General features: G+C 35.0%; 8 protein-coding genes across 8 annotated transcripts; 5 read left to right on the forward strand and 3 right to left on the reverse strand.

Moving 5' to 3' along the window:
- Window positions 1–162: 162 nt before the first annotated feature.
- Window positions 163–1,592, reverse strand: LOC139883824 (farnesyl pyrophosphate synthase 2-like; the record flags this gene model as incomplete). Its single annotated transcript, XM_071867946.1, has 6 exons — window positions 1,464–1,592; window positions 993–1,017; window positions 748–863; window positions 562–648; window positions 334–450; window positions 163–251 (listed from the first exon to the last, which is right to left on the reverse strand). Coding segments are annotated over exons 1-6 (545 nt in total), but the record flags the coding sequence as incomplete, so codon positions are not given.
- Window positions 1,593–7,580: 5,988 nt separating this feature from the next.
- On the reverse strand, window positions 7,581–8,784 carry LOC139883817 (uncharacterized). Its single transcript, XM_071867938.1, has 3 exons — window positions 8,290–8,784; window positions 7,829–8,173; window positions 7,581–7,772 (listed from the first exon to the last, which is right to left on the reverse strand). Exons 1-3 carry the CDS (start codon window positions 8,782–8,784, stop codon window positions 7,581–7,583), a joined length of 1,032 nt encoding a protein of 343 aa, XP_071724039.1.
- Window positions 8,785–14,399: 5,615 nt separating this feature from the next.
- Window positions 14,400–36,106, forward strand: LOC139883818 (ABC transporter G family member 24-like). The gene is made up of 33 exons (XM_071867939.1): window positions 14,400–14,498; window positions 14,613–14,756; window positions 14,991–15,174; window positions 17,140–17,237; window positions 17,434–17,513; window positions 20,894–21,062; window positions 21,140–21,419; window positions 21,491–21,587; window positions 21,669–21,799; window positions 21,882–21,963; window positions 22,034–22,145; window positions 22,256–22,416; window positions 22,520–22,906; window positions 22,975–23,097; window positions 23,168–23,411; window positions 23,807–23,894; window positions 23,955–24,001; window positions 24,452–24,521; window positions 28,829–29,018; window positions 30,960–31,250; window positions 31,606–31,682; window positions 31,815–32,084; window positions 32,176–32,239; window positions 32,336–32,482; window positions 32,614–32,648; window positions 32,766–32,839; window positions 32,951–33,885; window positions 33,998–34,294; window positions 34,378–34,857; window positions 34,963–35,111; window positions 35,206–35,495; window positions 35,588–35,721; window positions 35,950–36,106. The coding sequence occupies exons 1-33, from the start codon at window positions 14,400–14,402 to the stop codon at window positions 36,104–36,106; spliced, it is 6,186 nt and encodes a 2,061-aa protein (XP_071724040.1).
- Window positions 36,107–36,662: 556 nt separating this feature from the next.
- LOC139883819 (probable pectinesterase 56) lies at window positions 36,663–38,863 on the forward strand. The gene is made up of 3 exons (XM_071867940.1): window positions 36,663–36,841; window positions 37,802–38,088; window positions 38,454–38,863. The coding sequence occupies exons 1-3, from the start codon at window positions 36,663–36,665 to the stop codon at window positions 38,861–38,863; spliced, it is 876 nt and encodes a 291-aa protein (XP_071724041.1).
- Window positions 38,864–38,892: 29 nt separating this feature from the next.
- Window positions 38,893–40,071, forward strand: LOC139883820 (pectinesterase/pectinesterase inhibitor PPE8B-like). The gene is made up of 2 exons (XM_071867941.1): window positions 38,893–39,109; window positions 39,542–40,071. Exons 1-2 carry the CDS (start codon window positions 38,893–38,895, stop codon window positions 40,069–40,071), a joined length of 747 nt encoding a protein of 248 aa, XP_071724042.1.
- Window positions 40,072–42,138: 2,067 nt separating this feature from the next.
- On the forward strand, window positions 42,139–43,459 carry LOC139883821 (probable pectinesterase/pectinesterase inhibitor 32). The gene is made up of 2 exons (XM_071867943.1): window positions 42,139–42,592; window positions 42,768–43,459. The coding sequence occupies exons 1-2, from the start codon at window positions 42,139–42,141 to the stop codon at window positions 43,457–43,459; spliced, it is 1,146 nt and encodes a 381-aa protein (XP_071724044.1).
- An 8,696-nt stretch (window positions 43,460–52,155) lies between these two features.
- LOC139883822 (pectinesterase-like) lies at window positions 52,156–53,746 on the forward strand. Its single transcript, XM_071867944.1, has 2 exons — window positions 52,156–52,594; window positions 53,058–53,746. Exons 1-2 carry the CDS (start codon window positions 52,156–52,158, stop codon window positions 53,744–53,746), a joined length of 1,128 nt encoding a protein of 375 aa, XP_071724045.1.
- Window positions 53,747–54,474: 728 nt separating this feature from the next.
- Window positions 54,475–57,197, reverse strand: LOC139883823 (ATPase GET3B-like). The gene is made up of 11 exons (XM_071867945.1): window positions 57,089–57,197; window positions 56,412–56,623; window positions 56,260–56,322; window positions 56,019–56,129; window positions 55,826–55,900; window positions 55,680–55,748; window positions 55,539–55,604; window positions 55,279–55,353; window positions 55,095–55,193; window positions 54,701–54,835; window positions 54,475–54,612 (listed from the first exon to the last, which is right to left on the reverse strand). Exons 1-11 carry the CDS (start codon window positions 57,195–57,197, stop codon window positions 54,475–54,477), a joined length of 1,152 nt encoding a protein of 383 aa, XP_071724046.1.
- Window positions 57,198–67,153: the final 9,956 nt, after the last annotated feature.

The raw sequence follows: 67,153 nt of genomic DNA on the forward strand, positions 1-67,153 counted from the left end.
CGGCGATGACTGCATAAATTCAGTGAAGTTTTGTGATAAAGTAGAAACACATAATCCCATGCAGAGAAGAAGAGTAAAGAAACATATTGCATATACGAGATAGTTGGAAATCTCAAATACATATCAAGAGTGAAAATATAATAGTGGAGAGATCTAACTCACAGCGACAAGGAGTACTTGGCTAAATCCTTTTCTCCCTCAATTGTCGTAATTAGATCTATCATCTGTCCACAAGCTGTTTGGAACTCCACCTGAAAAAAGAAGATATTAGGAACCAAGGACATTGCATGCTTTCGCATTGAAAAGAAATATTAATCAGCCCCAGTCAGTTACCTCATTGAACAAATCCAGCAAATCTACATAGTAAGATTTTTCCCGGAAGTGTTTCTTGAGAATCCTTGGAATGTGGTTGCGAAGCAAGACCCCATCATTGGCTGCAATCATACCAACCTATAAAATTTTGCAAATTTTCAATGTTAAATTATTAGTCCATCAACACAAACAACCATAAGCGAAAATGAATACACTGATTCGAAATCTTAATTGTTCGTTAGGACACACCTTGGGCAATCTAAACCAACAAGGTTGACCACGTCGAGTATGAGAGTTATCCATGATGTCATCCAGTACGAGGAAGTAGGCTTGGAGCTGAATATTATGAAATCGTAGAAGATAGTAAAATTGCATGTATATAAGAAGCAAAATGTTGATCTGCGCAGAAAAAAAGAAAAGGAGAGAATAATTTACCCATTCAATACACCAACCAAGAGAGCTCGTCAGAAAAGTCTCTTCTTCAGATAGTTCTTGTCCTTCTTTCAACAACTTGTAGCTGTCAATCACAGAAAGCCCTCTGTTCAGCTTCCCTGAAAAGAAAGATAAGAGCTTGTTCATGAAAGTATTCGACATCCCACTCTTCGATTCAATCTTCAACAAAATAAGGTCATAACAATTCCGTATTGGATTTCAAATATTAAGAACGAAAAATATCATACCTCCAGGAACATTGTAGTCGAGCATCTGCATGACATAAAAAGCAAACAATGCAAAGTCAAAACAAAAACCGAAATCATGCAAAGACGAAACGAAACTCCATTACAAAATGACAAAAAGAATCTAGACCCTTTTCGATTTCGAGATTCAAGTGTAGCCATTTGTAATGAAGACTATGCATTGACTAAATCCCGGCCACCAATTGCACAAAAACTACTCTCCAATCCTATAAGAACAAACAGATCCACCCTATATACCAACTCAAACCAATCTAAACTTCACATTACAGCATTTACAAGTCCCAAAATTTATCAAAACAAAACTTCTCTATCTACTATTTCCAATAATGAAATCGAAAACCCAAAAAACAAACATACCCAGTTACGAATTAAGCTTAAAAAAGGTGTTTTGATTCAACAACAATGTCAAATTAAGATTCAAAAAAAGGGAAGTACAAAAATTTGGGAAGGTACCCTTTCGACCCATTGACGAGAAACGGAATTGTGTTCGAAAGCAGGATCTTCAAGCAGTTCAGATTTAAGGGTATCGTAAACCTTCAAAAATTCTGACCTTCGATCCGCCATTAGCAAGGAATAAGTAGAAGAAATGCTGGAGATGTGTAGTTGTGAAATTTGGGCAAATGACGGATAAGGAAAATATGAAAAAAGTTTCGTCTTTTTATAGAACAAAAACAGAGGAAAAAAATCGAATAGGAATATAGGACGTATCTTAATTTGATTTTCCATATAAGACCCTGTTTCTTAGAAAATTTTACTACTAAATTTTAATTTTTTATCGGAGATTTTATTTTCGAATTTATTCATCATTTTCCTGATGCATGACAACAGTTCGGTTTGAAATTGGAATAGAAATTGGGTGAGAATCGAATTGGAACGATTAAAACGGTTTTGGAATAGAAATTATTACAATTCGAATTCGATTTTAATAGTTTTATAAAAATATATGGACTCGAATTAAAACTGCATAAAATCAAATTGAAACTATCTATTTCAAAAGGATTTATAATTACGATTTAATTTCATAAATTTAAGAATCGTAACTAGACAGCTTTTAATCAAACGGGATCCAACCGAATCGGAGCGTCAATCCATGCATTTTCTATTGGGAAAAGGTTATTCATGTAGATTTAAAATAGATCTAAGGGCAATTTTGAACCAAGTTTAAAATTAAGGGCCCACAAAAGACAGGATACACTTGGCAGGGTGTGGTTGAATCATGTGCAAAGATACCACAATCTGTTTTAGCCCAAATAATTATTTATTTATTGCATAAAAATATAATATAATAAATTAATAATGCATATATGCCAGTGTATGGCATCTTTTAGTAATAATTCTTAATTTTGGCCGAGTAGTGCGAGTTGGTAAAGAAAGTTAAAAAGCAAATCTTCAAAAATTATTATTTAATTAATATTAAAACATATACAATCCTAAAAAAGATAAAATAAAATAAAATATTATATTATTTGTGGAATCATTGCTGTATTCAGATGTGGATCATGTCCTAATCCTGAATGGGATGTGTCTAGCAATAGATAATTAATTTTTTATATATCAACCATGACAATTATAATCTTAATTTCTTCGAAATATAAAATCTACTATACGAATCCTTAAAATATACGGAATAATACTTAAATTTTAAGTATCGATGAAGTTTATTACTCAAAATTTTCAACAGTGTGGAGGAATAAACTAAAAGCCGCCAGAGTGGAAATGGAGTAACAGAAATTTATCACCTGAAGAACTGAATTGATTTGGTCATTTATGGATACCAATAGAAGACGTCAAGTTGACTACTCAGTCAACCATTCAATATTAGAACTTACTCAAAATACAGTTTAATTACTAATTAACCCATTACGACTCACGTTTATAAGTTGGGGACCACGGTCCCACCCAACTTTTTGAAAAAAATAATTTTTAAAAAGAATTTAAAAGAATAAATTGGTCTACTAGTAAGTTATATACAAAGCTCTCAGTGAGTTTCGAGTTTTATTCTCACCAGATATGTATTTTTCTCCTTTTTCTTTTGTTTTTAAATTTTATAAAATATGTATATATAATCCTTATAAATATGGCTATTAAAATTTGTAGTCCTCCAATATATATTTTTTCAAAAACATCTATCAAAATTTTTAGTCTTCAAATATTTTATTTTTTTTGAAAACCTCCTCTTAAAATATAAATTAGACTATATATATCCCTTTACAAGTATGATTACTAACGTTTAAATAAATTAGTTTTCGAATATAAATTGAACCAATATAAATAGTTTTTTTTTATCGGTATTTGATATGATTGTGTCGGTAAATTTTATAATTTTTTAATAATACATTTATTTGAATGAATTAAATTTCAGTTAATTAGTAAAATTAATTATTATTTGTGATTAATTTTTTATGAATCACGATTTAATTAATAAAAAAAATTCGCAGTTGAATTTTCCACAATCAATATCTTATTGTTTATGAAGAAAATATACCAATATTAATTGATATTAATTAATTTCGATACGAATAATAAACTATCATCGATCTATTCAAATTAAATCATGCATCACAAAAAATTTATGACTATTTTCGGTCCCACCCGACGTCCGATCCTGGATCCGCCCCTGCATCAAACTAATAACTTATTTTATTTTATTTTTGATAAATGACTAATGCGGTAATGCCAACATTCATTCAATTAAACGGTCCAAACGAATAAAACATCGACTACATCAATCGACAACTCACAAATCAAAAATGAGGAAATATTCGAGTAAAGTTTTGCTAACTTATGAGCTAGCTTATTTCCCTCGTTCTTTATAAATGAAAACAAACAAGTAAAAAATCCAAACTAAGCAGCTTATCAATCATCATCCTGGATTTGTACAGCTTCGATTTTTAGACAATAACTTAATTATATCTTTAGACATAGCAAAAAAATCTTTGGAACATTTACTGGAAAAGGTAGGTTGCGCATTTTAAACATCATAATAAGAAAATAAATATGCCAAAATATATAAAAATAGCAACAAAATTGCAATTAAATATAAAAAAGGAATGCGATTTAAGCACCTATCCAAGGTCGAGCCTATAGAAATCTCAATTAGGTTTCTTGAACAGGTAAGAGGTTACTCATTCTTCCAACAAACATTCTAGTTTTAATACATTCTGAGTTTTGATGGTAATATCATATCGAAATCCACTCCTACCTTTACATAAGCTTTCTTTAAGGATGAATTCCTCATTAACTAGACTAGACGAGACTTGTGAAAGAAGATACTCTAGCTGTCCTTCATCCAAAATTCGAAGGCGCGTCAGTTTCATTTGTGTAATTAGGTTTTCCATCTATTTACAAAGCGATGGTGCATTGTGAGATACCGCAAATTCGGACTAGGTTGAGCTTCGGGGCACAAAGGTCAATTTTCATGTTCTGACGCGTGTTCCGCACCTCAATGATTTCAAGATTCGGTGCTTCAATATCGATTCTTCTCAGGCCAGAAAACTAGGCACTTCAATCTTCTTTAGATGAGGAAAGTTATGAAGCTTTAAGTATCGCAAGCCGCGTCGGAAAGAATATTGAATGACCATATGTTTAATCGAAAGACCTCCAGATAACAAATTACCTAATGTTTTCTCATATAAACCACACAAAACAATCCTCCGTAAGATACACAGTTTTAAGTGATGTGCTTTTTGATGTCAGGTTCTCAAATTGTGAGACATCTATCAAAACTTCCTCGAAAAACAATTCTCGTAGATGAGGTAACTCTAAATCAACATGGATAGAGCTGGGGAATGCGCATCGTTGTAACTTCAATACTTGTAGAGTAGTTTTTGCAAGAAGAGAGTAGCTGGCAAACTACAAGCATCAGTAGCAAACTCAAAGCTATAGTTGTCGTCGTCAAGCCATTTGATATAGTACTCAAGCTCTAACTCCTTAACTTTCCCCATAGCTGCACTCTCAATCAACTCAACAACTTGACAGAAGTTATTCCTTCCCCTACCTTCCAACATTATGCTTATCCTGACTCTGTCTACATTTAGGTTTCGTTGGATACACTTTTCCAACCTCTTTCTCATCTAAATCATATTGTACCATCATATTCTTCAGCCATGTTTTTTCAGTGATTGTTTCCGAATATATCAAAGTAAAATAACTAAAATCGAAGTTAGGATAGGAAGACCATCAACTGTTCCATGCCTAGGACAAGACGCAAGTTCGAGCTGCTTCTCTCACGTCGAGACGACGCATTATCATTTCTTCAGGCAATCGTAAGATAAAATAATCATCGTTCATTTCTACGGCGTTGCAATTTAGGGTTTTCACGTGTGTAAAGGGGGAAGCAGAAAGATCTAATTTTCTTCGAAAGAGGACACTCAATGCTGTGAACCACCGGTACGGCAAGAGACGAAGACGCCGGGAAGACTCCATCTATCAACGGTGCGGTCAACCCAAAAAAACCGCCACAAACGGTGGAGTCAAATTTGCCCGGCGGAGGTATCTGAATCGATTCGGGGAAGATAGTGTGACTGTGTGAGTGTTAAAAACGGTGCGTTTGATCAAACATGACATGTCATTACAAAAATGAAACCTTTACTTTATTATTTCAAATATTATACAATTTAGTCCCTGTAGTATAGAAAAGTTCTACCCGAAGATTGGGTTGCAAGTAACGCAAGGACGGACTACCCAGTAAGAAGAACTCTCAGAATCAGAATTGAAAATTTGATCAATCATTCTCATTGTTCGTTTGACTAAACTGGATGATTCTTCTCTGGAATATATGTACAGAAAGTTCTACTCGGGAATATGTGTTCTGCTATGGAGTCCGATCGAGTATCCAATTGGGTGTCAAGTATTCAATTTCTCGTCATTTGTAGCTAGTTAGAATGAATAGATCCGAAAGATGATAGAGTTCTTGAAAGTGTTTGTATTATAGACAGTACTTACATAATGGCTTCCATGCATTTGTGCTTAAACCCTTTGATCTGATACTTACATTCTATAACCAAATTGGAATCTTGTAAAAAACCCCAATTAATTATCAAGAAAATTGAACATATATACCAGTGTTTAGAAAGGTGAGCATGAGATTCCAGTAGTCTTGTTTGGTTTGCTTGGTAAGCAGGAAAGTGATGTCCTCGGTGGTAGCTTTGCGATTGAAGAAGAAGATGGAACTGAAAGAAGTCGATTCTTATTGATGGACAGCAGTTTCTTCCGGAAAACAATTTATTATCAGAAACCAGATAATATGCAACCGCAAGGCAGAATGCAAATTCTTTGAATTTCAACATGCCTATTCTTGACCAAGAGAAAATTGCGCAATCACGTAATTTCAACGTCCCAGCTGCTGCGACATCAGAATTATTTCGGATGAGTTCTCCGCCTGCTCCATTAATTAATTAATCGGATCAAGTACTCATGGTGACCCTTTCGAGTACATGGCGCCGTGGAACCAATAATTGCACCGTACTAGCAGGGAAGTGCCGTCGCACAACAGTAGAACATGACTTTCACAGATGATAACAATATAATTAGGACTCTGAGATTTAGTATGTCTCCCAGGATGAAAAATTGCAATGGTACCGTTTGGATCCGAGAACCGCTGGCTCTATTTGTATGTTAGCAGAACAAATTTGAAGTAAATAGAACCTACTTCCTTACACTTTAATGTAAACTTACAATCAAATTATAATTAATTTCTCTCTTATAAGTGTGTAAATAGCAAATTCGATGCAGAATCTTATTGAAGCTAACATAGATGTCAAAATAGCAAATTGAATTCTACTCAGCTACGCACGTAGTGGCCAATGTTAAACAGATTAAATTGAAAGAGTAAATAAGTACTACCTCCCTCTCGAAGTACACATGAAACAATTCTCAAAACATCATGTATTTTGAAACGGAAGTAGTAATAGATTGTTACTTGGCAATTGGCATAGAATTAGACGATAGAGATACGGATTAATAACCCATAAATTAATAACCTATATCTTTAGAAGTGGTAGTAACACCGAAAATCTCGGGAGCATTAACATAGGTTGCATCTTTTAAATATTCATGTGCCTGTCGCCATCTTCAAAGTTCATATTATGATAAAATAAAATTGTCAAAATATATACATATATCAACAATTAAAACTAAATAGTAGTATGAGAAAAGGAATGTGATTAAGTACCTATATATCCATTGCGAAGAAAACTACGTCGAGCATATAGAATTAGGAACCTTCTGAAGTGGCTTGACCAGTACATACTTTTAGACGAGAATCTCCACATTGGAGTTTCGGTTTCTTGAAAAGATAAAAGGTATTTCGATTTTTTCCCAAACATTCTAGTTTTAGTATATTCTGAGTTTTGATGGTAATATCATCAATTAAATGCCAGGGGAACACTACTAAATCTTGAAGATAATTTGGACTACTTTCGATCCAACCTTGACATGTACTGTCTTTAAGAATGAATTCATCATCAAGTAGTGTTGGCGACACCAGCGAAAGACGATGCTTCAGTTTTCCTTCATCCATATTGCAAAGGCGCGTCAGTTTCATCTGTCTGATTACGTCTCCATCCATTTTTAAAGTGAGTACCGTGCATTGTGAAATTTGGCAAAATCGGACTCCGTCGAGAGCTTCGGGGCACAAAGATTAATCTTCAAGTCCCTGTTGCAAGTACTCGATACCTCAAAGTATTCGAGATGAGGTGCTTCAAGGTCAATGATACTCAGCCTACGACAACTATTCACCCAGATCTTCTTTAGTTGAGGAAACTTATGAAGCATTAAGTATTTCAAGTCATGGACACATTGAATAACCATAGTTTTACCAAAAGACTTGCAGATAACAAATTACCAAATGAATCCTCATCTACACCATAAATAACGATCCTTTCAAAACTCGGTGCTTCAACTTCCACATTACCTATGTAGCTATTTTCCACACGAAATTCTCCAAGACTTGATGCCTTAATTTTAACCTTCGAGCCGCTGTAAGTATGGCAACTCATAACTTCAACCTGTTGAAGATATGGTGATTCAATTTCAATCTGGTAAAAGTGACTCACTTTACCCTTGTAGAGCTGAGGGAATCTTATAAGCTTTATGCTACGCAAATCAGTGTCGAGAAGTCCCCCAGTTGTAAGCAATGTGCTTTTTGATGTCAGGTTCTCGAACTGTGTCTCATCTATTGAAACTTTATCCAAAACCAATTTTAGTAGATGAGGTAACTCTATACCAACTTCGATTGAAGGGAATGTGCATCCTTGTAACTTCAATACCTGTAATGTACTTTTTGCAGAGAAGAGAGAGTTGGTGGCAAGTTGTAATAATCAGGAATAACTCTTCTAAAGTGAAAGCAGTCGTACTCGAGCCCTTTGATACAATACTGAAGCTCTAACTCCTTAACTTTCCCTAGAACTGCACTCTCAATCAACTCACCAACTTGACTGAAATTATTCCTTTTTTTTTCACGGGAGACAATATTATGCTTTATCTTGAATTTGTCTATATTTAGGCTTCGTTGGATATACTTTTGCAGTCTCTTTTTCATCAAATTATATTGTGCTACCACATGCTTCAGCCATGTAATTATCTCATTGTATGTATTTAAACATGGCACAGGGAAACCAAAAAATTCGAAGTTAGGATATGAAGACCAGTAACGATTCCATACCTTTGACAAAACACAAGTTCGAGCTGATTCTCTCACGTCGAGACGATGCATTACTTGATGAATAACTTTTTCAGGCAATCGTGAGATATAATCCTTATCGTTCATATCCATGGCGTTGCGATTTAAGGTTTCAGGTGAGTAAAGGGGCAGGAAGCTGGAGCTAAGGTCTCCATCGTAGTTATATATTAACCCAAAAACGGCGAGCCAAAAACTGTTGGAGTAGATTGTCTCAGGAAAATTGATTTTGCAAACATGATTGACAATTCCAATAGCTTGCAAGAAAAGTCAACAAGAAAAGTTAAGATGAAAGAAAGCTTGAAGAAGAAGAAAAAGAAGATATCAATGGGTAAAGAGTCTCTTGCTGTGACAGTTCAGAATTGTATGAGTGTTGGTGAAGTGAGAAAGGCAAAAACAGACTGTGTTAACAGTGATTCTGCAGCAGAACAATTCTGGACAGACTGTGTCAGTAGTGTTAAAATGGGCCTGCAGCAGAATAGTTCTGATTTACTGGTTTGGATCAATCTGCAATTCTGGTATTCTGGTTTGGATCAATCTGCAATTCTGAGTTGGAAAGTCTTTTACTGCAGTTTTTTAACTAATTACCTTTTCATCTAGAAAGTAAAAAGGAATGAGTGATGAGCAAGAAAATCTGGGCAGCTGTCATTTTCTTTACTTTTTGTTATTCTGTTTTTAGGAAAAGCTAATTACCAGCTGTATTTTCCTTTTAATTCAGTAGGGCTTTATGGAGAGTACTATAAAAACTCTCCTTGTATGCAGAAACAAGTGAGCCGAAAATCATTATGAAAAATCACAAAAAGCTCCATTCTCTGTTTTATGCTTTTCTTTTATATCAGCAGCAAAGTTTCTGCAGAAATCAATTTGTTCATTTAAATCAATTTTTCAGTATTAAGCACAAAATCAGTTTGTTAGATTAGTTTACAGTATTTTGAATGAGAGCAAAATCATGAAAAGAGTGTAGTGATTATGTTTTAAGTTTTTCAAGTTCTGTTTTAGAAATTTCTGGAGCTGGGTTGTTTCATTTGATTCTGTAGTGGGTGTATTGCTGCTGTTTGCTGCATTTTTCATCTCTGGTTTTTGCTGTGTTTCGAGTTTCCTGTGCGCACAGCTTCTTTCTGTTTTTCGTTTGGTTGAGCTGTGATTTGCAGAGTGCTGTGTTCGCATCACCTGTGATCACGGTTCGAGAAATCCTACAAAAACCTAGGTTTTCCGAATTTAAAGACTCGAATTGGTGTACCAGAAAGTATGAGAACCAAACTGAAAATCAAAGGAAATATTGCAGCTGTAACATAATTAATCTGAAAAAAACATTTGAAAATCTATTAATTAAACACTAAAATAATTAACTAAAATCAATTTAAAAAGAAGGTAAATATGCCAATTTAATGGTCATTTAATTTACAATTCTTTGCATTGCCGATAAGGTGGGAGTGTAATACTGGACGACACTGTCTATGCCATTTTCCAAGAAAAAAGAACACCAAGTCCACAAGAACTCCATTGAACAAGACTCTTCCTCATGTCTTTCAAGTAGAAACCTTTCAGAAGGGCACAAATTCTGAATTTTCCATAGCATTCCTGTTCATATATAATATATACATGATCCAATTTATCATCATATGATTAAAATGTACATCTATAATTTTAATCAAGAGCAATATTAAACAATGGATCAAGCTATAATGGATCGAGCTATAAAGTCAATATCATATTAAATTCCTAAGCAATGTTTAAATTAAAAAATGAATAGGAAATCATACCTCTTTTTGATGATCACCAGCCACAGGTGAAGCACATTCAACAAATGTTGAATGTTCGATTCGCTCCCGTCGATGATCTGCATCCCAGGGCTATGTCCTTAACATTTTCAAAATAAAGTTTATTAGCAGAACAACTAATTAATTTGTGAAAACTAGCTGATAATTAATTACTAACATTTGAAGATTTATTATTGCATCCTTTCTGCTCATCTTTCACTCTGACCCTACAAGGATGCGGTACGGACGTAGGTTTTGTCCAGATGGTGGAAGAAACTCCACCGTGAAGTTGAGACTGTCGATTTCGACGAGAAATCCTACCATGATGACGTCAATGCTAATAAATATCATGAAAATTCTGAAGACGACATGAGGAGGCAGCTTCGGAAAGGCGACTTTCTAGCATTTGCAAACCAATCCTTGATGAATCGTCCGTACAACTTCCACAAATTTTCACTCAGCTTCGCCGACCCTGAAAAATTCCGTCCCCATATTAATAAGCTTCTACAAAATCATAGAAAACAAAACAAATCAAGGAAAAATGTGAAATTTGTCTTCTATGTAGGAAATAGGTAAAGGGGTTATTTATATATTTTATTGCATGCTATCTCTTTTCCTTTCACTATCTTATTGCATTGCAAGGTATAATTTCAATCTCCTAGTTTTTTGTGGAACTTGGTGCAATTTCGATTTTCGAGGAAGTTAATTAATAAGCGATCACGATCGAGATAGCTAAAGAGTTCTACTCGGGAAATATATATGTAGAACAGAAAAGTACTACCCGGGTTGAAAGATTGGGTCCTACTCGGCTACATGTACCGATGGCAGCTTCTACTCTAGCATGCATATGTAAAGAAAGTTCTACCCTGGTTCTACTCGGGAATATGGGTTCTACTATGGAGACTTAAGTATCGTTTGGGTGGCTCAAATACTCAATCTCTCAACATTCCTAGCTAGTTAGAACAAATAGGCCTGAGAGATGATAGAGTTCTCAATGGTCTTTGTATTTCTAGATCGAAATCTCACGGAAAAGTTTTTAAGATATTTACGAGCTAAAACATATCGTCGGGGGAAAATTTCCAAAACATATAATTCAAGAAAATTCGTAATCAAAATCTATAACTTTATAAATCAATCAAAACAAATACCTTTTTCTGGTAAAGCATTGATCCGATGAGATTTTTTATTGTTGAAGCACTTAATCGCTTGCCATTGAAATCGTCGCATCCGCCACTATTCATCAGACTCATCGCTTTCGCCGCCGCCCAAAACCCTAATTTCATAAGCATACTTTACAAATAAAATAAAAAATTATAAATGGGGAGCACCGTTCTTTATATATATAATATGAGGAGGGATCCTCTTACACCACGTATAAGTGTTTTGTACTTACACCCAATCTTCCACCATTGATTTAATACAAAATGGACGATTAAAATTATAAATGGGGAGCACCGTTCTTTTAATATATTATGTAAGAACATATATAATAACCCATTAAAGTTTTCACACGTGAACAGTGCCAAGTCACTGTTCATCTTCCCTCCCCTCAAATTAGACTCAGATCCCTGTAGAAACTACTGTTTTCTCTTTTGGGCTGTTAGATCTTCCACCTAATTTTGAATTGGTGGATTGTGGCCGCTCGATCCGCTATGTGTCTACTTCTCCCCCAATTCTGATTTTCCAACCCTAATTGTTCTTTGAATCAATTAGGGATTTATCATCTAAAAAGCTCTCATCTGCCGCACCTTGACCTCCAGCCGCAAATCGTCACCCACAGCCGTCGTCCGACCACCCCACGACCAGAGACCACCACCGTTGGAAAGGTAACATCCGTACGAACCCATAGACACCAGCCTCAGCCTTTGCCGTCGCTGGAGCAGACCAAACCGACCGGAAAACCAGTCGCGTGTGCTGAAGCGACGTTTCACCTTGAACCGTTGTGTTCCGTCCATTTCCTTCGACGGCAAAAAAACTAAGGAGAGTCCCGGTGCTCCATGCAATGCTATTTATTTGATCAATTGGTGTTTGATCAAGTCAATCGTCACTTGGACTTTAGAGGTCGTGGGAAAAAAAGAGCATTTTTGGGGTTTGAGTAGATTATAGATGCTTTAACTTTTAGTTAGCCAAAGAAATTTGTTTGGTTTTTCTGTTGTTTGTGGTCCTAAGTTGAACATTTCTTGATGATCAAGAGTTGGAACGACCAAAGCTAGGCCAATCAGATGAGAGAACAATTTATGAGGTAAGGAATTCTGTCTGAGGCTTCTTTATATATATTTTGAAATGCTTGAAAGGTCAACATAATTTGATATTTATCAAGGTGCAGCACCGACTAGAAGCAGCTGATGTGGACTTCTGCTCAATCACAATTGATGGGAGTTTAGATGACAGTATCTTACAGCAGCGGTTTCATATTGTTTCTAGAGAGAGGGAGGAGCTGCAGCAAATGGAGGTTGAGCTTAAAGCTCAATTAATTGCAAGAGCTGAGCTTATGGAAATGCAGAGTTCATTTAATGTGCAACTTAAAGATCATGCAAATGCTTCCGCTAAACTACAGGTATGGAGTTATGCTTAAGTTATACATGTGGTTGTTCTCTTATCAATTTTTCTCATTTTGGGATGAGCAACTATATGAAAGAGTCAAGGTCTTCTTATCTGTGATTAGAACATAGATCCGTTGATGCTGCATTTTTCCCTAGCGTTTGGTTTAGGGGATCAGTTTCCCTAAATAGACTCCATTCTGTTTTTCCTTTGGGTTTATTGATCGTATTACAAATTTGCATTGCATTCCTGTGAAACACGATGTTCTACTTTTGAACTAAATGTCCTGTGCTTGATTTTGCAGGAGAAACTTCAGGAAAGAGAGCAAACTGTGAATGAGTTGGAAAGGAAAATGGAAGAAAAGGATAGAGAGCTCCATGCAATCAAGTTGGCTAATGAAGCGGTATCCATTTCAATTGTATTTTATGGTTTTTGTTCTTGATGTGAACTCGCGAAACTGTGTCTTATTTTGTATTTACTTTTGTAGGCCTGGGCTAAGGAAGATCTTCTCAGGGAACAAGACAAGGAGTTGGCAACTTTTAGGTATCGTTTTTAAAATGCCCTACATTATTTATCTTCCTACACGAGTGGCATATTTTTTTCTCTGTCTTGGGGCAAATCCTTCATTATGTGTTTTGTTTGCGTGTTTGCAGGAGAGAACGCGATCATTCTGAAGTTGAAAGAGCCCAGAATATGAAACAAATTCAAGACCTTCAAGCACACATACAAGAAAAAGAGCAGCAGCTCATGGAGTTACAGGAACAGGTGTGCATTTCCTAATTTACTATCGAAATAACAGTTCTCTTGATTTAATTTGTAAAAGTTAATAGTAAAGCGTGTCAGTATGAAACTTAGGCTATACCATGATGGCGTGCTTCCTTCATTTTTCAATGTGCTCTATGTAGTTTCGAAGGTATAGAACTGACTTGGCTAAAAAAAGAACATTGATTTCAGCATAGGGTTGCTCATGAAACCATTCAATACAAGGATGAGCAGTTGAGGGAGGCCCAAGCTTGGATTTCTCGTGTTCAAGAGATGGATGCCTTGCAATCTACAACCAATCACACATTGGAAGCTGAACTAAGGGAATGCACAGAGCAGTACAATCAGCTCTGGCTGGGTTGCCAAAGACACATTGCAAGTCGAAGGAAATGGACGGAACACAATGGTTCATGGTGGTCTTATGGCCGGAGCAGACCAAACCGACCGGAAAACCAGCCTCAGCCTTTGTCGTCACCGGAGCAGACCAAACCGACCGCCAAGGCATGGAGCACTGGTAATTATTTTTTCTGTCGAAAATAAATTAAGTACTTTTGCTGTTCCAGAAGCTTTTCTAATTCATAAACATGTTTAGGTGATCAACTTGCCATTGAAAAGGAGACTGGCCGTTGACTTGGAATGAGAACAAACATGTATCCATCTGGTTCTTTACTTGGGACCCATAAAGACTCTAGCATCAAAGGCCTTCCGGTAGAGGAGTTGATTGAGAAGGCCGATAGGTTCGCCGGAGTTTTTCCAGGTGTGTAATATGGCTGGTGTGTAATAAAAATCAGATTTTGAAAAAATTTATTATTTGTTAGTTAATCAAAGTATTATTTTAATTAGTTGATTGATTAATGGCAGATTGAGAATGAATATGGGAACGTGGATTCCGCATATGGATCAGGTGCCAAAAGCTATATAAACCGGTCGGCAAGTATGGCTACGTCTTTGGATACAGGCGTCCCTTGGGTTATATGTCAGCAAGCTGATGCTCCTGATCCCATTGTGAGTTTTTCCTTTTTAGTTTAATAGTTATAATTATTAGTTAATTTCTGTTTATATATTATTATTATTATTATTATTATTATTATTATTATTATTTTTGTAACATTGTAATTCTAAAACTGCAATATGACGGTATATGATGGTGCCTTTAGCTATAAGACAGAATCCTCTCTTTCTCGGTATGCTATATATAGTAATTCCCATTGTTATAAATCATGTATATATATGTTTCAGCTTCTTGGGACACCGACAGAATCTGATCTTGGCGTTGTTAAAAGCGAGGATGCTAAGAGATACGTACGTCAACTCAATCCACACCCTTGTCAACCTTTAGCCAGACTTTTCCCACATGTTCATCCCATGGCTATGGACCTTGTCAATAAAATGTTGACATTTGATCCAACGAAAAGAATAACTGGTAAGTAAGATGGAGGGAGTTCAACTGTAAAACCCAGTTTCTGAATTCAATAACATCCATGTCACTCATTTTAAGCTTATTGTCTGTAATGCGGTTGAACAAGCATTAGCTCATCCTTATATATAGAATAGAATTTATTCTTTTGCAGTTTAACAACAACAAGCATTATAGGTTTTTTCTTTTCTTATAATTTTAGGTTTGCACCTTTCATTCGTACTTTTATGTGACAAATTTAAATTTTCTTTTCTTTACTTAAATTCAATTCATGATATTTTGCGTGCATAATTATTATTGGACCATGTGTACAAAACTGGACTTTTAACAACATAAGGAGTCGCGGGAACTTGGAATGCATCATACACACTTACAACTCGGAATGCACTAAACAAAACTACAACTCGGAATGCTGCAAACAAAACTGCAACTCAGGATCTCAGAATGTACTCAGAAATGATTTCTTTAAAAAAAAGGGATTGGGCCTACTCTAATGAAGCCAAAAAAACAAAAAAATTAAAAATACACCATAATACCACCGTCTCCTTTTATTTTTTCTTTGACTTTTCTAACACATTTTCTCATCATCTCTCTCATCTCTCTTTTCCATCCTACTCTCGACCTCTCCTCTGTCTAGCCAAATCTCCCATCTCTCCTCTGTTTTGTTGGCTGACTTATGGCCGTTCGATTCGGATTTGGGGATGGTGGCGATCGGCTGTGTGCATGTGATTGTCCGCCAATTCTGATTTTCCAATTGTACTTCCTTTGCTTTGTAGCATGACTCATGGCCGTTCGATTAAAATTTGGGGATGGTGGTGCTGCACTTTGTATAGTGATTCCGTACGGTTTGCTGTGTGGCTTACTGTTTGACCCATGTGTGGCTTGCTATTTAACACACAAGCTCTATCTGTGGCTGCCTTACCGCCCAAGTACGATTACACGTCGCCGCCCACTCCTTGACCCATGTGTGGGTTACTGTTTAACACCCACGCTCTGTCTGTGGTTGATGAAGGCCAAGGAAGTCAGGCGAGTGGCTCGTGTGAAGAGACAACATTCTATCAGGAGTGGTTGAGATAAAGCCATCGATGCTTTTCAACAACTTTGAGTTGATGATTGAGTTGCGGACGTCTCTGTCTGTGGTTGCCCTTACCGCCCAAGGTACTCCTCAATCTTTCACTATATTTCCAATTATATATTTCCATCTCCTCATTTTGCTCTTTCACTTTTTCTCTCAAAAATTACAGAGACAAAATTTCCTCATAGTTCGACATTCTCAGCTGATTTTCGGTTAATCAGTTATGGTTTCTTTCTCCTCTTTGTTTTACTTTCAATTGTTTTACTTTCAATTTATGAATGATGTTTGTTGGCCTGGCTAATTTCATGTCTTCTTTTCCTCTTCCAGTTTCTTCCTCGAGAATTTTGGATGCGAGTACGACCTCCCCTTTTTCTTATTCTTTCCTTATTCAAGTTACTATTTTTTCCCTGTTTTGTTGGATGGAATTTATGGATTTCATTCAGTGGAGGATTACTTTGCATTTTGGGTGCTTGCTGTAATTCATGAATCATTTTGTAGATATTGTTTGCTGTCTGTATTGTACTGGTTTTTTAACTTTTGCCTGTAACTGTCAATCATATGCCGCCTTTCGATCGTTTTGGAGTGAAAAGCTTGACGCTTTCTATTGAAGTCGATCTTAATTTGGTTGTTTTGAAGCTGAAGTTGGTTTAATTAGCAGTTTTTGCTCACTTTACTAAACTGAATCATCAGTCATACCAGCACCAAACAATATTCGTTTTCTTTCTCCTTCAATAATCTACGAATTCCCAGAGTAAATATTTTGTTTTTCTCAACTTAGATGACCGTAATTTTATTTGATAATTGCATTCTGCTTTCTGTCTCACATGTTATAGATTATTTGTTGATAGTGGTCATAGACTCATAGTTACTGATTGGTGTATAATTTCCTTTTTCAGCTTCACTCTACCATTTGGTTCACACTGCTGCCTTGCTTGCTGCTCCTATCACCAAAAACCCCACCATTGTGAGTCTCTTTTTTATTGCTTTACGAGTCGTAAGTTATTTGGATTTTGTTAAAGGACTGCTGAAAATTTATTACTAGGCAAGAATGTTCTCAATAGGAGAATTTAAAACTTGTTAATATTTGTTGCAAGTCGAGGAACAAACTTTATTTTTTACGCATTAGATACAGAATGACAGCTTCTTTGCTTTTTGTTTCGATTCGAACTTTTGATTGTTTCGAAGTGAAGGACGAGAGTGTAAGAGAAGATAGTGTAAGAGAAGATACCCTAATGACCTTAGGTTCTCGGCAACGAGCGGTTTTTGTCAGGTTTCTAGGTTTTGGATGCCTATTTGCCTCGAGTTAATTGTCTGAAACCCATTTCCTCTCTGTTTATACACATTTCCAGAGTGTAATGTACTATGCAATGCTCATTAGTCATTCTCCAATCAAAAATATAAAATCTTTTTGTTCAAATTTTGTTTAGGTTTTGCTTTTGTCACTGAATTGAAAATTCCCCTTAGGTCAGGTTCCTGAGATGAGATATTGCTCTCATTGGTCATCTCTATTTGGCACTCAGCTCATTTAAACAAATCATTTTTTGTTGCTTGAAAAAAATGTCTGCTTCAGAAAAATAGAATCTACAATCTGACATATATATATATGTATATATTCATCTTTCAATGAGGAAATGTGTAGAGTCGTTGTCAAATTTTGTTTTTTTTGTTACATATATTGGATTCTCACCATAATCTGCTCCATTGATATTATTCTTTTAACAATACATGAAGCTCTTACTTTTAATCTTTGTACCAGAAAAATAGAATAGACTTTATTCTTTTGCAGTTTAACAGCAACAGCAACAGCTTTTGCTTTTTAATTTTTATTTCTGAAGGTTACTCATCTTTATTATTGCTTTCATCATTACACTTTTTTTTTTTTATTGCTTGGTTTTTTCTGGTGAGTAAAAATTGCATCTTTTTGTTGATTAATGCTAACTAAAAACAATGATAATACCTGACATTAGCAGGTCCAAGTAGATATCACTTTGTTCTTGCATTAAAACGTAAGGCATAATGACATGTTATATTTTCGTCTCGCTTAATTAACATTCATGATTTCATTTTGTTTACTTTTCTTCACTGTTATGTACATGATTGGCTGCCTTTCACTTTGTTCTTGCATTACAAAAAGTATGGCATAATGACATGTTGATAGGCAAGTTTGATATTCAGTTGTTTAGAAAAAAGTTCCTTTTCCAATCACTGATGTTCTTTTGCTTGAAAAAATTGTATGTTTCAAAGAAATAGCATCGGGTCGTGATATTCCATAAACAGAGCATGTGCTAGAATCTGCAATCTGATATATATATATATATATATTCACCTTTCAATGAGGAAATGTGTAGAGTCATTGTCAAATTTTGTTTTTTTTGGTTACATATATTGGATTCTCACCATAGAAAGGGATTCTGCTCCATTGAAATTGTTCTTTTAACAATACATGATGCTCTTACTTTTACTCTTTGTACGAGAAAAATAGAATAGACTTTATTCTTTTGCACAACAGCAACAGTTTTTGCTTTTTAATTTTTATTTCTGAAGGTTACTCATCTTTATTATTGCTTTCATCATTACACTGTTCTTTTTTATTTTATTGCTTGCTTTTTTCTAGTGAGTAAAAATTGCATCTTTTGTTGATTAATGGTAACTAAAAACAATTATAATACCTGACATTAGCAGCTCCAAGTAGATATCACTTAGTTCTTGCATTACAAAAAGTATGGCATAATGACATGTTGATAGGCAAGTTTGATATTCTATTGTTTAAAAAAAAATCCTTTTCCAGTTACTGATAGCCAAGTGCCAAGTTTGATATTTTTTGGCTTGAAAAAAATGTCCGTTTCAGAAAAATAGCATCAGCTCTTGATATCCATAGACAGAGCTTAGGAGATCGATCCTAGAAATCATCGGAATGGTGTTTTTCCCCTTACATTAGAACTTTCAAACAGCAGTCATTAACTTTACTAATCTTAATCATTAAGTTTATTAATTAAATTTCTATCTTAGGAGATCGATCCAAATTTGGTTGCTTTTACACCTTAATTAGGAGAATGTACCCTAGAACAAAGTTGCAGGTCATATAAACAGTTTTATATTTTTTGGTTTTGGATAAAAGTAAATGCAGTTCAGGTTTGGTTGTAAAATAAAATTGTAAAAGACGTCTCAATTAAGGATATAATGCTGCTTCTTCAATGAGAGAAAATAATTCAGTCGAAGCTTCATAAAGTAGTAAAAACAAGAACCTATAAATTCAGAAAAGTCATACTTAATTAACCAACATAGAAAGTGAAATCATAGGAGCTGATTTGTCAAGAGGCTTTCTCTGTTGGTGCTATATTGTTTGCTGATTAGATTACATGCATCAGAAGTTTAAGATTCAAGTTGGAGGAGGTGCATATTCTTCATTCACCAACTGTTCGAGCCAGATTCATAGAGCCACATAAGTAGAAATAAAATGAAACCTAAAACAAAAAGTACTGTACCAGTTTTATCCGCTTGAGGTGCATCATCATCTTCATATTCATACCTCTGTCACAAATTAGAAACTAATGTTAAAGTATATGTGCATTCATACTTTCAGTGTAAAGTTAAAAAATAAATATAATATGTATGAAAACTCTTCATGTGCATTGATGACAGATGCAGATCCAACAAATACCTGATCAGCACGAACTTGATACGAACTTTCATATATCTTGGTTGGACCTAGATTTGGAGTATTAATATGATCACATAAATATGGAGTAGTATCAGGTTATTAATGAATTTGCAGCTGATAGACAAATTCCGTATTCTGTTGTTTGAAAAAATATTCTTTTCCAATTGCTGGCAGTCAAGTTCCAAGTTTGGCCCTTTTTTAGTTATTGATGAATTGGTTCCTGCAATTTTTTTTATTGTACATCTTGAGGCACCTACATTTTCCAGCAAAACTTTCATTCATGCAACAAGTATGGCATTATGAGATGCTGATACCAAGTTTAGTTTTTTGTTGTTTGAAAAAAATGTTTGTTTCCAAGTACTGATAGTCAAATTTAAAGTTTGGTATTCTGATTTTTAGTTTCAAATTTGGTATTCTGAATTTTTTTAGAGATGTATTTTCCAGTTACTCATAGCCAAGTTCCAAGTTTGGTACGTGGCACTTTTAAAAAAAAGTCATTTCCAAGTAACAAAGAGTCAATATTACACATGTAAGACTTTATATTATATTTGTTTTTGTTAAAAATACAATGCTTCTTATCTTTTACTTCTATTATTGCAGTTAAACGTTGAGCTCATTATCTTCGCACTTCGGCTACAAATGTAAGCTATTCTCCACAACTTAGATCCAATTATATGATAATAATTTTTTTTACAGCTAATTCTCCAACATTGTCGACACTTTACAGGAAACCATATTTCTCTGTGCTATATTTATTTCTTTTTAACCACTGCTTTAGTTTTTTATGCTACAAGTGTATCTATGACTTGTGTTGGCCACAATTTCAGTACTTGTGACTTATTAGCTAGATAGCATAACTTTATCCCATTAAAAAATCATGCTTAGATACTGTATCTATGACTTGTGTTGGCCACAAATTTCTGTGCTTTGCGCAGTATTTTTGTGGATATAGTTATGTAGGAAATACAGTAATTGTTGGCTTTTTCCAGGGAAGTTGCTAAAGTACCTATTGTTGAGGAGCATGAGTTCACTCCAATTTCCAAACTTGTCACAAATCTCCAGCAGAAGATAAGGGTCAGGATCATACATGCATGGGATTCAAAATATGCTAGTATGAAAGACTTCCTTAGCCTAGATATGATTCTGGCTGATGAGATGGTGATCACTAATTTATTGTTTTCTTTCGTTAATGTTTATGTCGTCATTCACATATTTAATGTGTGGATCCATGATAGGGACAATGCATTCAGGCAACATGCTCGAGAGCACTTGCATACCGATTTCGGCCATTTATAAATGACAACATAGGGAAGGTTGTTCAGTTGTCTGACTTCATTGTCCAACCTAACTTGAAAAGCTACCAGTATGCAGCGTGTCACTCCTCTATCCAGATTGGGCAAAACACAATTCTGAGAAAATATGACAGAGATGATGTTCATATCCCCATGCGACCTTATAGTTTCATTGCCCTCGATCAGATTCACGCTCGCAACAACAGCACTGTCCGCACATCAGGTTTTACCGCACCTATAGTTTACTCGATGATTGAAAATTATTTCTCCAATTAATTCATTCAATTTTTTCAGATATCATAGCGCAAGTTGTCAAGATAACCTCTCCTCTTCAAGATACATTTAGTGGAAAGCTGGTGCCAAAGATTCTCCTCACTTTACGTTGCTCATCGTGAGTTGTCTTTGCTTAGGTAATTCTTTATGCAATTTACAGAAATTTATACATGATGGCATTCTCTCTGTTATTTTGTAGATTTACTGAGATGGATCTTGCCTTATGGCCGCCTTTCGACGAGTTATTCCCTATTTCAAGTGTGGTTGAAGATGCAAAGCAGGAGCCCATCATAGTTGCATTTACCGGCGTTATGGTTAAAGATTTCAATGGTATACTCTAATTATATAATATCTTTACTTTGGGTTCTGTTTTAACTTCATTTGAGGTTGAAGTATTTTTCTGTACATATAGATTCTCCTCGACTGAACACAACATCGGGATCTACCTTTGCCATTAACAAAAACATCGTTGTTGTTGATGAATACAAAGATAGGTAATGTGTGCATATATATTTTCTCCTGTTTCACACAACACTTGCTTATTAAAAAGTATTTTTTTCATAGATTTATGAGGGTTGATATAGAGACATACGATCAGGGTGCTATGGAGGACAATGTGCAAATAGAAGAAAAGACCGTGACTGAGCTACTTTCACTTGATCCTAAAAGAGACCTGGTAAGTATTGTGAACAAGTTAAAATCTCCTTTTGAATACAACATAAAATTCAAGTCGTTTTCCATGGCATTGGATGGCCATCTAAATATTTTGTTTTTACTCTTTTACAGAGACTAAGGTTCAGCTGTAGAGCAAGGGTCGTTGGTATAGACACCGAGAGAGGATGGTGGTACAAGAGTTGTGCAAATCCAAGATGCAAAAAAGGCCTTACATATTCTTACGGCGTGTATTCCTGTCGTAGTCATGGAGAGACAAAATCACCTGTTATCAGGTAATTCTAGATTAACTATATAATTTTTGTCGACTCTTTGCTTTCTAGATATCAATTATTTTAAAATTCAGTGATGATTAAAATTGATAATTATGCATGACAGGTACAACCTATCACTTAAGGTCACAGATGGAGTTAACGTGACAACATTTGTCATGTTCGATGATATTGCTGCAGCTGTGCTGAAAATTCCTGCTGCACGCATAGATAGACCAGGTGATAGGAAGATGTTGCCAGAATTTGTTAAAGATGCCTTGCTGAACATGGAAAAAACTTTCAATGTCACCTTGAATAGTCCATCAAATTTCAGTGCCCCGTTATCCTTCATCATAAAGAGGATACTGGATGTGGAGGAACTTCATCTTCTAGAAGAAGGATCACAGAGCGTGTCTTATACTGCTGCCACATCTTCTGTTGATGATCAAAAGATGTCTACCGGGGATATTCAGGTTCACCAAAAGCCTTTTCTTGCTCCCCAAACACCGGGAAGGTAAACTTTCGATTTATAATTTAGGATTACTTATGAAAGAATTAATTATTATTGGATTGTTATTGCAGCTCATGTTCTGCAAGCTTTGAACAAAAAGCAGATGATTTGACGCCACAATCGAAGCAAGTTGTATTGGTTGACCAGGGAGACGATGCCACAGAAAAAACTGCAAATTTGATTCATCGCTCAAGGTTAATAAAATGTATATTAGTTATTTTAAATCTAAAATTTTAGATTCTGATTTGGAGTCAATATACACAGGACCAAGAGACAGATTGAGTTTCAAGAAGAGGAGGATGATGAGGAAAATTGCAAGGAGAAGATGCAGAAGGTGGATTCTCAGTCCAAATTAAGTGTTGATCAGCCCATATATAATCCAAATATAAAGATTAAGATAGAAAAGTTGGAGCATGGAAAAGAGAAGTTGAACTTGGAGAAAAGTGGGTCGGTCGATCAACAGCTAAAGAACAATGAGAGGAAAATAACGACTGCTTCGGGCAGGACCGTTAGAACTCCTCCTAAGCATATATAAAGTCTTATAAGGTACATTCTAATTTACTGATTGATGGGTAAGCATGATTAAAGTTAAATAAAATTTAACATGATCTCTTCTTTTTTTCTTGCAGTAAGCAGCCTTTTGTGGGATGACTGCATTTTGTTTGACAATGGTGGGCTTCAGTAATTCTATATGTTTACTATATTAATGCAATTATAATATCGCACTCTTGGAGGCACCGCTTCATTTTGGAATTTTCAGCATCGACAGTCTTTCAGGTGCACATTTTGTAAATTTCAGTATCCAGTCTTTCAAGCTGCATTTTTTACCTGATGCTAAGCTTACTGACTTTAGTGTTGCTACGATGGTCATGAATTTTCTGCACTTTCTGCATTTTTTATCAGGCTGCTGCTATGTCTTTATTTTCTGCATTTTTTTATCAAGTTGCTGCTATGTCTTTATTTTCTGCATTTTTTAAAAGGCTGCTGCTATGTCTTTATTTTCTGTATTTTTTTATTTGCTATGTCTTTATTTTCTGTATTTTTTAATCAGGTTGGAGATCAAGGATGGAGATTCTTAAGTTTTTGGTCATGAAGTTGGTTGTTGAGATGTTGAGCGATCTCAACTGAAGTAATATAGGAAAAATTGCATCCGGATTGGTCAATTTATCAACAACTTTTACCGTGCCATTTAAAACAATTGTGATATTTGTACCACCTACATTGTCCTGTATTATAACTTATCTACATTGTGGCAGATGTCCCGTTATTTAATATCAAGCTTAAATGTTTATTTCGTTTAAAGGGCTCTCTTCTTGGATTTATTAGTTTATGCTAATTATTTTTCACTTGGAAACACACATTCTGTTGGGATTTTATGATTATTACTTGGTGCATTGTAAAGCACGTCTATGATGTTGCAAGTCGAATTTTATAGTTTTATCAAGCACATCATGATATCCCATCTTTCCTACGTTCAATGTCATAAATTGTGTGAGAGAAGTACAATGCCTTATACAATCTCTTTTTTATTCATCGTTCTGTTATTAGCTGGTAAAGGGAGAGCTTGAAATAATGATTTTACTTGAATATTTTGCAAGGCATATGATAATCGTCTGCTGTAAGAAATGTTCCCTTAAGAGTTGAATTCTCTAGCTTTCTAGGTGCTACACGGTGGCATTACTTGAAGACGGGAAATATGCTCGTGTGGCTCCATTCGGTGGCTTTGCATTCATTAGTGCTTGGGCAAGCTTTTTTTTCTAAAGATTGCAGTGAGAATTGGATTGTTGTAGCCATGTGAAAATTTCTTGCATCTTCTAGACTATGATCCATAGATGATGAAATATTTTCTCCTCCCATCTGTTTAATCTGTTTCATAAGTACTTTTCTAATATGTCATTGAGACTCCTAATTGAAGTGGTAGAATTAATAAATAGTTTATTTTTGCAATCTTATGAAATGAAATTTCTTTATTTCAGTTTGAAGAAAATTATCCCGAGTTGTAGCATTGTTTAGAGCATCCCAAGAAGCATTGTTTACAGAATACCAAGTAGTAGTAGTAGTAGTAGAACATCAATTTATTTGCACCCCACCTTCATTTGGAGATTCAAATAAGGACTTATCAGGTAACTATCTAAATTATATATATATACACACACATCTACGAATTAATTCTGATTACTATTATGTATTTCAGGTATGAAGATTACGTTTCCGTTGGAATGAAGTTCACGAATCTTCCCTGCTGATATATATTGAGAATTCTGCTTTACAGCGTCCGCTCTCACAGAGAAATACTGATGGATCAATTGCAAGTGGAGATTTTAAAATAGACGTGACTCAGGTAGACCATCAGTTCGTTTGCAGTCCATCTTCATTTGGAAATTCAAAGAGTTGGGGCCAATGATAGTGATCAGGTCAACAATATATTTTGGGTAGATCTTTCGTTGTATTTCAGTACTTACTGATATTCGCGATTTTTTTACTGTTTTTTAAAGTGTTGAAGGTATCTATTGGAATTGCAAGTTCTATGCTATTTAGTCTTCATCCAAAAACACTACAAAATATTAAGTTGCAGCAGCAATGAGAAGACGCCTTCGATCTGCATTTTATGATTATGTTTTGACTGATTTATACATGTTCTACAATTTATAATTTAATATTCTATTTTGTTACGATATTGTTACAGACTTTTTCATAAGAATTATGTGTTGCTATTTTACTTTCGATGGCTCTCCAAGATCCTTTCGATGATAATATTGTGTTCAACAAATATCTATATAATCCGAACAATTGCATAAATGGCGTGGTACCAAAACAAACGACTCCATCTATGGAAAATTCACTGATTACATAAACAAGCTCGCAACTGCTATTTTGCTTTCAGTGGCTTTCCAAAATCCTTTTAATGACAATATTGTGTTCAACAGATATCTATATGATCCGAATGATTGCATAAATGACGTCATACCAAAACAAACGACTCCATCTATGGAAGATTCACTTATTACATAAACAAGCTCGCGACTTTGTCGCGAGCCTTACCCTAGTATATATATATATACACGATAAATTAACTAGATAATAAATTCTCCAATATTTGATCATCTACGAGAACATCACGCAAAACCAATTTATGAAGATGGGGAAACCAATTCATGACTTTTGAAGTCTTTCGTTTATTAGTTCAGCACTATCATCTCGTCCTAAATTCAAACTTCGTATACGAAGGCCAAAAGCGATTAATTCATACCTTGGAAACGAGACAAGTTCGAGCTGCATCTCTAACACGGAGACGGTGCAATATCTTATGAATGATATCTTCCGGCAATCGGGAAATCAAATCCTCCTGCTCTTTTCTGATCTGTCGGAAAAACAGCCGTAAGAAAAGGTTTTTTAAGGGTTTGGTATGTATTTAGGGATAACAAAGTACGTGTTTGATTTGTGGGCGTTAATATTGTAAAAGTAATTCTTAATTTTATAGGGTTTACTGAGATACTTGGAAAACAATGACTCTGCACCTATTTATTCATAAGGTTTACTTGAGTCGAAAGAAAACAGTCGACCGCTATTTAATTTAATAATTAAAGTAAAATTAAACCGTAAATTGAAAAGTCGGGGGCCAATTTAGGCACATACTATTTCCGTCTCAAAATAAATACAAATTTTTATATATAATTTATTTTGAGACGGAAGAAATATTATTTATTCCCAAATTATTAAAGTCAAAGGAGAGGCCCACTTAAATTGGCATATATGTAATCCATAAAAAAAAAAAAAAAATTGGCATATATGTCTGGGTCCATTATATATATATTTTTAAAAGTCATTATATTCTCTTCTCTCCAACTATTTTTTATTTTATTTTATTTATATGTTCTGTAATGAATGATCAGTCAACAATTACTTGTAGAAAAAGGAGGGATAATTGTATTTTTATATTGAAAGCTAAGAAGTTAGGCATCTGGTGAAGTATTTCTCTCAAGCTTTTATCATGTTCACTTAAATTTTAACAAAGTGATGTCTATTCTAAAACTTTTTTGACGTGTTATCAAAATTCTATTAACTCGACCCAATCACACCCACGTGTCATAAAATCACCCCATAAATTCGTCCCTTTCTTGAGCCTCTTACACTTATATATTGACTTTCTTTTCAACTTTAAGATTATCTAAAATTAAAATCGACTCACCCAAAGCTTGGTTTCAAATCAGGCTCCATTTCAAATAAACAGTTTTGTGTCCAATTTTTAGATGGTTCATCTGCCCACAAACCCAAATTCATTCCAACCTACAAATATCCTAACTCGAATAATTAATACTCTCCATTGTAGAGTATTTGCTGAACATTTTTATCTATTGTACATGTTTATTTCAGTAAGACATTCATGCTAATAAAACTAAATTGAACTATTTGATAGTTAAATAGTTAAATACGATCATTCAATGGGTCATAAAAATACACACGTAATAAGGTTTAAATAAAAAAATAATTTTACGTTTTATACGTAAAGAATCTTACTTCGAGTATTTATATAAATTCTTATAAAGTTAATGTGTGTGCATATATATATATATATATGTATATATATACGGTCAAACAATAAATTATTATATGTGTTAAACTATTATTAAGTTAAATTCATCATAAATATCTTTAGATGAAAATAGGAGATTTCGGTAAAAATACATAATTTAGGGATTATGAGTAAACCCTAATAAAATAAATAGAAAAATATAAAAACCAATATTTAGGAATTCATCCTTACTACCTATATTTGCCGCCTTCTCTGGGCGATACAATCAAAATATTGCTATCTCAATGAAATATTCATGATTAAGTCATAAACGGTAAAATGAAAAATTCAAATAATTTTACTCGTACAATCACAACATTAAATTGACGATTTACTAGATAGGTATATACAAATCAAAATTTTATAAATTATTGTGTTTGGTATTCAGAATTCAGGGTCTGTAAAAAAAAATCAATCAAATATATCCTTGCCTAGTTTTTAACACTCTGTATATCTTTTAAAACATAAAAATTACAGCTTTTTAGAGGTTTTAAATTGAATGGTTTGTTTATGTCTATTTTTTTTTAACAGTAGCGATGGAGACTGTTGATTTTTTTTTTCTTTTTTGAGTTTCTACTCAAATTTGGTATCTCTGTCAATCTGTCTCTTCGGCTTTCTGCCTGTTCAGTAGGTCAATTTTGTGAAAATTTCCCAATAAACATAAATTTTCTTCCTTTTTCCATGCATAGTGTTAGATGACACGACCCGCAACACAATATTTTAGGAAAAGAATAAAAGTCACCTTAGATGAAAAAATTTAAAAATCCAGATTCATATACATTCAGACTTATAAGTCATAATCATTTTTTTGAAATTCATTGCATTGAGACCCACACTGTAATTTCAAATAAATTTAAATTAATTAACTTTTTGTTTTATAGAATGCCCTAAATAATTAGGGGTAGCTTACATTGTCAGTACTATTGATTTCATCATTTGGGTGTGTCTAATTTATTCATAATTTTTTCTGTCACCGCAGTCTATCAAATTACTCTTATCATTAGTGATACTATTGATTTCTCCATTTTGGCCCATATTTGAAACATCAAACGGACATATTTTTGTGGATTATTTGATCTGAATTATCATTTATGGTTTCAGGTGTCCTATCAGACTCCTACACAAGTTTCGAGCCATGCTCAGAAACACTTCAATCCGCAGATCGAGCAATGCTATCCTAAGGAAGAGACGCTCCAGCCTCTTTTATAGATATGATTTGGTTTGTTTAGCTTGCTTCTTTATATTTTGTCTTTGCATGTTAATTTCTATCATAGCCATATATTATCGATCAGACTCCAAATGGACAAAATAGAATCAGAGTTGAACTAAGGGTAATTTACCAATTTGTTTAGGGATTGTGAGACAAACAAGAGCTGTCAAGGAATGTCTGCATCGCTTTTGTAAAGCGTGCATTGACAAAGCGATACAATGTTGGAAGAGGGAGTGTCCAGTTTGCCGCACGAATTGTGCTAGTGGCCACTCTTCGCTAGAAGATCCGTGCAGGGACGCTACAGTTGCTGCTCTATTTGAAGATATTGACAAGTACGCGGAGGAGGCTGACTTTTGACGAAGAGGAAATGACTCGTATTAAGGAGCTTCAAGCTTCAATTGGCGCAACATTCAAAAGGCAATTTGAAGGACGGGTAATTGGGACTATGGATGAAGGGCTCATGGATCCATTTCAGGCAAGAAATCTACGTTTTCGTCAAACTACTTGCAACATTATGGGTTAATTAGTCTAGTAATGATAAGACTGATTGTTCTTGAACATGTGTTTGGATGCTTTCATATATAAGATTGTTTATAATTGTGTTTGAATCTGAAGTTTTTATTTTTATTGATCTGTTCAATTTGCTTAGACAATTTTTTTAATGGCACAACTTATCTTTGGTCACTATAAAAAGGAAATTTAGCAATTCCTGTAATAAGGAAGAAAACTTGAATAAATGACCAATCTGGAAAATGAAAAGAAAATGAGCGTGCCTTCATTCTTTTCTGCATTTATTTTTATGTGGTTTTGGACATTGCCTCGATGACTTTTGAACATTGGAATAAGTTGTGGAACTTAAACTTGCTTCCTAAGTTAAAGTTTCTTTGCTTGGAAATCATGTAAATGCATTAATGTGGCTACAAGAGACAAGCTCATCCGGCATGGAATTCAGATTCCGAGTCATTGTGAGGTATATGCTATGATTTAAACAAGTCTCTCATCCATATTTTGTGAGACTGTTCATGATGGGCTAAATCCTTTTGGCAAGGTTTAGAATTCAACATTTTATTCCGAGTGAGTGGCTTAATGACATCTTTTCAAAATCTATCGATACCTCATACTAAACTTTTTGTGGCAACAGTTTGGTGGATTTGGAACAATCGGAAGGATTGCGTTTTGCTTTCTATGCGTGGAATTTCGAATAATGTTGTGATTGGTTCCCGAAAGTGGCTACTAAGTTTTGCAGAATTAGGATATTAATTTTGATGCGAGCTTCGTTGCAGCGCTAGTAATGTCACAAACAGGGTAGCGATTATATCATAAATGTATCGTAACATTCACTAAACTACAAATCTGTCCTTTTAATAATGAAAACATTTCAAGAAGGGGGTTGGTTCGTGTTATTATTGTGAGATTTAATAAGCCGATTTGTTTCATAATCTTTTTACCAACCCTCGAACCAGGCCTCAACAGGCAGATATACCAAACACCATACCGATGAGGCGATTAGAGAGTCGGTTAATAAGCCGATTTGTTCGTCGTTGAAAGTAATGTTTAAAATATTTATTTTGTTGACACACCATTAATTATTTAAAGCTATCTAATAAATATAATCAACGCAGCCTAACAGGAATTTGCACGTTCTAATCATCGTGCCATGTTTGTGGCACTGCATCAATCATAATGTCCGGCCTCCAATTAATCCCTTTTATAAAGAAAACTTTGTCGATAACTTTTTCTCTTTAACACTAATATAATATGGATTTATAATCTATCCTATATGTGCGTGTAGGGACAAACAATAGACTCATATATGGAGTATTATATAGGGAAAACTACAACAACTACATGAAACTGGAAACTTTCTCTACATTAATGGTACTAATATTTATTACTGTAGTAGTTGCCATTGCCAAGATCTTTTATTCCCTCTGTCAAAACCTTAACATTGATTGGAGTACAAAATCAAAGAACGCCAATGAATCATTGCGTTTGCGTGTATGTCCCATTGTCTTAAATATGACAGTTCAAGTAGTCGTTAAGCTGATAGACTCGGTCTTGTGTTTCTGTCTTGTCTGAATTTACTTATACCACTGCATGTGGGACCTTGTTCCTCTCTCTCTTTTGCAATTGGCAGCCCCTCAGTGCTCAAAGCCATCTTTTATGGGAGCATATAGCCGCCTCCATTGACTTCCAATGAAGAGAAAAATGGAAACCCAACTTGGAGATGGGCCATTGCCTATGATTTGAGCTCCAATTTCCCTCTTTTATAGGAAAAGCTCCAATTTGTATGATTCAATGGAGATTATAGAAAAAAGGGCATTGCTTTTTTCCCCTTTTAAACTTTTATTAGGTGCTCAAACAATGAGCTTCAAGATCTTGAAATGGGTTGTTCTAGTTTTGAGTTTATTACAAGTGGCGATGTGTCAAGATTCAGGTGACTTTGACAACCCTGCTGTTCTTCCACTTATCACTCAGATTGTCAATGAGCGAATCTCCAATCTCACCACTTCGTTTCTAACTAAAGATGTAACCAGCAGAGCCAGCTTCTGTGTCATTGACTCGTGAGTTCACTTAACTTTGACCATTAAAGTTTTCAACTTTTTTTGGGTTTTGGTCTCTGGGCATTCATGATTTTGACATATAGTATAAGCTAAATTAACCCTTTGATTTGGGGAAATTCAGTCAAATCCCCCCTTTTTTATTGGCTCAGGGCACCAATGGCATTTTTTGCTTTGGGGATAAGATTAGTAGAAACAAATAAACAATTCAGTTTTGTGTTCTGTCTTTTTGTTGTCTGCAAATTCCGAATCGCTAACGGCTAAAAATAGAGGCTATGTTACAGTTTTTTGTTTGAGTATTTGATCTCAAATATGTGAAAGTTGGAGTTGAACTGGAAATGAATTGATTTGTTTCCAGGGAAGCTGATTGGAATGAAGCATTTAATTTTTCGTCCGATTTGGGCTTCATGTCATCGTGCATCAAACAGACGAAAGGTAGACTAAATACTCGATGTTTTTGCATAATCCATCCAAATAAAAAATTCGAGCAGAATCAGAATCGAATGCACTGAATTACTGCTAGAAGAAGTTATCTGATATAATTCTGTGTGTGACTTGATTTGGCAGGAGATATGACACAGCGTGTATGTACAGCAGCGGAGATGAAGTTATATTTGAACAGTTTCTTTGACCAATCAGGTGATGCCAATACGAAATTTAACAGGAATTGCAATTTGACCTCGTGGGTTTCCGGTTGTGAGCCAGGATGGGCTTGCAGTGTTGGTCCGAATCAGCAAGTTGACCTTCAGAACTCACGTGAAATCCCTGCTAGAACTACATCCTGTCAATCTTGCTGTGAGGGTTTCTTCTGTCCACAAGGTCTTACATGCATGATTCGTAAGTATATCTGTGAAATCATTCTACTGTTTTGGGTTTATTTAATGTTTTAGCTATTCTTTAATCTTACGTGGAGTTAATGTTCGCGAAGCTTGTCCATTGGGTTCGTATTGTCCACTAGCAGAATTAAACAAGACAACAGGCAACTGTGATCCGTAAGTCCAGACTCTTTTAAGTTTTTTCATTATGACTTGCATATTGTCTGCAGTTAAAATGTGTTTTTTAAGATGTTAATTCTTGGAATTTTGCAGATATGATTATCGGTTACCTTCAGGAAATACTACACATACTTGCGGAGGAGCAAATTTATGGGCTGATGTTGTCCGGAGTCGTGCACTTTTTTGTTCAGCTGGATCATATTGTCCCACCACAACAGAAAAACTCCCTTGCAGCAGTGGGTAATAATTCCTTCCCTCTATTTCGTTCTAACCAATTTTCTGAAATAATTATATAGTAGTATTTAGTTCCTCTTGATTCATGTTGCCGTAGCTATTTTCTAAAGCTGTCCATTTCTGGTTTACAATTTCAGACATTACTGTCGGATGGGTTCTACTGATGAGCAAAGTATGTGCATTTGCCAAAACTGTTTGTGTTTTTTATCTCTCTCATTTTCTAAGAATTCCTCTGCTGGTTCAGTTTTGGTGAACATAGACCTAGATGTTAAATGATCGTTTCTTACAGGATGCTTCAGGTTGAGCTCATGTAATGCAAACTCTGCAAATCAAAATATCCATGCATATGGGGTTTTGCTGATAGTAAGTCGAAAACTCCTTTATCTTAGCTTTATCCTAACGATAATCATTATTTTGCTCATCAAACAATAATATATGCCCATTTTAATGGATCAAACCAATTATTTTTTGTAGGCTGCTATGGCTACTCTGATGGTCATTATTTATAACTGCTCTGGTCATGTTCTGAACACTCGAGAAAGGAGACTGGCCAAATCCAGGGAAGCAGCAGCTAAAAGTGCAAGGGAAACGTCAAGAGCTCGTCAGAGATGGAAATCAGCCAAAGATGTTGCCAAGAAATCTGCAACTGGATTGCAAGCTCAGTTGTCAAGAACATTTTCTCGAAAAAAGCCAATCCACCATTCCGAGGAACTCAGCATTTTGAGTGGAGATAACTCTGGAGGCTTTGATGATTTGTACGCACCTCCCCGTACAAGTTCTTCTAGCACTATGCCCGAGTCATCATATGCACCTTCAAAGGAAAAGAAGAAGGAATCCAGTGACCGAAAGCAGATTATGCACGAAATCGAAGATGATTCCGTTGAGTACGAGGAGATGGATATTGAAAGTATAAAAAGTACAAAACCTAAGGGAAATGCTCCGAAAGGAAAGAACATGACTTCTCATAGTAAGATATTTAGATATGCATATTCTCAACTTGAGAAAGAGAAAGCTCAACAGAAAGAAAACAAGAACCTTACTTTCTCAGGAGTGGTTTCTATGGCTACTGATACCGGTATCAAGAAAAGGCCTCTAATCGAAATCTCATTCAAAGACGTGAGCCTAACTTTGAAAACAAAAAAGAAGCATCTATTGAGATGCATAACTGGAAAGATTAAGCCTGGCCGCATAACCGCAGTAATGGGTCCGTCGGGCGCTGGGAAAACTACATTTCTCAATGCTCTGGCAGGAAAGCCAATCGGATGTGAGATGACTGGTTCAATTCTTATAAATGGAAAGCCTGAATCTGTCCTTTCATACAAGAAAATTGTCGGCTTTGTTCCCCAAGACGATATTGTACATGGAAACTTGACAGTGGAAGAGAATCTCTGGTTCAGTGCACATTGCAGGTAAACCTTATTTCCAACACTACCCGCATTAGGATTCTATTTGACTTCTACTTCTACTCATCTGAATTTGTTTTGTTTTGTTTTTTTTTGGTATAATGAATCATTATTGAAGACTATCAGCTGACTTGGCAAGAGCCGATAAAGTGCTTGTTGTCGAAAGAGTGGTTGAGTTTCTTGGTTTGCAAGCAGTGCGTGATTCCTTGGTTGGAACAGTTGAGAAGCGAGGAGTTTCAGGTGGCCAGAGGAAGCGAGTAAATGTTGGTTTAGAAATGGTCATGGAACCTTCTCTTTTGTTCTTGGATGAACCTACTTCTGGTTTGGACAGTGCATCGTCTCAACTACTTCTTAGAGCCCTTAGACGTGAATCTCTTGAAGGTGTAAACATCTGTATGGTGGTTCATCAACCTAGGTAACTTTTGTTGTGATTTGCTCTTCCTAATACCCTTCAAGATTTTTAACTACTCTGCTTCTGACCAAAATTTTGTGGTTCAGCTACGCATTGTTCAGAATGTTTGATGATTTAATACTATTGGCAAAAGGTGGGCTTACAGTCTACCATGGTTCGGTGAAGAAAGTTGAAGAGTACTTTTCCGGCCTCGGGATCAGAGTCCCGGAACGTGTCAATCCTCCAGACCATTATATCGACATTTTGGAAGGTATAGTAGCACCTAGTCCAAGATCAGGTGTGAACTATGGTGAACTTCCTGTCAGATGGATGCTTCATAATGGGTACCCAGTCCCACCAGATATGCGTCAGACTGCTGCTGGTCTCTTAGGCAACGAAAATCAAGTTCTTCCTATTGGAACTGAAATATTGTCCGACAGGTCTTTCGTTGGAGAACTATGGCAAGATATTATGGATAACGTAGACTTGCACCGAGACAAGATTCGACACAACTTCTCCAAGACGAAAGATTTATCTAACCGGAAAACTCCTGGTGTACTTATGCAGTTCAAATATTACCTGGGAAGGTCAGTATTTGTATTTTATTCAATACAGAGTCCACTCCAGCTAACTAACTTCAACTTTGTTCTTGCAATTAACTTTGATTTTCGGTTCTAAATGATATATTTCAGGGTTGCTAAGCAGCGTCTTAGGGAAGCTAAACTTCAAGCAATAGATTACCTCATTTTGTTACTTGCTGGAGCATGCCTTGGCTCACTTTCTTCCGGAAGTGATCAATCTTTTGGGGCAAATGGCTATACATATACCATCATTGCAGTTTGTAAGTCCAAAAAGCCTATTACACATCCATGAAAGAATATATCCAAATTTATCTTTCTTTCTTCCCTTTTTTAATCGGAATTCTAAATTTTCAGCTCTACTATGCAAAATTGCGGCTTTGAGATCGTTTTCGTTAGACAAACTACAATATTGGAGGGAGAGTGCATCTGGGATGAGTAGTCTGGCATATTTTCTTGCCAAGGATACAGTTGACCATTTCAATACATTGACAAAGCCTCTAGTATATCTATCTATGTTTTATTTCTTCACGAACCCAAGATCTAGTTTCACCGATAATTACATCATCTTGCTCTGCCTTGTGTACTGTGTAACCGGTATTGCCTATGCATTGGCCATCTTCTTCCATTCAGGCTCGGCACAACTGGTGAGGAATACTAATTTGAGGTTGCTTTGTTATAAATGATTTAATTTCCCATAATTTCTTTATAACTGATAACAAATTTCTGATTTTTGCAGTGGTCAGTTTTGCTTCCTGTTGTTTTTACTCTGGTTGCTACACAACCAAGAAATAATGAGTTCATGAAAGTTGTTGTTACATTTTGCTACCCTCGCTGGGCTTTGGAAGCTTTTGTGATTTCTAACGCAGAGAGGTAACTGCGCTCTAGCTTGCTCTTCAAGTAATCTTCATTTTTTTTTTAATTTTCGAGTAGACAAGTAAATTCAATCAACTCAAACCTATTCTTTTGAAGAAAATTACTCAAAATCGACATAATTTGATTAAACCATTCTAAACTAAACTAATTCATTCAGCCGGTTTGGTTTCGGATTGCTAAATCAAAAATCTATTTTATTCAGTTATTATTATCTCTCTGCTGCAGGTACTATGGTGTTTGGCTAATTACACGATGTGGTTCGTTACTGAGAAGTGGGTATGATCTTCATCGTTGGGGACTTTGTATAGCAATCCTCATCATTATCGGCGTGGTACTTCGTGCTGTGGCATTTATAGGAATGTTGACCTTACAGAAAAAATAAATCATAGATCATTAGATATATGTAGACGTTAAATTAACTTAGACATTCTTTTGCGGATTTTCTCCCCCAAATCGTCCCTGAACGATCAACCAAGCACATTGCAGATCAACTAAAGGTCAGTGTTGACAGAAAAGAGAAGGGTTATTACAACAGTAAATAGTTTTTGTTTTCTTTTCCATTTTTGGACCAAGCATGCAGTAGTTTTGCTGGGATGTACTTTTGATCAACATGGTTAGATACCATTGACCAAACTGAAAAGATAGATTGGTCGTGATATAAGTCTTTTTGTCTGGTTCTTTTTTCTTCTGTCGGAACAAACATATCTGTATGTATGTACGACAAAGGTTTAGCTCCGAATCTGTATTGAAAAGACGATACAACAATCGAACTCCGCTAATTATCACTTGTTGCTTGGTTACCAAGAACCTGAGCCTCTATTGAAGTTTTGCTTGAGTGAAGGTATTTATATTATTACTTGGCACAAAGTCATGTTAGGAAAGAATTGCCAAATTTTGATGACATGTTGCAGCTGTGGCCAGTGTCCATCGCATCTGTGATGTCGAGGCTTCAAGTCTTCTCTGAGTTGTGCCATTTTTTGTCACAGCTGCGAAGTCAAAAATTCAATTTCTCAGGATATTTCTTGCAGGTGCGGCTAGTAACGTTATCAGCATCGCAGGTGCGACACACCTTTACTTTCCTGACCTCTTCCACAGCTGCGGCAACACTTCATTCCAGGTACAACGCCGTGTTCAGCTTCGTCCCTAAACTCTTCTGAGCATTGTTTAACCGCAATGCCGGATCAACTACATTAGTTTCATTTTATTGAATAGAAATCGGAGAGCAAAAGTCTGCAATTGATGTATTGCATGCTGTTGAATCTGAACCAGTTTGGGGGAAAGTTATGATTTCGCTGCATTTGTTGCATATAGGTTTATCTCCCTTTTGCCTAGGTGGAGGCACAAATTTTCTACAAATGTTTTTTTTTTTTTCTTTTTGAAATTTTCTAGAAATGTTTTTGGTTAACGCCATATGGATATATATATATATATATATATATATATATATTTGGTCAACTAATTTTTTGTTTTTCTTTATTGTCAAAATCAAATGGCAATTCTTTGTTCCAAACTTTTTAAGTCTTATGCCAATTATTCATTTTTCCCTTTTATTAATTTCATATACGTTTGGTCCATTTAGATCAGCTAATAAAAAATGAACATAAAAAAAGAAAATGAATTATATGTAAATAAGTGATAGAATTTCATAACTAAATATGAAAATAGTAAAAAATAAAAAATGGCAATAACTAACCTTGACTGAATAAAAAAGAAAAATTTAAGTTTTTATCATTACTGAATAAAAAATATTCTAATTGACTAAAATATTACTACTAATTTAGCCCCTACAGATACAAACTAAAATCCAACTCTAATTGTTTTCAGAACAAGCTAGCGCATATATATATACACACTCCAAAGTATCTTTAATTTCTAAGAAAACAAACTATAGTCATGCTCCATTTTAATTTATCCACTCTAATTATTATTTTTTTTTTTTTTGAAGAATATCCACTCTAATTATTAGCTACAATAAACATCTCGATTTAATCATTTAGAGTATAGCATATATAATATCGACATGTTTAGTATGGCTTATCACTTGCATTTGATCACATTTTTTTCTTCTTCTTGTTAGGGTTTATCCCGACTCGAACTATGGACTACTCAATTATTTAGGCAGACCCAGAATAGTCGTCGCTGCTGACGGTAGTGGAAATTTTAGGACGATAAGGGGGGCCGTCGCCAGAGCTCCGCTAAACAGCCTGAAGCCGTATTTCATTCACATTAGAAGAGGTGTTTGCCAAGATTATGTCACCATTAACAAGCCTCACATAGCTTTGGTCGGGGAAGGCAGTGATGTCACTAGCATTACCGGAAGTCGTAGCGTGACAGTACACGATATGGAAAATTCTACGACTGTTAGTAAGTATACAATTACATTAGTAGTAATAAATAAAATATTCACATATTTAATTTCAGGTTTGATTTCATTTAGACTTAGGGATAGTCAATCATGATTCAATTCTGTCAGTCGATTATTCCGAGATATTGAAGAAATTTTTTAAAGAGATGGACCAAGTGAATTGATCGAAATCGATTCAATTTTTGCTCGTTTAAATTGGTTCGAGCGATAGATTTATCTTTTTGAAGTAATCAAAATCGGTTGCTTTAAGTCAATAGATACATTTTTTAGGGTTAAGTTTAGATACTACTCCCTTATATATGCTACATTAATAAGAAAATGTGACTCTTTTTTTTTTTTTTTTTATTATTATTATTTTGTGCAGTAATCGAGGCTCCAAGATTCATGGCAATAAACCTGACGATAGAAAACAGTTCCCCTCAAGAAAATGGTCAAGCGGTTGCCCTAAGGATTAGTTCGGATCAATCCATGTTATACCGATGTGCTATTAGAGGTAACCAGGACACACTCTACGATTACGAAGGCCGTCAATTCTACAAACATTGTACGATCACTGGAACCGTCGACTTCCTTTTCGGATTCGCCGCCGCAGTCTTCCAAAGTTGCAACATCCTTTCCCGTAATGGTGCCACCACCGTAATTTCAGCACACGGCAGGAATTCTACACGTGACAAAACAGGCTTCGTCTTCCAATTCTGTAGGATTGCCAGGGAACGTGATCGTTTCGCGGGCCCCAAGCCGCCGCGAAACATGCATTATGCCGAACATTCCTAGGACGGCCATGGGGATGGTTTTCTCGGATCATGCAGTCATTTATCGGTAACAATGTAAATCCTCAAGGATGGGTTTCTTGGGATTCTTTCACTGAGGCACCTCCTAGGCTTGGCAGGCCATTTTTCGCGGAATATATGAATCGGGGGCCAGGAGCTGACGTTTCGCGACGAGTTAACTGGCCATACAAATATTACGTTTTGACTCATAAATCGGCACGACGTTTTTCAGTGGATAGATTTATTGACGGTAGTACTTGGTTGCCAGCCACACACATCCCATATGTGGGAGGAATATTACTATGATATACGATGTTTCTTCTTCTTCTTTTTATGAACTACTATGATATACATGACTCACCCACAATATATTCAATAAATTTTGTATGAGTTGTTTTAGCGTGATATATAGAAAAAAATGAAAATGAAAATGAAAATTTTTTTTCTTCAGAATGGAATGAAAAACAAATGCCGTTATCTTTTATCTGTTCTGGGAACCACACCAATTTTCCGTAAATTTAATTCAGTCCATCAATAAATTAGAATTACTTTTTAGATCCTACATTTTCGATTAACATCTTAATTGGTACATAAAATTCTACACTATCCATTTTAATCATTTTCACATTCGTAGACATAACTTTACGACAACTTATAATATATGATCGTTTTACATACTAAGCCCAATGTTGGATTACGATCCAACGCACTTCCCCTCACGAAAATGGTCAAGCTGTTGCTCTTAGGGTTAATTCGGACCAATCTGGATTCCACCGATGTGCTATTAGAGGCAATCAGGACACACTCTATGCTTTCGAAGGCTGTCAATTCTACAAATATTGTACAATCACTGGCACGGTCGACTTCATTTTCGGATATGCAGCCGCGATTTTCCAGAGTTGCGATATCCTAGTCCGCAATGCCCCTACTACCGTTGTAACGGCAAATGGTAGGAATAATACGATTGACAAAACGGGATTTGTTTTGCACCTACGCAACATTTCTAGGAATTCTGATTCAGGCAACGCAGCCGAAACATTCCTAGGACGGCCTTGGGGATTGTTCTCTAGAACCGCAGTAATCCAGTCGTTCATCAACAGTAATGTAAAGCCTCAAGGATGGATTCCTTGGGGAAGTGACCCCTTCGCGTCTACCGCTCCTCCGACAAAAGGTAAACCGTATTACAGGGAATATATGAACAATGGCCCATGATCTGATGTTTCACCACGAGTAAATTGGCCTGAATACCATCTTTTGAAGGATAAAGAAGCAAGAGCTTACACCGTTGAGAGATTCATTAATGGAACCACTTGGTTGCCAGCAACTGGCATTCCTTTTGTTAAAGGATTGAAAAAAACATAATGAGTTAGGAATGCCAGAATAAGTATGTGTTTAAAATTTATAGCAATAATAATGTCCGAGCTCATATGATTTGCATTAAAAAAGAAAAAGAAATGGAAAACATAACTAATGATATTGAGACAAGCTTAAATCGATAGTGAATAGATTTAAACCGTAATATAATACCGTTCCTTATACATACGAGTAATATATTAAAAGTAAATTATGATTTATGCAAGTTTCACTAGTTTCTTATAACTCGTGAAGGCAGAGAAGTTTTTATGTGCATATTGTGCGGTACGTGAGTACTTACATGTATATAAAAATTTGACACGTATAATTATTTAGACCCATAAAAAACTTAATATATTATTATATTTTATAAGGAAATTATGAACTCCCGTGACTCTCGAATATTATACATATCAAATTCTTATATGCATTTGTAATTGATGGCGTGTTACACAATATACACACAAAAATTTATCGGTGTTCATGAGTTATAAGAAATTGGAGAGAGAAACTTGCATAAATCATAATTTACTTTTAATATAACACTCGTATGTATAAGGAGCGGTATTGAGCTCCATGACGAATTCGTTAATTTATATTTAAAGTTAATTACATTTCTATAAAACTTCTCTCGTGGAGGTCAAGTTCAAGAACGATCGATGCGTAATGAATTTGAGAGAAGCTTGTTTTTTTTTTATCGATTAGTAAGAGATTTAAACCATAGTCTTATGGTAGCTCCTTGTATTTCAAGACGTTGATTATTTTCCCTAAACTTACGGTGAAACATAATGTTCTCCATGTAATCCTAAAAAAAAGTTTTCTCCATCTCGTTAATTGATGTTTTGTTTCTCAAACATATATGAAAGTGAAACTTTAGAATATGGTTAATTAACATTTAACTGATCAATGGAAAGATCGACGTAATTGACTCTAGTTAATTATTATATTTATGTTGTAATGTTTTATTTCTTTAGTGAATAGTGATCAATTTGTGGCTCCATACACCATAGATTAATTACGAGGTGATCTCGTGGATTTTTTTTAATTTTTTTTATCCTTTTTCGATTTACCATTTAAGAAATAAAGAAGATATTATTGTGTGAATTCATTTTAATGGAAAGATAAGATTGTGTGAATTGTTGTGGAAACAAAAGATTCTAATAATTATAAAGAAAACTATGTAGTGAAAATCCAGTAATATTAATTAACTTGAATAACCGAAAAAAAAATGAATAATTCTTAAAATATATACCAGACTTAATATAGAGACTTAATATAGAGACTCATAATACGATGACATGTGTTCATTGAATTTTCTTTTTTAATATTCTAATTTTATTTATTAAATTTTAATATTAAAGATGGAATATAATTTTAAGGATTAATAATATCAAATCATAAACAATCTTTTTGATATTATCTTTCTCATTAAATATATTCAATCAAAGTCTTTTTTTTTTTTTTGTATATTCATATTACTTACTCTCAATAAGTCTCTCTATACCAATCACTTCTTAATAACATAGAGCCATATATGTGTACTTAAAACAAAACTTTTGAAGAAAACATAGAAAAAATATATTATAAATAGGTGAACAATCCTAGTCTAAGTAGTAAGCACAGCTCTTAATCCCTTTTTTTTTTTTTTTTTTTCTTTTTCTTTTTTCCTTTTAAGATTTTCGACTTGATTATGGTTTTTTTATTATCCATTAGATCAAAGTAAAACTAAAAATACAGCTCATTGATCTACTACCATTTTTACAGGATTCCACACTAAATTTATCATTTTTTAAGGATATATCATGCTCTTGATCTCATTTGATTCTGTGTCATCTCTAAGCATCTCAGCCACAATAATTCATAATTACATCTCAAGCGTTTAAATTTTAATATAAGTATTCATTTAATTTAGTATTAGCGGCGATTATGGCTGCGCTCAAGTCTCAATTGTGTTTGAATATCACACTACTTTTTCTTCTCTTTGTTAGAGTCTATCCGATTCGCTTTACCAACTTCGCATCTCCGCCGGAAAATAATAAATACAATTACAACGTCGAAGCCGATATGGACGATCAATTCGATGTGTTCGGCGTCTCTCCGAGTAATTACCACCACAACGTTAATGTAGTCCCAAATTACCATGAAGCTAGTGTTGTGGTGGCGGCTGACGGCACCGGAAGTTTTAAGAAAATTATGGACGCAATCGCTGTCGCTCCGAGTACCGGCACGAAAGGGTTCGTGATCCACATTAAAAAGGGCATCTACCAGGAATATGTCACCGTTGACAAGCCTAACATATTTTTGGTTGGTGAAGGGCTTGATGTAACCACCATTACTGGTAATCGAGATCGTGTGTCTGGCTACGATAAAGAAAGGTCCGGTACTGTTAGTAAGTAATTTCATCTCTTTCCAACCTTCTTTTTCTAACTACAAGGGACCGATTAACTAATTTGATATTTCTAAAGAGGAAAATGTGTAAATGATCAAACAGTTTTTTTTTTCCAAGTAATTTGACTAATGAGATTTGCATATTCTTGTTGTTGTTGTTGATGCAGTAATCAACGCTCCGAATTTCATAGCAATGAATCTAACGATAGAAAACACATCTCCGATGGAAGGCGGCCAAGCTGTTGCTCTTAGTATAAGCTCTGACCAATCCGTAATATACAATTGTGCAATCAGAAGCAATCAGGACACGCTCTACGCCGTTAGCGGCCGTCAATTCTACAAAAAATGTACCATAGTCGGCACGGTCGATTTCATTTTCGGATATGCCACTGCATTCTTCCAGAATTGCCAAATTGAGACTAGAACTAGAAGTGCGACCGTGATTACGGCGAACGGACGGGGTTCGGCAGACGACAAGAGTGGATTCGTCTTCCAATTCTGCAGAATATATGGGAACCCGGATCTTACTAGGAGTTGGCCAACTTTCCTAGGACGGCCTTGGGGATCGTATTCTCGTATGGTAATCATGCAGTCGTACATGGACAAGTACATAAATGGTTCAGGATGGGAGTCATTCGGGCCCGAACCGGTCCCACCACATTCCGAAAATCTATTTATCGCTGAGTATAAGAATGACGGGCCCGGAGCTGACGTCGCGCATCGAATTCAATGGCCTGGATATCATGTTTTGAGGTCTGACAAAGAAGCAGAGGATTTTACGGTGGATAGATTCATCGACGGTAAATCTTGGTTACCGGCTACCCGCATACCTCATTTCGGTGGATTAAAGCGTGAATAAAAGCTAGCTATAGCTAGACTAGGTCAGATGTACTCTCCTAGGGCTAGGATTCTCTTTGTAAAAGGTAGAATACAGAATAGGAATACAAGAGTTGATCCTCAAATGTTGAAAACCTCAATAATGAATACCTTTTTAATCGGAAAATTAGAATTTTTTTTCCCAACATTAAAAGCTTCAACAAACTCCAAATCCAAAATCAAGGAATTGACTTCGACCCCAAACCCGATCCGACATATATTGTTGAAAGTGAACTTCTCTAGAACAGTCTTTAAGATCAATTGCTGGATCATATTTCAAAATTGGACTTAATATGTAAAATGATCATATATTACAAGTTGTCGTAAAATTATGTTTACGGATGTAAAAATGATTAAAGTAGATAATATAGATTTTTATATGCCAATTAAGATGTTAATTGGAAATATAGGACTTAAAGAGTAATTCTAATTTATTGATTGATTGAATTAGATTTAAACAAACATGGGTGTGGTTCTTGGAACAAATAAGTAACGGTATTCTCTTTACTTCCCATACAAGAAAAGAATTCTAGACATACCACTTATTCTGTTCTGAAAAATCTCACCAGAATACTTTCAAGAGAGATTAATCAAGGATTGACGAAGATCACAATCATGTCGAATTCTGGTATGCTTCCGCTCTCGTTATTGCTGTCGATTCTTATTGTTTGACGCAGATTAATTCCAACATCAATCACTCTATTTTGATCACAAGCATCTGTTTTGATCAATCACTTTGTTTTGAGAATCTTCCATAGCTGAAGGCTTGTTGAATATTGAGCGCTTAGCCTTCTTGAGCACTTTTGAGCCAGCTGTAGGCTTGTTGAACTATTTTAGCGAGTTAGCCTTGTTGAGCTATTTGAGGGAGCTGTAGTCTTGTTGAGAGATTTAACAGGGTTGTAAGGCTTACTGAGAATTTAAGCGAGCTGTAGGCTTGTTGCACCATGTAAGCGAATTGTAGGCTTGTTGAACTATGTTAACGAGTTGTACTGAGCGATTTGAGCGAGCTGTAGGCTTGTTGAAAATTGTTAGCGAATTGTAGGCTTGTTTAGCTCTTTGAGCAAGGTGTAGTCTTGTTGAGCGATTTTACAGAGTTGTAAGGCTTACTTGAGAGCTTTGAGCAAGGTGTACTCCTTTTCTTCTAGAATTATTGTTGTTGTTTAAATAAATTTCTATCAACCTGATGATTTAATCCTGTAATCTGATCTCTATAGTCCATGGAGCATTGGAGCCTTAAACACAAAAACCTAATCCACAAAGTAGATAATCTAATCTTCCCAAACATATGTTCAGCAAGATAATTACAGAGTTAATCATCTATTTAACTATCTGTGAAATGTAAAACATGTCCACACAAAAGAGGTTTTGTTCCTTTCTCGATCTCCATGTCTCTCTCAAGATTGGACAAGAGAAACAAGGGAATGCACTTCACCTTTTCCTGTTTGTTTCCTGAGATAAAATTCGACCATAATGTTCTTCTGCAAGTGCAAAAAGAAAAGAAATCTGCGTTTCGATTTCCGATTTTGTTTGTTAACGAAATTTTCAAGGGTCAAGAGTTGTTATATGAGATGTTCTGTCTGATGAGAGACCCACAGGTTTTGGTGGGTAATAATAATCTAGGCTGCTTTGACCCCCTAAACGCAATTTTCTTTTCCTTTCCTAAAATAAGGAATGCAAGCAAAAACTATTTATTGGGTCGTTAGGAACTTAGGACTATTTTTCCTATACCATTCCATGATTTAGGAGTTTATTTCAGTCTCTAAAACAAAAACTTAGTCCCTACTATAGCAAAATTTTCTTCAAGTTTTACTTGACAGTTGACACTCTTTTATGACATAAATTGGTGATCAAAGGTGAACGAAATATGTCTCCACAAAATACGTAAGACTGATGGAATTGGAAGAGATACGATTTCTAACTAAAGCAATCACATTTGGTAGCTCCATCCATTCATATAGCCATTAGAAAGAGTCCATTTTACTAACAGAATATGTGCATATGGGCCCATTTGATTTTATGTTTTTCGACAACAAGGGCCCCTTTTATTACAAACCTTATCAAATCGATCAGAACAAAAACTTTCATGGTATTTATTGGTAAGTATAAATGTTGAATACACGGACAGTTATGTCCATACCTAGAACCCAAGTAATCTCTTCAATAGCATATCTCATTGATCTTTCCTATCCAAGAAATATTGCTTACAAGTTAATCTTAATCGTTTTTGGCCTAATTAATTCTAATCATTTTTGGAGAAGGCCAAGTATCCTTCCTGTCCAAAAAATATTGCTTATAAATACGATTTAAGGATATGAGTTAATAATCACATCGCAACAAATCAAATAGCTTTCTTTGTTACCTAGCTAGCTCCTGTTGATTTCAAGACTCTAGCTCGCTCAATAGTTAATCATCTAATTAGCAATTTCAATGGTTGTTCCAAAAAAGACAATACTATGGTTGTTTGTTATTTTTATGGCGGGTCTCTTCAATATCTCTCATGCTAAAGAATATATTGTCGACGGCGACGAAGTTGGATGGATTGCTTTTGATTACATGGAATACACACGCTTCTGGGCGGCCGGAATTAGCTTTCAAGTTGGTGACACAATCGTGTTCAAATATAGCACATATCCTGACTACTTCGACGATTCATGAAGAACAACGTCAAACAAGTCACTGCTCAAGATTACCTAAATTGCAACGGAACTTCTCCGATCGTCACATATGAAAGTGGATTAGATAGAATTCTCCTAGATAGACCTGGTCATTATTACTTCATCTGCGATTATCCTACCCATTGTGATCCATTCGGTCAAAAAGTCGACATCTTGGTTAAACCGGCTTCCTTTCCAAGAATCCCCCCAGCCAGCTCACCTTCGAATCCTCCAGCCACAACCGCACCTTCAAGCTCGCCTTCAATTCCCCCCATTAGCTCACCTTAGATTTCTCTGGCAAGTTCACTGTCAGCATCTAGCGCGACTTTGAGTTCTGCTACGACGTCTTTCACTCCGAAATTATTGTCGGCCTTTCCAGTCCTTATGTTTTTAATTAAGTTGTGCTTAGCGTAGTCTTTTAATGAAGTAAGACGCCTTTTCAATTTGGCGCAAGTTGTTAATTTGTAGTTTCCAATATATAATGTTATCAAGGGTATTGATTTTGCTAATAATTTGAATCAATAAAAAGTAAATGATTGAAGATTTGTTGCATATTAATTTGTCAGTTTAATTAGTTATGTGTACCTCCACATACAGATTTTGAAGAATTTTTTTTTTTTTTTTTTTTTTTTCTGATAATGAAATTTTGAAGAAGTAATTAACGTAGAGATGGATAATGGATTAATAGTGGAAATTAAGATGTAGTTGTTGTTCATTGATTTAAACAAACAATATGTTGCATTGAATCACAAAATAAATTTTAATTATCCGTGAAATCTAAATCATGTCCACACAACACAAAGAGGTTTTGTTTCCTTTCTTGATCTCCAAGTCTCTCTCAAGATTGGATAAGAGAGAGACAAGAGAATGCACTTGTTTCACCTTTTCCTAATTTTTTTTTTTTATAAATTACCTTTTCCTATATTGGCTTTTGTTTTTTAACCAACTGACTTCACAGAAAAAATTAATACCCTTAAATATTAATAATTTAAATATATTATATAAAAATCATTTATATAAATATTATATTAAAAAAATACTTTAATTTATATTAATTATAATTATTTTGATTTTATTTTAAAATTTACGATCGTATTAAAATAAAAAATTTGTTTAATCTTCGAAAATGATTAACATAGAACAATTAAAAGTTATATATTAAATTTTAATTTTATAATAAAAATTTATAATTATATCTAATCAATTTAAATATTTTTATTATTTAAAAATTAAAATATGTCATTTTTAATTAAAAAATAAAAGAATATAACGAATTTTTATTAAAAATAATAGTTTAATAGAAAATTTAAAATAATATGATATATATTATAATTTGATTAGAAATAAATTTTTTAATAATTTATTTATTTGAATAGAAAAATATATATACGTCTTAATCAGATATGAAAAAAAAAATATAATGTATTTTAAGTGGAAAAAATTGTTTAATAAAAAAAATCAAAGGAATCGACTTCGACCCCAACCGCCCCGACATATGTTGTTTGATTGAAAGTGAACTTCTCTAGAACGTCTTGAAGATCAATCACTCTGTTTTGATCACAAGCATCTGATAGAAACGGCATAAGATTGTTAGGAATCTGGTCCTCGAGTACATCCCATATGAATCGCTTGAGAGAGATATCGTATTCAATTCGTGACTGGCAATTTTCACAGGGTTGGTGTACAGACGCCATTGCAGATGTTGAGGAGGGAGTTGGCTTGGATGGTGGAAGATGGGGTCGAAGAGATTAGAGATCATGTCGGTGATCCAATCATGGATGCGGTGGAGGTTGAAGTTAGGGCGTTCCCGATCACTCGGTAGCGCCGTGGTAGAAGAAGAAGACAATACTAGAGCATAGGAGGAAGAAGAGGAAACTGATAAAGTCAAACATCTTCTTAGCTCAAGTTGTGATAAAGCAATGAACAAAGCAGAGAAGACGAAAATTTCATAAAGAATTAATGTAGCTTTCCCCCGAGTTGTAGGCTTTTTGAAATATTTTTCGAGATGAAGGCTTGTTGAATATTTGAGCTTTTTAAGCGAGTTGTAGGTTTGTTGAGATTTTTGGATGAGTTGTAAGCTTGTTGAGAGACATTAGAGAGTTGTAAGCTTATTGAGAGTTTTGAGAGAGTTGTAGGATTGTTGAACTATGTGAGCGAGTTGTATTCTTGATCACTATGAGCGAGCCGTAGGCTTGTTGAACGCTTTTAGCTAGTTGCAGCCTTGCTGAGCTCTTTGAGCGAGGTGTAGTGTTGTTGAGTGATTTTACAGAGTTGTAGGCTTCTTGATCGCTTTGAGTGAGCTGCAGGCTTGTTGAACGTTTTCAGCGAGTTGTAGCCTTGCTGAGCTATTTGAGCGAGGTGTAGTGTTGTTGAGCGATTTTAGAGAGTTGTAGGGTTGTTTAGAGCTTTGATCTAGTTGTAGGCTTGTTGAACACTGTTAGCGAATTGTAGCTTTGTTGAGCTCTTTGAGCGAGGTGCAGTCTTGTTGAGCGATTTTAAAGAGTAATAGGCTTGTTGAGAGATTTGAGCGATTTGTAGGCTTGTTGAACCATGGAGGCGAATTGTTGGCTCGTTGAACGCTGTTACCGAGTTGTACGCTTGTTGAGCGATTTGTAGGCTTGTTGAAATCTTTAGCGAGTTGTAGAGTTGTGGGCTAGTTGAGCGCTTTAAGCGAGCCGTAGGCTTGTTGAATACTTTTAGAAGAATTTTGCGATCTCCGTTTGTTGTCCAACATTGCTGCTTATGGTAATGTCAAATCTCAGTTCAAAACATTTGATTACCATCAGCACATCTACCATGAAATTGCACTATATTATATCTTTACATAAAGTCATCAACGTACATATTATGTATATAAAAAACTTTACTATAATAAATAAACATGCATATTTTTAAATACTAAATACTACCTTCAAATTTTGAATATAGGAAATAAGGTACTGACTCTAATTCAAAAAAATAAAATAAAATTATAATAGTGATTACAAGGAGGTCTCGAGTTCAAATTTTTTTCCCTTTGTTTCTTTGTATTTGAAAAATAAATAAGACTAGACATTTTTTTTATGGAAAAAAAAAGATTGTATGAATACACAGATTTTAGTACTAAATAAATATTTATAGTAAAAATCCATTAATAGTAACTTAAAGAATCAACAAAAGAAAATGGTCAATCGTGTCCTGAAAAACAAAATCACTTGCAGAAACGAAAAAATATAAGCATATAAATATGTGAAAAATCCTAGTTGAAAGTAGCAAATTCAGCTCAATATCTAGTGGATACACTAGTGCTATACACCACACTAATTTATCATTTTTTTATACTAAGCATAATTATTTTTAATATTTTTCATTTAATTAGTACATATTAATGGCGATGATGGCTGCGGTCAAGTCTCAATTGTGTTTGAATATCGCACTACTTTTTCTTCTCTTTGTTAGAGTCTATCCGATTCGCCATACAAACATTGCATCTCCTCCGGAATATAATAATTACAATGACAATGTCAAAGCCGATATGGACGAATTTGATCTGTTCGACATTTCTCCGACTCCGAGTAGTGACGATCACTATAGAGATGTAGTTGTCCCACTTTACAACAAAGCTAGAGTAGTGGTGGCGGCTGACGGCACTGGAAAGTTTAAGACGATTATGGACGCACTCCGGCTCCGAGTGTTCCCAATAAAGGGTTTGTGATCCACGTTAGAAAGGGCATCTACCCGGAATATGTCACCATTAACAAGCCTAACATATTCTTGGTTGGTGAAGGGATGGACGTCACCATCATTACCGGTAATCACAACCACGGGTCTACGACGTCCGGTACTGTTAGTACGTAATCTCATCTCTTCTCGACATTTTTTTTTTCTTCATTTTTTTTTTAATATATATATGGTAAATATCTAGTTAAGTTCGTCTAACAAATACAATCAAATATTTTATATCTAGTAAAGTTCGTCTAACAAATACAATCAAATATTTTCAATGAGGGAATGGCGTAGTAGTTAGGCATTTCCACGTAGATTCGACTGTTTATAGTGATGATTGATAGGTAAATTATTTTAGGTATTTATATAAAAAATAACAAATTACTTTTATTGGAATGCAAAAATATTTCTATGACTAATACTTCATTATTGGAACTATAGGCTTAAGTTACTCTACAATTAATTCTCTGGTTAGTGGTTTTATGTATAAAAATGGAGGCTTATTGCCAATCAAGACATAGTCCAATAATTAAGACGTTATTTCATGCGTGAGGTCATGAATTCGATTTTTGAGGGAGCGGACTTTGGGTGTGATTATTGTATTATAAAAAAACATGGGGTTAATTAAAACTTAGGGTTGAAAAAAAATATAGGGTTAACATTTAACATTGATCGAAATTTTGGGAATTTCAATCATTTCTCAAACTACAAGCTAACTAACTCCATCAATACTTAGGATCGGAAAATATGGAACCTTTTTTTCTTTTAAGTTTGACTAATGAGATTTGCATGTTCCTCTTGTTGATGCAGTAATCAACGCTCCGAATTTCGTAGCGAAAAACCTAACGATAGAAAACACATCTGTCGATGGCGGTCAAGCTGTTGCCCTATACTTAAACTCAGACCAATCCGTAATATACAATTGTGCAATAAGAGGCAATCAAGACACTCTACGCCTTTAGCGCCGTCAATTCTACAAAAAATGTGCCATCACCGGCACCGTCGATTTTATTTTCGGATATGCCACTGCATTCTTCCAGAATTGCCAAATTGAGACTAGAACTGCCAGTTCGACCATAATAACAGCGAACGGAAGGAATTCAACGACCGAAAGGAGTGGATTCGTTCTACAATTCTGCCAGATTTATGGGAACCCTGATCTTTCCAGAAGCTGGCGAACTTTCCTAGGACGGCCTTGGGGATTATTTTCTCGTACGGTAATCATGCAGTCATTCATGAACGAGAACATAAATGCTTCAGGATGGGAGTCATTCGGGCCTCAACCGGTCCCACCACACCCCGAAAATCTATTTATCGCTGAGTATAAGAATAACGGGCCTGCAGCTAACGTTGCGCATCGAATTCAGTGGCCTGGATATCATATTTTGAAGACTATGAAAGAAGCAATGGATTTCACGTTGGACAGATTCATCGATGGCAGCACTTCGTTGCCAGCTACCGGAATTCCTCATCATGGTGGATTACTTGAGAATACAAGCTAGTAATAGCTAGAAGATCAGATGTACTTCCCTAGGATTTTTCTTTGTAAAAGATAAAATACACGATAGGAATATCTACAAGAGTTCCACAAATGTTCGAATTGAACCACAATAATTATGAAACCATTTTAATCGGAAATGTGAAAATTTTAATTTTTATCTAGGCAGATCATTTTTTTAATTTTCCCTTCTCTGTAGAATTATTTTTAATACATTCCGAGAATCGGTTAGTATATACTCCCTCTCCCTCCGACTCTGACTCTCTACACATGTTTTTTTAGACTTTTCATTGTGTCTCAAAATGGATTATTTTCATGGTTAATTTAAATCAAAATATGTTAAATTTTCTCTCACCTTGTTCTCCGTGTCAATAGTATAAAAAACATGTATTGTGACGGTGTGAATATTGTATTTTGTAGGATTTTTCTTTCAGCTACAACATAAAGGATCAATATTGAAATCAGGGGATTCTGTTATTAACAACCAAGACAATGCATTTTTGTGACCTATTTGTTCGATGCTGTTAGATGAGTATAGCTGTAATTAGCTAGAATTTGGGCAAAAACTAAAATAAAATAAGTTTAGTATTAATTTGTAGAAAGAAAATTAGCACAGACTAGTCCAACTCCAAGTAAGCTTTAGGATCTATTACCGGTTTTGTAGGAATTAAAATGTTTTTGACTAAGATTTAACTAATCTCAAGCTCTAGATTTGACTTTCGATAATCTCCAAATCCTAAACAACAATAAATAATCACATTGAGAAATAAATATTCTCCTTTTCCTCTCAATTTGTCATTTATCTTATTTACCATCACTACTATGGCTGCTGTACGATGCTCTCATTTGTGTTGGATCACATATATTTTTCTCCTTCTTGTTAGAGTCTATCCAATTCGTTTAACAAACGTTATAGAATACAATGCAGCTAGCATAGTGGTACCCGAGAAAATGGACGCCGTCGCCGTAATTTCTCCAAATAAAGGCCAGAAGGTATCTCACCCCGATTACTCCAAAGCCAATGTAGTGGTGGCCGGTGATGGAAGCGGAAATTTTAAGAGTATTACGGACGCCATTGCCAAGGCTCCGAAAAACAGCAAAAAGCCTTACGTGATTCACATCAAAAAGGGAGTCTACAATGAATATATCACTATTGATAAGCCTAACATAGCTCTGGTCGGCGACGGAATGGATGTCACCAACATTACTGGTAGTCGTAGTGTTAAAAAGATGAAGAATACTGCCTTGTCAGCAACTGTTAGTAAGTAAAATAAATTTATCCATTTATTTCTTTTTTTACATTTTACATTTCTCTCTTCGGCTTACACTACCGGAAAATCTACAAAAAGAAACGTAAATTAATGTATGGAATTGGATGAACATTGCACCGGAAAAATTTCCATTCCGTTTCTCTAGCCGTGTTCATTTGTTATATAGAAATCAGTGCAGAAAGACTTCTCGCTTTGGGGTATGGCAAGGATATATACAGCCTTCCCTTATAATATTAAGAGTGTTTTCGTGACTCAACCCATGATTCCTGGATTTGAGTATGATAGCCGAATTCATGAAATATTTGACGTAGTTTGCCGTCCTTTTTATTTGACTACTGAAAATTTTCTGTTCCCTTTTAGTAGTTCTTGAAATAGTCAAAATATTAGTATTTGGTTTCGCCGTCATTTATCTTTGACTAATGGAATTTAGCATTTCTTTTTTTGGTTCTACAGTAATTCAGGCTCCGAAATTTGTAGCGATAGACCTAACGATAGAGAACTCTTCCCCACACAGACATGGCCAAGCTGTTGCCCTAAGCATGGACTCAGACCAATCCGTATTGTATAAATGTGCGATCAGAGGAAATCAAGACACACTCTACGCTTACTCTGGTCGTCAATTATATAAAGACTCCGTCATCACCGGAACCGTCGACTTTGTTTTCGGGTACGCAACAGTAATCTTCCAAAACTGCAAAATCCTAGCTCGAAACGCCACCACTACCGTAATTGCAGCGAGTGGCCGGAATTCGACCAACGACAACTCGGGATTTGTTTTTCAGTTCTGCAATATCTTCGGGAATGCCGATTTCGCCAACAAATTGACTTTCCTAGGACGGCCTTGGGGATTGTACTCTCGTATAGTAGTGATGCAGTCGTCCTTGGATAACTATATAAATCCTAGAGGATGGATTTCCTGGGGAACAAATGGTGATTCCACAAAACCTCCGGCCACCAGAAAGCCGTTCTTCGGGGAGTATAATAATAAGGGACCTGGATCGGACGTTTCTAATCGAGTCAAGTGGCCTCAATTCCATGTTTTGAAGTCCAAAGCTGCAAAGAAGTTTACAGTGGACAAATTCCTTAATGGCAACACTTGGTTACCAGCTACAGGCATTCCATACAATGGTGGACTAAGTTAAGAGAATAAATTTTAATTAATTAGTCGTAATCGTGTATAAGAATTGATCAAATGTTAGAAACCAAAATGGTAAATTTCTAATTTGCTGATATAAAACGAGGATTTCTTTTTATGACATGCAGCCAAACATAGATCATGTTAAAAAAACTTGACAATGCTCCATCATGTACTCAATTCCTCGATTCAGACACAAATACACAATATATAAGAAACTCTAGGGAATCAGTTCTACATAGAACAAAATTTCTGTCTGACGAAATCTGCGCAGTGGTTTATTTCTTTTTTCATATATAAAAGATGAAAAATGTTTACAACTTGACCTCTATGTTCTACATTTGGACAAGTATATTATGAATGTACCTAAGTTCAACACTTGAATCCACCAAGTTATGAATATACATAGGCTTGACAAAGTTCTCCGTCTCTTAGACTGCTGGATTGTTGAACATCAAAACTCTCCTATGCCATATGCAATGTACAATCATTAATCCTTCTCAGTTGTAGTTCAAGAGCCTGCTTAGAGCCCCAAAATCAAGTATCTAAAATCAAGAAAACAAAGTCCAATAATAGAGTTCCGAAAGAATTAGAAAAGGAAATCAAATGACTAAGAATAATCATCCTAAGATGTTCAGTGCCACACAGATCAGGGGTTTAGGTAGAAAAATATCGAGTTAAGAGAAGAAATTTAACACTTTACCAGTAAAACGTTCATGAGATGACCGCACAAGCTCATTTCCATACAATGTCTCCCATAAATTGAAGAGCCGGAACTCCTCTAATCTCAACATCAACCAATGGCGACTCCATTAATGTCAAGCTCGAGAGTTCTGAATCAGTCCTGACCATATCAAGAGCGCGCGACTGATCCTGAAGTTTAAATGAGATAAGTGAAACTATTCAAACTTACGCAGATAGTTCAGAAAAGGAAAGGAAAGATAACTGAATAAGATCACACCTTCCTTTTCATTGCACAGAACTTGCAATCTGAGGCAGATGGAGGAAGAATTTGATTAACAATAAGTCGCTTGACAAGAACGTTTTCCTTCTTCAAGGAAGCGTGCAGCCTGGATGACTCACTGATGGCCATTACCTATAAAAATGAAAACAACATGGTGTGACTGATGTACTCAGATGACACATATGAAATCCCAGTATGTAAACACCGGCTCAACAAAATCCTAAATTGACATCATCTCAGTTTATTGGATGCAAATGGAAAAGGGGAAAAAACGTTCAAAGTGAGCTACATCCACCAAACTGCAAACTTGAGGTAGATATTGGACATAAAATGGAGCTACTTTAGTGACAAAATGAATTCCTCACATACAACTTGAATTTAAGATGATTACCGTGGGAATTGTTACAATGACAAACTCTGTCGAATCTGCATCTCGAAAAAGGTCTCGGACTTTTATCATCCTTTCCCTCAGCTTCTCCAATTTGTCTGACTGAAAAAGGAAAGGTAAATCAAAAGATAAATTAAGGATTAAATAGCGACATCATAGGATTTATGACCCAACAAACTAGACTTACAGCATCTTGCTTGGTTTGTTCTTGTCCAAACACTGATTTGATGGCAGAGGTGGCTGATGCTATTTTCTGTCTTAGCTGTAACAAGAAATGCATCGATCAGAAATAGTAAAACATTCAATGCCTATGTTTTATCATTTTCTAATTTTCATTACATATTATTCAGCCAAGTACATGTAACATGTCGTATAATACCATGTCAAGCATTGATTTCGGAAATAGAACTCCCTGTGTTTTATCATTTTCTAATTTTCATTTCTTACCTTTAACATCTTGCCTATGGATGCCTCCAAAAAGTCTGGCAAGGATAAAAGTCGCAACGTATGACCCTGGATGAAAACTCTCTTGGGGTCAATTAGCTATACTTAAGAAGAACAGTGGGAATAACATATTCTTTTGCTTACCGTGGGTGCAGTATCAAAGACTATCCGAGTAAACATCTTATACTCTTCTGAGTCAAGAAATTGCATCACCTGACAAAGGCAAAGCTTTGAATGAGTATGGTTAAAGGAATGCATCAAGAAACATTGCACCTGCAGAATGTACACACCTTCGAAATAGCAAGAGCTTCATCCAGACCAGGAGGAGGCGTGTCCAGTAGCTCTCCAAGTTTTAACTCTCCCAGCTACAAGACAAAAAAAAAAGTACAACTAATCCAGAGATGAAGAGCAGATTGTAGTCCTCTAAAACTTTTTGCCTTTCTTATATATCTGCAAGTGAAGTTGCCTTTGGAAAAAATTTACCTGTTCTGCGAGCACTCCTAGGCCCATGCCATCCATAAAATCTTTGACTCCAGTTCCGCCACCAATTTTAGTAGCACTACGAAATTCTTCCCTTGCTTTGTCAGGGTTTATCTGTTACGAAACAAGAATAAAAAATAAATAAATGCCAGATGGTATATTTACATCAAAAACACAGAGGGGCTGAAATTATCATAAAAAGGAATGTAGAGGACATTAGGATTTAGGATGCTTTCCTACATACCTCGAGAGCAAACAATGGAGAATCAGGCCCTTCAACAGGAACCAGTGTCCCTCCAGTCAAATCCTAAGTGAAAACACACATAAACAAAGCACTCTCTCAAGCTCCACAGCACGAAACCATAATGCAAAAAAATATAATGTATGAGAAAAAACCTGAGCGAAAGAATCACTCAATGAATGAGCTGGATCTGTTGAAACGACAAGAGTTGGATGGCCGTTGTTTGCGAATTTCACAGCGAGTGAAGCAGCACAACTTGTCTTCCCTACTCCTCCCTTCCCACCAAGCATGTAATACTTCCGCTTAGTACCAGACGCCATCTCCTCAAACTCAGAAACAGCTTCTGCTGGAGCAGCCACTGATCTAACTGCAAAATGGACAATTATAGATGAACAAACCATTCCAAACTCAGGTACACTAATGTAAGAGAACTTCTAAAAGCTTTAAAAACTGCCCGCAACATCATTTACGGGTAAATGCACTAATCATCATGAAAGAGAACAGAAAAAGAAGTGCTGAACTCGTGCCTTTTCAAGTGAAAAAATTATGATAATCACAATACAGTCTTTTCCTCATTCATAAGAGCTATATAATCTCATACTAACAACTGTTCATTAGCTCCCGCTCACTGCTAATTATCGAGAATTCCAGCTTTTCAAATTTCCATATCTATATCTCAAGTAAATTAACTAGCTTAACCGAACAAATTGAAACTCCGAATAATCAAAAACAAAAAGGACCCATTACTCGAAACCAACTGGAAACAAATAAATAAACAAAACCCAATACTGTAACTACAATTCAAGAGCCAACCCAGGAAAAAAGCAGCCACCTTGAAACCAATTCTTCTTGGGTCGCTTCTGTTTGATTGAAAGAGAGACGAAACTTTTTGTGATGGAGGAAGAGCTGGAAACACTAGAACCCATCATTGTTAATGCCATTAAGTTCTTCGTGGCAGTAAAGTTTCGCGAGGAAGATGAACTAAAAGCACGGGTAAGCAACGAAGAAGAGGTTGTTGTTGTACTTGTAGCCAACATTTTGAGCTTATTTTCTTCTTCTACCAAAATCAATAGACTTGTAGAAGATACTGATAGTGTTAATTTGCATTTTATACTTGATTGATTGACCCGACTTGACCCGAGTCCAAATAATCTGGTGCTATAATTGGGCCGAGAATGTCCGGATTCGTGTCACTCAGGCCCAATTAGCTATTAGTCCGTCTTTCACTGTCATGCTCTGATTGATCCGTTACCTTTTCTTATTTGACAACACTGGGTCCTTAAGCTTTTGAACACCGGACCCTATAACCCTATATTCTTTGAAATATCAATTTCTATCCTTCTAACTTCATTTTTTTTTTTTTTAATGAAATTCATTATGAGTGCGAGACCCTTTATCAGCATTAAAAATCGCTGAAATAGTCTAGAATTCATCAGGTTCAAATCTGTAATATTAACATATTTTAGATACGATCTCACCATCGCATTTCCTTTTTATTAATGCACTTGTGTCCACAGTTTTTATTCATATACCTAAATGAAGAAACATGAAATGTCCTGAAATATTTTGCTATAGTAGTTATTGTCGTTTCACTTTCACTAGTTGACTGGTTTTCCTTTATGTATACGTGCCAATACAAGTTTGAAATCCGTCTTCATTTTATTAGTATCGATCGTAATGGCAGGATAGGTTAATATTTTTACATAGGGTTCCAAGTTTTAAGCTACTACCTCCTTATGAAATTACATGATATTTAAAATTTTTAGATTCATCTAAATGAATATGTATCTAATGAAAATTATTAACTAAATAAATATTTATTTAAATGAATTTAAAATTTTAAAATATCATGTATTTTAATAAAGAGAGTATTCTTTAAGCTCTTAATGTCAGTGAGGAGCATAAATGTACACAATATATAGTTTCCATTCAACTCTTCATGTACCGATTTGTGCTTGCTATTCATAAATATATTCGCTCAATCATTGGTGCCTATTTCTCCACAAGACAAAAGACATTTTGAGGACAAAATCGCACATATACTTTGATAATAAAGGACTGCATTAGAGTGCCGTGGAAAAACTATAGGGACTAATTTTATTATTTTCCACGCCTTTCTCTAATCATCCCTATATCTCATAAAAAAAAAAAATCATCCCTATAAATTTCCCTAATCTTTAGGTTTAAAATTAAAGACGATATCGGCTTATCGCCCTTATTTATCGGATCTCGTATAGTTTTGGAGAAAATCGGCGGTCCCAGAGCCATTAGAATTTCTCGTCGACGAATAATCCTCCAAATGAACCGACGATGGCATCCATGAAACCATCAACGTCGCCGGTGAAAGCAGCAGTGTCGCCACCTCCTCCAAGTGAAGTATTTCGTTACGGTTAGTGTTTTATTTTGATTTAACATTATTATAATAATTATTATTATTGTTTACTATGTGATGAGTTTCTATTATAATTAATTAATGTTTAGTCTGAGAATTTGTAATTGTTTGATCTTAATTAGGGGAAAGCTTGAGAGAGATTTAGCCTCAGATGAAACCTTATGGGATTTGTATGAGAGGTTTCTGGAGAATGGAAAAGTATGTCGGAGTCTGGATGAGAAACGCAACCGTTTTGATTTGTTTAAGAGTAAAGTCTTCAGAATATACAACTTCAACAAGGTTGGTGGTCACTCATACACTCAAGGGTTGACCAAATTTGCTGACTGGACTGATGAAGAGATAAGCATGATGTGTAACGGTCATGGTGATGAGGATGATGATGCTTAATTAGTAATTAGCATGGTAATGAATATTGATGATAAGAGTTAGAATTGATATTGCCATGCATATATATATATATATATATATATTTTCCTTGAACAAGCATGCATAAGGCTCCTTTTTAACAAACATAAGGCTCACTACTGTACTAGCTAGTTTTCCTTTCCTTTTTTTTTTTTTTTTTAAATAAACCGATTAATTCATTCAATATCATTGAGAACTACATTGATTAAGGAGAGAGGTACATTGTCTTTCTCATTTCGTTTTCTATTAGGTAGGCAATTTCCCCGCCTTCCGATAAGAGAAAATTTGCAATTTACAAAAAAATAGAGAATCACTAAGAATCACAAATATCCAGCGGTAATCTGGATTGTGGATTTGATCGATCAAGTTCTTACAATCCGTCTCAAAGATGACAGATTGTAGGCCTTTTTCTCGTGCTAACTTCACTCCCATGGACAAAGCCATAGCCTCAATAAGGAGGATGCCCGGTGCTCCCTCGATAAAACTGGACTGGCTGCAAATAACCTGTCCGGCAGAGTTCCTAATAACTGCTCCGAGACCAATTTTGTGCAGATTAGCGAAGGCTGCTCCATCACAATTTATCTTAACAAAATTTTTCCGTGGGGCACCCAATTTATAGTGTTAACTGTAGGAGGAAACAGGCTGGTCCTGGTATTCTGTGATGTATATTCATCTTGCCACTCCTCAATCTTACTTAACAGGATATTAGGAAGAGAGCATTTAAAACTAAAAACTACATCATTTCTATTTTTTCATATTCCCCAAAATGCAAGGTTAAATAAATCCCACTTGGAGCTCGGGACTATTGTTGACATTCTCAAATACCAAGCCATGATAATTTCATTTTGGAAAGAAGAAATTTCCATTGTGGGAAATATATTTTTCCAGAATAGAGAAACCCAATGACAAGACAAGAATATATGGGCCATATTTTCTCCACACAAACCACAAATGGGGCAAAGAGAATTAACTGTCATACCTCTCACAAGGAGTTGATCGGAAGTAGTCAAACTTGAGAGTCCAAAACGCCATAGGAAGTATTTTACTGGTGGATGGACTTTAAGCTTCCAAATGTTGTCCCAAAAAGCCACTGGAATGTGGGGAGTGGTGTGGCCTGATCTACCTGAATTAACTTGTTATGTAATCGCTTCATAGAATTATTGAGACGTGTTGTTGTACTGGAGGTCTTTGCTTCTAAAAGTAAGTTGGTTTTGAAGCTCTCTACATCATGTGCGGTTCTTACGAGATCGTAATCGAATAGCCGACTTTAGCAATCTCGACCACATTTAACGAAGAAAATAAAATTTGAAAAACAGTGTTAGTGTTTCTTGGATGGAGATTTTAATAACAATGTGGTTACTCTGGTTACTTCCTATAATAATTTAATTGGAAGATAAAAATTAGTACTAAAAGCCTGAAGAAAATTGTCTTTAGAAGTTTTCCAACAAGCTTTTGATATAAAAACCAATCTTGACCAAGATTCTACACTGTTTGATCAAGATTCCAATGGAAGGAATGATCTTATATCTTAATGTGGAGTCAGGATATACATTTTACTCTCATATCTCTCAAAGTCGACATGCTACCAGAGCAAATCGATCAAGAGTTATTTTCTTTTCTTTTTTTCTCCATAACTTAAAAGTCAATTAAATCAACCTCACTTCAACTTCAAAGTTTAATAAAAAAATTCAATTTCGTATTGGTCCTAAGAGCTAGCTATACAAAGTAAAGTAAATAGACATACATCAAATGAATTAGAACCTAATTTCCATGATCATCAACTTATGCTTGCTAAATGTTTGATTACACAATTAATATGTATTGATGTACATGATCTCGATGCCCTAGAAAAAATATAAACTGATGTAATCTCGAAACATTGCTCTATTTTAGTTTGTGAATTTGGTTCCCCTCCATGGTATGATGCAGTCATGAACGCGATGCACTGGCTTACATCTTCCTCCCGATGAATCTCAATCGAACTCTTTGACGATGTTTTTATCTTGACGTTGGACTTGATCAGCCTCTCCTTTAGAGGCACCTTAGGCCTAAGATCCGTTAACGATCTTTCATGTGTCGAATTCTTTCGAATCCGGGGAGTGGAATGTTCTTGGCTTCCCTTCTTGTTAGCATGATCATGATGATCTCCAATGTCACCTGACATCGTCACCTTACCATTGGAAAACCGATCTGGGTATAGGTTAGTCGGCATTCGCATGGGACATCACTTACAAAATCTAGTAAATCGTCAATCCGATTTGAGCTTCATGACAAAAATTTGATCTTCCATCCTTTAAAATAGCGTCTTTTATTCTATGAAAACTAAAAGTAATGAAAAGAGAGTGCATTTTGTTGGGGAGAAAGCTTGGAGCCTAATTAATATAGGTTTTTTTGTTTAATATCTGGATCAAAGTACTTTGATGGATACATAGTGCCTTAGTGAATTGATAAGCTAATTAGAAAATTAAGAATGAAGAAATAAATGCGTTGTATAAAGAATATTACAAAGAGATTATTTATATTGATGTAAAGATTTTAGGGTTTCAAGCCGGCATAGATGAATGTAAACTACAAAGATGATTGTTTATACTACTATCAATTGTTTAGGGTTTCAACATGGCTCGTTGAACAAAACTTATAGATAAGTGTTATAGGCTTATCTAACGTAGGCTAAACTTGATTGGTTTAGGATGATAGACGTTAAATTTGTGCCCAATTAATATATGGAGTCACTAAAACAAAATCGCAATTACCCGACCCCAAGAAAGTATAGTTATAGTTCATTAACCGTGTCTATAACCCTCAAATCCTACAATTAGCTATTCTAAAATACCTTAAGTTATGACGGTTTTGTAGCCATAGTCAATGCTCTAATAGTTAAAACTCTCCATCCATCATGTTGAACTCGAAGGTAAAAGACAGTGTTACTAACCTATCTGTCCCTAAATATATTTAGCTACTAACTAATTTATCCATAGCTATATTCAAGCAATAAACTTTCACCACAAAAACTTTACCTACGCAATTTTTTAACAATATTAAAGCAAAAAATAATGTACATGTGTTGAAATTCGATTCGACAAAAAATATGTTAGAATTGATGGTCGACCTAGTATTCCTAACAAAGGCGAGATACAAGATCACATGACCTAAAACAAAGAACCAGAGCAATACTAATAAAAATAGAATTGAAAACTTATAATCGAGTGAATGATAATCATATTTGTTCAAAAATTGAATCTGATTTGAAGCTTAATATAAGTATCTATGATATTTTGATCCTAAAAACTAATTTAGATTTTAATTTAATACTAAGACTTCTCTCAAAATCACTAATGCAACAACAAATTAAGACTATTTGAAACTGAAAAAAAATAAAAGGATGAACTCTGATGAACTAATAGTAATCTGCAATTTTTTATTTCAATAAAACTTAGAGCTCATCATTGAAAAAAGGAAAGTTAAGGATCTTATATACTAATCCTCAACTATTCTAGATGTCATAAATTTGATTTACAAAAATTACGGAAATGAAATTACATATAGAAAAAGCAAAAAGTATTTTGGGACCACTTCTACACAGATATGTCAAAATGCTCAAAACGACCGAGTTTTGCTTACTCTTTGCTCCATTGTATTTCTTTTAATCTTCAAAATGAGACTGCAAACAGCTGAAACAGAGATCACTTCATCTGCATCTGAACTTCGAATTTGTAGAAGAACACATATAAGAGCAAATGGTTAATTTTGTACCAATACAGAAATCTTTACTACACTACTACTGAAATTTTCCAATTTAAACTTCTTCATTTGTTTGACTGAAACTAAAACTGAGATTGAAAATGTAGAATGTAAGCTAAAATAGCTACGTTGAGTACCATGATCATTTTTTAGCTCTTTCATCACAAGGTTTGTACACAAAACATCTTCACAATCATCAATGTGTGCTTTCTGAATCAAAAATCCAGCCAAAAACAGCTTGCAGTAGAATTTTCCAATTCACAACAGTCATGATGAACAATCGACAACTTGAGCAGACATTTTATTCTTTACTAAATAATCGATGAAATTGACTTAACTATTCGATTCGCATCATCCATTAAAGTGAATCTAGAGTTTTGAATCAATTGTTTTGATCAACTACAACGAATTTACGACTAAACCCTAGTTTTATTCTTGACGGAGACTAAAATAGAAACTTGAAAACACTGTAGCATTACTAAAACGGGAAACCCTAACCTTCGATTTGGGGATTTTCAATCCAGGGAATTACAGGTGAATTACTCAATGAAGCGTTGTTGCCGACCTATTCCTCTGCATTTTGATATGTCACCTGAGCTCCGACTATGCTCCGGTCGGTCCGACAGATGTCATTTGTATTTCCGATTTGAAGAGTTTCAGAAAAAACCGGCATGGTCCCAAGTTTCTGTGCAGAGTTGATCAGGTCATTGACTTCTTTCCAACGTGCCATTTCGTCCTCGACAGTCATAAATACATAATCAACTTCAATCTTTTCTGCATTACCTCTAATCGATCCAGTCTTGCTTTCATTGATTTCAGAGTTATCCAAACTTCTCAGCAGAGTTTTGACAAATGCATTGATGCCAACTTTGCTTGCTTTCTCCATTGATGACTTAAATTTCTTCAACTATAAATTTTTGTAGTTCTTCTTTTTCTTTTCTTTCTTTGTATTTGAACATATCATACCTTTAATCATATCATGAAAGACAAGTTCCATGAAACAAACCACTCCAAGAACAATTCAATTTTATTCCTCCAGAATGTATATAAGATTTGAAATTCTAAACTTGTGTTTGGTTATTATTATTATCACCGACTACTCATCATCAATCTTTTTCTCCTTTTATCTTTGTTTTTCTTCTCTTTTCTTTTCTTTTTTATAAAACAATAATATTTTTAACCAATGGAGATGACCTACGCTTGATCAAACTTTTTCTTTTGCTCTAATTCTAGGTGACTTTGTATAAAAGTTAAGAAAAAATGGGTATCTTAATGTCAAAATTAAGAAAAAATGGTCATCAACGACCACATAACAAATGCATATTTTGTATATTCATTATATCGTTGTAATATTACTATATCATGACTGACTGATGATCTTGTGAATTCTCAACTAATTTATTCAGCAAATTTATTCTATGTATTATATTAAAGTTTGTAGTAGCTAGCAATGTACGCTTTGTATAAATAAGTAAATGGAGTCAAGAATATGTTATATCTTGTCTTTCTACCAAACTTTAAATTATCGAAGTTCGAAAATAACAGCATAATGCATGGTTTGGTCATAGTTCAAGATTTGCAGTCTTTTCTTAAGTCAAACTCGGGATGAATGAGACTCATTCAAAAGCAAGTTGATGAGTTTCATTGCAGGCCAGAGAAACATATCTAATTTTTTAAAATTCTTTTTCTTTACATATATAATAGAAAAAGGAAATGTCAATTTATATATATTTGAGTAGTTATCCAAAGTGGGTTGGTGAAAAGATGTCAATACCAAACACAACAAATTAAAGGACAAAAGAATAAAGGAAATGAAAAATAAACAAATTAGGGATTATATAATTCCCTTCTCTACTAATATGTATTGCATGCGACCGTCCTAACTTTCTGAACTTGTAGGGCACATGTTAAATTAATTATAAATTCGTGGTATGAAGCATCAAAGGTTTTTGTAATAATTATTTCCTTTTTCTAAATAGTTATCTAATTTCCTAAATTATGATAACTTTCAGCTATATATTAAGGCATAAATCGTACTCGTGGAATTTAATTAGGTCGGCTTTGGAACACATATTATTTGGCCTACCCATCTTAGCTAGGTCTAATTAATCTCATGAGTCCAAGCTTGTACATTTCAAGTCCTTTTATTATTTATTTATTTATTTTTGGTTTTTTCGAAGTGTCTATAATATTTTGAGGATTCATAGCCCCTCGACATGTGTTTTTTTTTTAAATTAATTTCATAATCTCTCACATATGGACCGCAGCCCTACATATATATTGTTATATCCAAAATATCTGAATTAATATATTTTACGATCTTATAATGAATCACTCTCATTGATCATTTTAAACGTCAAATACGTTCAAATAAGTCTCGTTCATTAGTGTTTTAATTATATTTTGCATGCTGAAATCAAACATTAGCCAACTTACTTGTTCCTAGCGAATTTGGAGTATTGATCTTTCTTGGACAAACCAACTATATGTAGAAATTTAGTTACGTAACATAATAGTTTATTAATTTAAACTCTGTTTTCCTTATTTTATAGTGCCTTAATCTATAATTTTCTAATTAAATATCAAATGATGGATGTTTTTAACAATCTATTATTAAGGCTTTGGCTTTGCAAGTGATCGATGGACTCACCTACCACAATGAAACTTGCTTCCTGTAGTTGGTGGTGACGATGAAATTCCTCTCACACCAAATCTGACGTCACACTTCCTAGTCCATAAGCTTAATTTCTTTTATTTGCAAGATAATAACATATCCATAATTTTTGACGTCATTTTCAATATTAAAACATATTCTTTCTATTTATGTATTTATTTATTTTGCATATATTATGATGTAGAGCAAAGATTTTCTAAATTCAATGAAGGAAGAAAAAAAGAGGAATTCTTTTGCAATTTGGTGTACCGAATGTATCCAATCTAGATGTACATGTATTTTTTTTAGTTATTTTGTAATTTTTTTCGATAGTTTGGACGTGGACTGTTTTCAGTAACACTTACGGTTTTTATTTAGTTTAGATTTCATCCGAAAGTTATCGTAAATTGACACGATCAAATTCGGCCACTCATTTTTATTGATAATAATATTTTTCTCCCTTATAAAAAGAAGAAGAAAAATACACTCTTTTATTCGTATCTAACGTTCCATAGGTACGAGATGCTACTATTTTGAAAGATTTTGTTTTTCTTTTTTATAGAAGGGACGAACCGATTACAAAGATGAACAATTATCTTGTACAAATAATCTACAAAGTACAGTGATAACGATAAAACGAGATTATGAATTTGTCGTTCTAGTATTATGATGCTCGTCAGTTATCTTATACGAGCAAATCTGTCAAAGACTTCAATTGAATATTAATTTGTAGTTCAAATTCTGTTGAAGAATTCAATCACTTGGTGCATACAATTTTTTTTAATGCAACCCTATGTGTTTACGTACATGTTCTAACAACTTATATCTACTTGAACATTTTAATTTACTCGCTCAATCTCATTATAATTGTCATTATAAGATTAGTTTATAATTTATATTACTTAAATAAACTTAGGAAAAGTCCAAGAAGTCGCCGTTCCTATAAGTCTTTGCCTGAAAATAAAAAAAAAATAAAAAAAATAAAAAAAAAAACCCTTAGGAAAACTCCTAGAAGTTTATAATTTTTTTTTTCTTTCAAAAAAAGACTTTGCCTCAATCTTCTTAGACAGCTCTTGCCTAAGTCTTGGTCGGTATGGCGAGAATGCAATATGTTTATTTTTTAGAATGTGAATATCCAAGATGGAATGATATGCAGTTCATTATCGATCATGCATAGAGTTGCTTGTTGGTTTAAGGCAGGAAACTTTCGCTTTTATACTTGGCTGCAGAATTGTTGGTATATCCATCCCTCAGGAGTCCAGATGTACGTGGTCTAATTAATAAACGAAGATTTGGGAGCTAGTATTAGTTCGAATCAGCTAATTGCTTCATGTGGTTTATTAGTATAATATCAAGACGTGTGTTAAAGTAAATTCACCTAATTAGTTCATTAGAAATCGATCGGTAAAGTGTTGAGGGTGATTCCCGGTGGATGCAGCAAAGCCACTGTGTCTATGTTGATATGTTTGTAAGGCTTTGCTATGTTTTGTAATGAGTTAGTTTTGTAATGATCAGTTAGCTCGCAGGTGCTTGTACCTAGCAACATCCGGTGTCTTTCAAACTTTCATCGTAATTTGTCCGATAGTTAAGTCATGAATGATGTTTGTTTATATATGCTTTTGAGGATTAGGAATTTCATCCGCGGAAATTATCGAACGCGGACGCAATATATCTCGGCCACTTTTTAACACTTCTATTAACAATAA

Source organism: Rutidosis leptorrhynchoides, unplaced genomic scaffold (genome assembly GCF_046630445.1).
Source record: "Rutidosis leptorrhynchoides isolate AG116_Rl617_1_P2 unplaced genomic scaffold, CSIRO_AGI_Rlap_v1 contig457, whole genome shotgun sequence".
Taxonomy (NCBI): domain Eukaryota; kingdom Viridiplantae; phylum Streptophyta; class Magnoliopsida; order Asterales; family Asteraceae; genus Rutidosis; species Rutidosis leptorrhynchoides.

Coding starts and splice junctions, on each gene's coding strand:
- LOC139883819 (XM_071867940.1), top strand. CDS start 36,663: ATGTCGAGGCTTCAAGTCTTCTCTGAGTTGTGCCATTTTTTGTCACAG. Junction 36,842..37,801: donor GCGGCAACACTTCATTCCAG/GTACAACGCCGT, acceptor TCTTCTTGTTAG/GGTTTATCCCGACTCGAACT. Junction 38,089..38,453: donor GGAAAATTCTACGACTGTTA/GTAAGTATACAA, acceptor TATTTTGTGCAG/TAATCGAGGCTCCAAGATTC.
- LOC139883818 (XM_071867939.1), top strand. CDS start 14,400: ATGTATCCATCTGGTTCTTTACTTGGGACCCATAAAGACTCTAGCATC. Junction 21,964..22,033: donor GTTGATGAATACAAAGATAG/GTAATGTGTGCA, acceptor TTTTTTTCATAG/ATTTATGAGGGTTGATATAG. Junction 22,417..22,519: donor ACAAAATCACCTGTTATCAG/GTAATTCTAGAT, acceptor TATGCATGACAG/GTACAACCTATCACTTAAGG.
- LOC139883823 (XM_071867945.1), bottom strand. CDS start 57,197: ATGGCATTAACAATGATGGGTTCTAGTGTTTCCAGCTCTTCCTCCATC. Junction 56,323..56,411: donor TGAGTGATTCTTTCGCTCAG/GTTTTTTCTCAT, acceptor GTTTTCACTTAG/GATTTGACTGGAGGGACACT. Junction 55,354..55,538: donor CCATAGGCAAGATGTTAAAG/GTAAGAAATGAA, acceptor TTCTTGTTACAG/CTAAGACAGAAAATAGCATC.
- LOC139883820 (XM_071867941.1), top strand. CDS start 38,893: ATGCAGTCATTTATCGGTAACAATGTAAATCCTCAAGGATGGGTTTCT. Junction 39,110..39,541: donor AGTGGATAGATTTATTGACG/GTAGTACTTGGT, acceptor TTACATACTAAG/CCCAATGTTGGATTACGATC.
- LOC139883822 (XM_071867944.1), top strand. CDS start 52,156: ATGGCTGCTGTACGATGCTCTCATTTGTGTTGGATCACATATATTTTT. Junction 52,595..53,057: donor TGCCTTGTCAGCAACTGTTA/GTAAGTAAAATA, acceptor TTGGTTCTACAG/TAATTCAGGCTCCGAAATTT.
- LOC139883817 (XM_071867938.1), bottom strand. CDS start 8,784: ATGGATATGAACGATAAGGATTATATCTCACGATTGCCTGAAAAAGTT. Junction 8,174..8,289: donor CTCTCTCTTCTCTGCAAAAA/GTACATTACAGG, acceptor GATGAGACACAG/TTCGAGAACCTGACATCAAA. Junction 7,773..7,828: donor TGTTATCTGCAAGTCTTTTG/GTAAAACTATGG, acceptor ATGCTTCATAAG/TTTCCTCAACTAAAGAAGAT.
- LOC139883821 (XM_071867943.1), top strand. CDS start 42,139: ATGGCTGCGCTCAAGTCTCAATTGTGTTTGAATATCACACTACTTTTT. Junction 42,593..42,767: donor CTACGATAAAGAAAGGTCCG/GTACTGTTAGTA, acceptor TTGTTGATGCAG/TAATCAACGCTCCGAATTTC.